Genomic DNA, 72,089 nt, shown 5'->3' with positions numbered 1-72,089 from the left:
TAACCTGTGATTAGCCATGGAGCGTGTTTGCTTGGGGGTATTGCATACGTTCTGGGTGTTAAGTAAATTGGCAAACATCTGGGATGATATGAATAACCTGAATTTTCCACTGAACTTGGGAAATGAAATAACCCCTGCTGTGCGGCTGATGAACAGCGTGCTCAGGCATCCTAATAAATACTTGCTTGTAATTTCAATTCGGTCTCACGCTGAGGGAGGGCAACAGGGGCGGCTGTCAAGGTCTCGCTGCTTTGTATGGGAGGGCATGAGAATAAGAACCATGAACGCCGTGTGTGAGAGTTGGGTTAATTTGGTATCTATTTTCTGGATTCTTCTCTGCAGTTAATAAACTAATGTATATTAATGTTTCATTATCCTATAGAACTGCTGTTAGTTGAGCATTTAGGAGAAAACTCACCAGCTGAAATGGGATCTGACCCCAACAGTAATGTGTGTCAAGAGTGAAATTACACCACAGTGAGAATGAAGCAGAGAGTTATACACTGTGTGTCCTTTGAACAGCGCCCACAAAGGGAGCCCATCGATCTTGGAAACGCTGTCACCAAGGCCACGGGGAAATACGAGCCGATGCACACTCCACAGGGCTAACAATAGATAACAGAGAGAGGATCAGACGGAAGGGATGAAAGATGGCAATAAAAGAGGGCAAGATGCCATCCTATGGTATCAAAAGAGAAAAGAAAAGAAGAAGAAATTCTAAAATTGTACAGGAGAATATGTGGACAAGCACACTATCCCACAACAGTCCTCGTCACAAGGTCAGATGTACCTTGGTCTCTTCACTGTGTTGTTACTCAAAATCTGCCTGATCATCGTTTATATTTTTCTGGGAGGACATCCAAACTCCAGAATGTACAAGTGTCAAAGTTCAGAGCCCTAGTGAATAAAATTCTTCTTCTGTGGTATTTTCTACATTTGGCGCCTCCCTTCTCCCCTTTTTTATGATCGCCCTGTGGAAAGGTGAATATATAATGTATTGTAATATAATCTTCTTATTTGTTATCCTGTCTATTTTTTCCCCTTTTCCATAATCCTTTTTCTGTTCTTACCTTTTTATATATTGATTTTAATGATCTTGACTGAAAAATAGCCATTTTCGAGCGATTGCTGCTAGCTTAAAGTGACCACAGATTTAACCCATATTGTACATGTATATCTTTGTTGTAGGAGATTTATTTAAACTTCTATTTTCTGCATTTTACTATTTCTGTTCAGTCATGTTCATTATTGATTTCATTTAACTTAGTTATAATAAAATAGTTATTTTCAGGGTGATTGCTGCTAGCCTAAAGTTAGCACAAAGTTAGCTAATATTTTGCCTGTTTATCTTTTTTTGTAGTGGAGCTTTATTTAAATTTCTGTGTTTCCTAATTGTACAATTGCTGCCCATTATTGTTTGTGTATTGAGTTCATTTAACTAACACTGAAACAAAGTTAAGATTGACAGAAATGTAGGTTTAATATCGAAACCTAATGGTGACATGAACAAGCAGCAGCGTTCTACCCAGGACGACGGTGGGTGAGATCACAGAGACTCAGGTAAGAGTATGGTCAAGGACGAGGCCCTCCTCACAGCTGGAGGCAGAAATCTAACAGCATGTCTAACCGAAGCTTCAAACTCCATGACTTCACCCATCTGCATGCTGGTAAAAAAAAAAAAGACCTTCCATTTGGAATATTAAAACCTTCACCGGGCCCAGCTTCAAAAGCCTCAACTACATGCTCATGTCTTACGGGGATTCCTCACAAGCCGTCTTTAGAGGGACGGAGAGGCTGGAGACGAGGCAGAATATTGTTCTTACAAAACATAACAACAACACTCTCAGATATCAGCTGTTTAGATGTCTTCTAAATCAAAAATGTTGCCCTCTGTAAATTAGGAAAAACAATCTCTTTTTAATCTCCCCTAAAAGAATAACAAAGCTAAAAGATGGATAAAATATCCTCTGTAGAATTACTCTGATGACTAACACGGATTGTAAAAAGAGGGCTTATTCATTAAAGGGCTTACAGGTACAGTAATACCTTTCATTCAAGGCTCCTTTAAACACCTGCGCCTTTAACTGGATAATTGTGGGGTGATTTCAGAAACGTGTGATGGAATTAACATATGATTAAACGATGCATAATCACGCTGACATTGAAACTTTTCTTTGGCATTCATGCCACTTTCATGCCATTTTTTGGGGGGGGCGGGGTTACTGAATTCACCATAGCTGAATCGATCAATGAATACGTCTCCAGCTGGTTTGGAGCTAACTGGCAAAAAGGACTTCTCTTCTATTGTGACGCCACAAGCCCAGTCCATCACATAGCTGGTGTTAATGGAAGACTGATTTTAGAGCAATTCAATTACCGTACTCCATACTGTGCAATCATTATTTAATTGTATGCATAATTCATTTGTGACAGAGGAAACTGTAGAGTCAATGTGTAGAGAGGAGGCCAAAAAATAAAACACATAGGAATGCTTGTTGGCTGCTGCAGGGACTCATGCTAGGGCTTCATGGTCATGGCCTTGTTGATCATTCAGTTGGTTGCTCAGTAAATAATTACAATTACTGGGCAGCATGAAATTGAGTTCAGATATGAGAGGACGACGCTGCCTTTTGTGATCCTTCGGGCCCCTGTAGTGTCTACATTTTTGGTCATCTTCATAGCCATTAACTCTAAAGACTTAATGATTCTCCGACTTGTCAGCACCAGCAGCAGGTATTAAATATAAAAGTGCATCCAAAGCTTCCTTTTCCTTTTACAGGGAGCCTTCTTGATAAGAGATGACACATCATCATAAATCTAAACCAAGTTCAACTGCCCTTGACTCAGCCCATTAAGATGAGAGACTTATCCAGGGAATAATCAGTGAATTGGATGCATTAATTTGGAGCAAACATTCATTGTTTCCTGCTAATGAATCATAGAGACTTTGGTGAGCCCATGACTTTTCTTGTATCTCCACTATAAGGGTTATTCTGTCTGGTTATAATGTCTAAAAAAGTATTAATAGGAGGCTTTTTCATTTCAGAACAGATATTTGGAATCAATTATTTCTTAGTTTGGTAATTTGGCAACATATTGGCAAGCTCTGTCAGTTAAAGAATTTAAATTTGGTCTAACTCTGGTTCAAAACTTGAAAACCACCAGCCTTAGCTGTGCTATGTTAAGTTCTAAAAAGCCAATGTTTAGCAATGGGATTAAGGTGTGGCTGTTCGTCACTGGTGGTGATTAGAAAACATGTTCTTTGGAAATATTTGCAAAAATGAAGTGGTGGATTTATTAACCTAAAATGCACAAAAAACAAAGTCCCAACAGGTAAAGTAATAAAAAGCAACTAGACTGAAAGAAAACGCTGCAAGCTGCCAAGAACGACAATCTTCTCACCAAGACTGTTGCTGCGTTCCAGTTGATCTCGAAAGTCGGAAATTCCGAGTTCCCAGTCGGAAGTGTCAACTGGAACGCCCCTGGAAGTCGTAATTACGACTTGGAAACCCGAGTTCAGATCCAATATGGCTGCTACGTGCATCGAAAGGGATGTTTAAGCTGTAACTGTTGAGTTTATTAGCAGCTTAGTCGTCTTCTTGTGTAATTAAATCAGTCAAACCGATGGTATCGTGCAAGTCCTGATTGGACTAGTGATGGGAAAAGCAGTTATTTTCAGTGTACTGAATCAGTAGAATCAGTTCAGTAAAGTGATTCGTTCACCGAATCTTTCAGTACTTCTCCGCAGCTGTCTGTGAATCAGAATTTAATAAGCTGAAACACGGCCGAACGTTTAGTTCTGCTCGTGATCGTACTGAGAACAGCCGGTGGTGAATAATAAACCAATGAATGAGAATTTAGTTCGATAAAGTTACAGTTTGCAAACTGAAAGCTGCTAAAACAATCACATTTATTTTCCCCGACCGTTCTGTTCAGTACGTTCAGTACAAGAAGAGGAAGCGAGTGACTCGGAGGCGGAGCTCTTCCTCTCAGTCAGTCAGTGATTCACGTCGGAGCTCTCGTTCAGTTTGTTCAGTGAACGAACTGAACGAGAGCTCCGCTTCCGAGTCACAGTGAACGAACCACTGACTGAACGTGAACGAGCGAGACTGCGAGTCACCAGCCTCAGTCACACACACACACACACACACACTGTACTGACTGAAACACGATCGTTAGTGGATGTTAAAACAGTCAGCTGAGTGAAATTGAGTTGGATATAAAAGCTGTTTGCAAACTGACAGCAGCTATAAAAAGCACATACATTTTCGCGACACCTAAATGTTAAATAATATATTTGCTACTTCCTCAATTTTGGAGACATGAGAGGGAGAAGTAGGGGCGGGCTTGAGCGACACAGAGCTCCCGACCGACTCCGTCCTGCTGGTTCAGTCAGTACGTATCACTGACATGAAAGGGAGAGGGAGGGCTGGGCTTTGAGCGACTCTTACGGTCTGGAGAGAGAGGGACACGAGACGGGAGAGAGGAGAGCGCAACTGAAGTTGAGAAATGAACGACTCTTTTCAGTAAGTGATTCAGTTCAGTTCGTTCACCCAGATGATTCGAATCGTTCACGGACTACACATCACTAGATTGGACCAAACCATTGCAGGAGTAAAGGGAAGCCAAAGAACACAATTCCTACTGAGACAACAGTAAATCATTAAACAGCAACATGACAATATTTCAAGTGGGAAGCTAAAGCAGAATACAAACTAACAATAGTAAACATGAAACTTGTTTTATTCAACCTTTTCAGGTAAAACAAGAAAAACTACACAAACTGAAGGCTCCACTCTGTGTCCAATTAGGCACCGGTGGCCTCACTCAGCCAAATTACTGTGCTGGCTGCAGTAAGTGTAGGGACTGTGGGGGCAGGTGAAAAGGTAGAGAGGAACCTTTTCACACAATCTGAATGTGCTAACAGCTTAACTGTGATGCCGAACATTGTACACTTTAGAAATGCTGCATGTTAGCATACTGATGTTAGCTTTAGCTTGCAGCATTGAGTTGGATTTTATTGGAAGGACAGCTCAAGAATGATTGGAAATGTAGGATGAGCCATGCATTAAAGGGGATACATGGATTTGAACCATCACTTGAGTTGAACTGGCGCCCCACTCGGTGGGTTACATCACCCTGGCTTTTATCCAACCTGATCAGCAAAGTGCAGGGGGTCAAACTGACACCAAACAGGCCTTTCAACACTTCTGTTTTACTACTCATAGTTATAAAAGCAATAGTCTTCACACCATCTCTGCCAATTACAACATGCACTCAAGCCCTTGGCCATTAGGGTGAAGATATTAACCTCTGTAGCTAATTGCATATCACTTTTCTCTTGTGCTTGGTCATCAGCTTTGTGGAGGAAAGCGAGGCAGAAAAAGAGGAGATGGACGTTTAGAAGACAGCTCACTCTTTTGTCAAGACACAAGAGAACTGCTTTTGAGCGGCAGCAGCTGCCGAGACGATTCTGTTGTCACACAATGACACCATAATTACAGATCTGAGACCGCAGGAAGACAGCCACTGCCCACTTAGTCGCCACAGTGGTGAGAATCATCAAGAAGGGGCAATTATACAACTCCCGAATATAACCGTCTTTGTCTTTGCATCCCATCTCCTCTGGATCTTCAAGATAACAGACATTTTTCTCTCTCGCCCTAAAGATAGCAGATATTTCCTCACATATGTGCAGCCAAGAAGGATTGAGAATCCCTTTTCTTGCTGGAGGCAGGCGAATATGTTATGGCATTAAGATTTAATCACCAGTGTATAGACATGCCAAAGCCGTCTGAGCATCAGGAGGAATAATATTTCTGTCTTTGTTGTTGCCTTGCTCAGAGGTACAAGCCCTCAACATATAATGCTTTTTTTCCCCTCCTGTTGACAAATGATAACATCTCCAGATCTTTTATTGGTGCACCCACTGTGATTATTGTTTGGCACTGTGCATGAATAGTTGATGTACGGCAGCCCCAGGCGGTTATTATCCCAAACACATTCATCTCACCAAGAGCATTGATTTGCAATTAGTCCAGGGGTGATGCAACACTCTCAGGTTGCTCCTTAACAACCAGGTACAGTATCTTTTGTGCGCCGCACTCAGCTATTGTTGTCGAGTCCCACTGTGCTGCCCCGGGCTCTAAGTCAGTGTGGATAAAGTATTCAGCGAGTGTGGTGTTGTCGGCTGATCCTCTGAATTGCCGTGTATAAGTATGCAGGCGGAGTGTCGATGTGTCTCCTTGGACTCCTGCTCCTCCCCTTTCTGCAAGGAACGCAGGCGGTTTTATCAAACCCTGACTCGGAAGACAGATGGCTTTGAATAGGGAAGCCTAATGTAAAAGTGTGTGGAGTATGGCGGAGCGGGAGATAAGAAGCAGCCGGCCATTTCTCTCTGGCTGTGTCGGGGTACAGGGGCCTTAAATCACCTGTTATCTCCTGCAGCCTCAGCCAGACGCTAATGGTCATCACAGCGAGCTGAACCCAGCAGGCAGCAGCAGGAGGGGGTTGGAGGGAGGGCGGTGGGGGGGGGGGGTTGAAGCGCCAATCCACCGCTGCAGCAGCATGCTTCATGTAGAGGGAGAGTGGATGTTTCAGCAGCAACATTAGTCTTGGTGCTGTACAGTATGGCAGACATCCCGTCTACTTGAAGCCCATTAGCTTCCTGAAAGTGTGACATCACCATGCAGGCTGAATTATAGTAAAGACTGTATTTCATAGCAATAATCTGGTTTCTCACATCTTAGGCCTTAGGGTCTGAGTTTAGGCTGACTTTTTTTTTTATAACTTTGAGTGTTCAGTGAATACATCTTCAGTTCTTAAGGATAGTTTAACTACATTTATATTTGCATGGTAATTCAATAAGTCAAAGAGCTTTTTCATTGTAGTAAAGAAATAAAACTATGGACCATTTTTGGTCTGTATAGGAAAGAATGTGCCTGTGAGATATATTTTTTTTTACAACAGAAGTCTAACAATCATTGCAGTTGTTTCCCCATGCAAGATCAAAATTAAACTTTTTTTGAAGTACAGGTTTAGCAGGTGTGTTTAAGTAAGCTGAATGTACAGCTCAGACATTTTTTGGCACATTTCAAATTGTGAAACTAAACTTAAATATATTAGAAATCAATTTCTATTTTGCTTTTTATTTACAAATGCTAAAAATAAGTTGTTGCCGTTTTGGAAGATACCTGGCTAACTTGATGAAATACTCAGACCTTGTCTTCAGTGTTGGAGGAAGGTTGCCTGACAATTAAAGCTGACATTCCTTGCACTGACTGCCATTTTTGTTTTGGCTGGGATGTTATTAATTTCTTTTTTTTCTCTCCAAGATTTTGAACAACATGTTCACATTGTATTCCATTTTGAATTGTTACTCCTTTTGGTTGCAGCTTTATTTCACTAAACTAGTTTTCTCCCTCTAGTTGCTTTGCTTGAGTTCTACTTTTCCATTGTGATGAAAAGCTGTGATTCAAACTAGCTCCCTCCACCCCGCTATGACCACATTTCACTTACTGGTAGTCATAATGGTAATCTGGTAGTCATAATGGTAATCAAGACATTCAGTCTTGATTGATGTCAGGCGCATTACTCAACTAAAATAATGAAACTTACCAGAAACAAAGTCGATCATAAGTATCAGGTATCAGTCATGTTTGAAATGTGTGAGTGAGTGAACATGTGGTGTGAAGTTTTGTGAGGTGGGCAGCAAAACCAAACAAAAGGAAAGGATGAGGTGACAGCAGCAGGTCCAGCTGAGAGACAATGAGGATCTCAAACAGGCCGGCCTAAATGCCTTTGGGGCGAGAAGGCGAGGGCCCTGCTCAGCTGAGTAGGGATCAGCTGACGACCCTACAGCTCCATTTATTCATTTTAAAGTCATTATTTACATGTGAGCTACCTATCAAATACACTCTGGTATAATAATGTTAACTTGTGAGATTTTTAATACGACCTGTACAGTGACTTCAGTCCACACCATCCAAACCGACCCCCCCAGCAACCTCAGTAATGGGGAGCGCTTTTAAGAGATGCTAACCAGAACAGACAGGAAGAGACACTTCAAGTACAAAACACACAAATCAACTCAGCAGTCACAGCTCGAGCCGTGGCATCGGCCACTGTTTCCATGCCCTTTACATGATGAATATCTAAATGGAAACACTGTGGGAAGAGACTACGACGCATAAGCCTTTGGTTTGGGTTTTGGAGTGAGTGCAGAAAGGTCAGTGGATTATGATCTGTGTACACCACTGACGGACTAACTTCACCCCCGACATACAGTACACCTCAAAGTGCTTCAAAGCCGGGATGAGAGCTAGAGCTTCCTTTTGGGTTTATGTGAGTTTTGGAGAGGACACACAATGGACAGCCAACCCTTTTTGATTGCTCTGCATGAGAACAGCACTAGCTCCCACCGTACCTGCATCCACACAGTGCTTGAAAGGCTGGTCCATCTGTGGGGTGGCAAGAACAGGGGCAGAACCAGACAAAGTCTTCACAGTTTGAATTCACTTTTGACAAGTTTCAGTCCACTCAGACTTCACCTTTGGGCTCAAAAGGGAAGTGAGTGGAGCAGTGTAATAACCTACCATACCTAAGGTGTGGGAGTGCTCTTTTTTTAGTGGTTGGCACAGGAAACTGAACCACTGCCAGAACCTTAGCTCTCACTAGCATCTCGTGCCTGGGACCAACAACTGTGCCCAGGTAGGTTACTGTTGCTTATTCAAATTCACACTTTACCAGATTAATAGTGAAATGGGCCCAGGCCAGACGATCAAAAAAGGCCTTGAGTTTGCCTAAGGTGATCTTCCCAAGAGTCACTAAAGATTAAAATATCTTCCACATATACAGCATAACCCTCCAGACCTGATACTACCTGGTTCATAAGAAAGTAGCTCTTTTCTATTTCCCTCAGGTACATTTTTTAACATGACATCAATATTGGAAAGGGACTCTGAGTTTTTAAGACATCCTCTTAAAACACCATTGTCTGCCTCTGCAGTCTAATCATAACTGAGAGTGACTATTCTGCTGGAGGCGCTGCAGCAGCTGAGGAAACTGAGACTCCAGGATCTGACACAGAAGAACGAGCAAAGTACGGTTCTTACAGGTTAATGGGACACAGTTGGACTGAGGTGTTGAGATAAGAAAATTAAAATCTGACATCTTACCAGTCACACTATAATGTCAGGAGAACCTAGCTGGAAAGTAGGTCCGACTAACGGCAGGGGTTCCAGAACCTGATAACCCTGGACTAAACTCATTGTTCTGTACGCTGGTCATAAAGAGTTTTCATTTTATACTGAGCTGCCTGCAGACTTTCTAGATCCTTGCTTGTGTTGAACCTCTTTGATGTACGTCGCCTAAATGAGTTGTACAATCGTTGATTTTCTTTAGCTATTTGGTTAACTCTGTATATCCTTTGTTTGAAAGTATTGACATAATCTATTAAGCTTTGGGGGTCACGGGAGGTTGGGGAAATCTTTCTTATGCTCCCTGGCTTTGATACAAATTTGGCTGTTTGTCTACATTGTAAATCTGTTTTAGTACTTCACTGAACAGTTTTGAGTAGAAATTGGACCCCTGATCAGATTGTACAACTTTAGGGATACCAAAAACCAACATGGACTGGATACAAGCTAGTAAAATGGACTTAGCATTTATATTTCTCAAAGGGTAGGCAGCAGGAAAGCAGGTGGCCTGAAACAATACAGTTAAGAAGAAGGTATTACCAGCTTTGTAGCGTGGCAGAGGACCATCTCAGTCGATTATCAGATGTTTAAATGGGTTTGTTAGCAACTGGAATTGGAGCTGGAACTGACTTTATCACCTGATTGGGCTTACCAGTCAACTGGTGTTTTAATAATGGCAGAAGTGTCGCTTTTTAAACGAGGCCAGTGCATCAACTTGTGTAAATCAGTGTACTTCTTGTGATGAAAGATACAACAGAAAACTCAAAGTACTTTTTCGATTCTCTGATTTTTTTGACACAGCACATTATCATTTTTTTTACCCCTACATGACCCTGGGTCGTCACAGTTGTTCGTAGGGTTATACACTTAAATTTAGTTTCCTACTCACACATTTTTCTTTATATCAGGTTAGCAGAAAATATGAAACAGCGAGAAAATATAAGAGAGGGTTGTAATAAAAATAAAGCAAAAGAAAAACTGTAACCCTTATTCTATCTTTATATATTGTGGTTAATTCCTGAAATCAAAGCAATGAGAAAAATAAGATAGACCTCTCCGCACCACTCGATTGTTGTCCTCAAATACATTCCCTCCGCTGAATGTTGAAAGGTGGTAAAACACTGGTTACAATCTTTACTGATGACCTTCTGTGGTTAGAAATCTGTCCATTGTTGTTTGAAGCGTAATGATGATGAGGAAACATGCTGCACAAATATACCGCCCCAAGTTCAAGTTAATTACCACATAAATAATTGCTCTTTACAGCACATGAAGCTATATAATTAGTATTATCTCTCTATGCCCAATCACATTGTCTCCTAGAGGCGATGAAGTACATGATCCATGGTCTGGTACTTGGCCCATGGAGATTAATAACCTCGTATGTCAACCACTTTATTTAACGTTTAAATTACACATTAACATTAATAATCCCCCCTGGCACAGGACAGTGGCAAGTACAGCATGTGTTTAGTACATGTGGTCGATTCATTGACTACCCACAGTTTAAGGAATTGTTTGGCAATGTGCTGATGGGGTTTGAACTGTTTTATTATCGTTACCATTGGAGGCCCTGAAAGCTCACAATATTCTCTCATGAGGCTTCTTATTGCGAGTAAAACGCTGTTTACTGCCAACAGTGTTTTTCGCACAAAATAGATCCCCCCCCCCTGAAAAATTAATTTTTGGGCTTTTTTGGATTTATTGTACAGCTATAGTGGATAGAGTCAGAATTCAGGGAAAGAGAGTGGGAAATGACGTGCGGGAAAGGAGCCACAGGTTGGAATATAGCCTCCATACATTGGGCGATCACACTGACCACTGCACCACCAGCGCCCCACAAAATAGATATTTTTAATTCTCCTTTTCCTCAAATGTTCTTGCCGGTTTATAGTGCGCGTGGCTTTCAGGAAAAAAACATGATGTCATGCAACTACCTCCCATTTAAAGACAATTCTGGCACCCTTGCAATCTGACAGGCCAACCCAAAATCTTCAAATATGATTCAATGGATATATAAAGATCAAAAATGTGTGCTCTGTTTTAACAAGCTGCCAGAAGCTTTTAAAATGGATTGTTGAACTAGCATCGTCTTTAAATCTTAGTTTTGGACACAGAAAGAGTAAATACATATCTGTAACATCTATTTGTGTGCACACAGCTTTGTGCCACCCTTGCAGAAGTCAGTGCCCTAGTTGGGCCACCCAAGTCAAAAAGTCTGGACACGCCCCTGTTGACTATGGATATTTTTTAGTTTCGTTGAGTCATGAATATTAAATATTTAACAGATATATTTCTGACTTGAAGCAAAGTTTTAAAGGGTTTAAAACCTAGATAATTTATCTCAACAATAACTAATAGGAATGCGCACCATAACTATGTAAACAAGACCTACACTTTTATAATAAAGGGATAAATGTGGCTCATTCATTCTTTCCTACAGTATCATACACCATCACAATATTACATTCACTGCCATCAGTACCAGGTCTGAATGTGCACTATTGTGACATTGTCACAGTGCTAATAATACACTTGGTCTTCATCAGACTGGTAATACAAAGCGCTTTGTCTGATTTACAACAAAGGAAGCTACACAAAGCTGAGAGACTGCAGCTCCATTATCAGTGTGACATCACAGCGCTCATCACACCAGCTGTGTTCTTCACAAAACTGTCAACAGCCCGCCAAGGGCTACAAGGTTCTTATGAAAATGATGTTGAGCATGTTTGGCTGATATTTCCGACAAAGATCAATATGTTGACGGGGAGAATTCACTTGTTTGAACCTTTCTTTGGGTACTTTGTTTGCAGATTGTATGTTAAACTACAACAAATGAATATGAACATGAAATACAGGAATAGATAAATTACATCTGTATCTGTTCTGTCTTTAATAAAAAGAACAGTATGCAAAGCTTCAAATGAAAGCCTTCTCCCTACAATCTAGGCAGTCTTATGCATAATGTACTAAATTCAAAAGACACTTAATGTCCAAATTCACAGCAAGGGTCAAACAGTGAAAAATTATCTAATTGTTTTTTAATTTGCGCAGACCTACAACTCCAGTAGGAAAGTGGAGTGGTTGAAGGATTTCAGAAACTAGAAAGCAAGTAATAAAAAGCAAAATCTTCATTAAATTGAAAAGAGTAGCAGAAGTATAGAAGCCCTGAGCGGGCATCCATTACATTTGATCTTCTCCATTTTCCCATTTCCTTGAGGTCTAGACTTTTTTTTTCTCATTATCTCAGCATTAATGGTAAATGGGCCTGGAGATGTATGCCGTTTGTTTCTTGTGTTTGTCTAATCAAAGAGCCTTTACACTATATGTCACCTTCACATATTCACACCTTGATGGCTACGTATAGAGCCCAACCATACAACAGTACGACTCCATTCACACACCAGCGGGAGCATTTCTTGGTTCAGTGTCTTGCCCAAGGACACTTCCACATGTGACAGCAGTTTGGGATCAAACCCCCGACCTCATGATTGAGAAATGACTCTATCACTGAGCTGCACAGCTGGTTCCCATTTATCCCGAGATAACAAAGCTTGTTTCATGATAACCAATGAAAGGCTGGCCAATGTCACGTAGACCAGATCGTGTCATGCCATGCTGTCATTGCTCACACTAATCTATGCCTGTTTTCTTTGTTACCCTAGGAAACAAGAAATAGATGTTGAGATCTTGAGAAGAATGGAACCTGTTATCACTGAAAACAGAGTCAATAAAATGCATGAAAGAATGTTTGCTTAAAGATTTTACTTTTTTTTCCTCCAGTGTGTCAGCAGCACTCTATTAGAAACCCTGATTTACTGGAGGCACAGCAGGGATCACAGTAAAGTACAGTACGTGTGCCAAACAAATCGCCTTTGTTCCTCAGAGTGATGGTGTACTCAGCGGCTCCGCTCTGTGCCAAGAATCAGGTTTGTAGAATCAGGTTTCCTGTGAGTCAAGATAACAGGTAGGATTAAAAATACGGAGCTAATAAAAGCCAAACAGGGGGCCGGTCGCTTTAAGTTGATTTAAGGTGAAGAGGAGAAAGACTGACGCCCAAGAATCTTCTGTGCGGAGACAAAAAAAAGCTGACAGCTTCTCGTTTGAGTCCCTCCCCTCTGCTTTGATGTGGGCCAGGTACCGTAGGGCAGACATCACTTGTTACTGCTGCGCCAACAGAGTGCTGATTGGAAGTGGCCAGGACTACAATAATCATTTCCATTTCCTCTCCCTTTTTCATGAGTCGGTCAGAATTAATTCAGCTGCCCTTTACAAGATTAGAAATCCACGAGGCGATGGCGTACCCACTTATCTCTATATAATATATGAATTCCATCAGAGTGAAATCTTGGTCCGTGTTCTTGGAGCATTAAAGGACAAGTTCAGAAATGTTCAGGTTTGTCATGCAAGAAATCAGACCATTTTCTTCCTCTCATTTTGTTTTCGAGGTTGGGTCACGCTGGCAGCAGGCAAAGCAAAAGTCCAGACGTCTTCTTCAAGGCAATGTTTTCACATTGGTAAATCCTGAGATGCTCCAAAGCCCCATGAGATATGTAATCCTTTAAGTGTGTCTTAGTCTACCCTGGGGACTCCATTAACTTCAACCGGCTGCCTGGGAAGCGAAGAATCCGTGGCTTTACTCAGAGCCCTGCTTGTAATGGTATCTTTTCATAATTCCTTTAGTCAATACAAAAAAGTTGTGACCATCAAATGGTTAATGATGAGCTTTGTCTAATGGTTCAGTATCGTCTTCATCAAAACCTGCATCATTTTTCATCCATTTCAATGTAAGGATCCATGTTGACCTCAGTTGAAAACCAGAACATAGAGTTACTTAAACTACTGCGTCCAAGATTTTTCTTCCCATGCAAAATCCATGACTTTGTCAACCAGGCAAGTATTTTGGGCTTTGTGCTGAAAAGCAAATGTCAGCATGCTAACATGTCACATGTCAAAATGTTTGACATGTCTTGCTGTGTTTGCATTTCAGCAAAGGATATATCTGAAAGGAAAAGGACTGGTTGAATTACGCAGAGTGTTTCTACACCAGGGACCATGGTCCAAATAAATCTATCAAATTTTCTATACCAATTATTCTATTGGGGTTGCAGGGGCTTAAGCCAATTCCTTCTGTCATTGGGCCAGAGACAGAGTACAACTTAGACAGGAGACCAGCCAATCACAGGGCTGGTGCAATAAAAAGTCCCAGGGAATTGTATTTGGGATAAGAACTTTTAAACAGTACAGGGACTTAAGGGTGGAAGTTGCAGTGCTTAACATTTCTAATTGGTGGGTCTTTTTTCCCCACATCATCAGAGCAATTTCAAATCTTCACTGGTCTTTAAACCTGGTGGGAAAGACAAAATTGGGCTCTAATAATCATTTAGGAAAAATAAGCCCCGGGCACCAAAAGTTCTTGGTGGAAACGCTGCTTTTGCTGTATGTTACTGTTCACCCTGAAAACCATTGTGCCCAAGTACAGCTTCATAGATCTGCTAGTATCATCCTGGCCTCAGTGGATCATTATAACGGTGACTCAAAAAGGAAAGAATGTCTGGAAAATTAACAAGAATTCCTTCTGCACAGAACGAGGACTGTAGGTTTAGTTTTCTGTCGTGTGTTTTCAGATTAAGAGGGGATCTCCAGTATGCAGAGAGTGAAGGAATCAATAATTCTGTTTCCTTTTACCTCAGGAAAAATGTGAACCTATACTCGAAAGCAGAGCTGTACAAATAGTGCTCCTGATGTACGAGTGGTTTTGAAATGGATAAGGAGACACTTTTCCTTTCAAGGCAAAACTTTATGCAGGAGGCCCTACAACAGCCTCACTGTACCACAAATGAGCTCAGCGACAATTACAGCACAAGTGCAGAGAAAGACACACGCTCGCTTCAAACCCGAATGCTCTCTATCAAGAGCAGAGTCCAATTAACAGAATAATTAACTGAACTTACGTCTCTCTTAAACGACTGTTACAGGCCACTGTGACAGCAACGACTAGTATTTTAATTAAAGTGCCCTCCAGTTAGCATGTGCGTTTTCTAAAGCCCACGAGGGACTCCTTCCCACAGAAAAGAGATGTTCAATGAGCTGCTGTACGCTGCATGTGCATCCTGAACGCTTTGTCAACGTGGGCTAAATTGGTTGCGGATTGTTGTCAGGCAGGGAGGGGAAAAAAAAGCAATAAAACTATTACTCTCCCTCACACACACACACACACACACTCTCATCTCTGCAACCACTGCCGCAGTTTTCCTTATGGGTGTCCAATGAAGCATGCAGATCATCGCTGAAATTAAAGAGGGATCTGTAATGAAACTCCCAGAGCCCCCTCAGTAAGGAAGTAACTAGACAGCCCATAAATAAGACACAGACAATGAGATCATAAACGATTGAGACGTGCAGGAATAGGAAACCAGAGCAGGAAGTCGACTGGCGCTCTAATGGCGTACCTGCGTTGGGGCCCTCGCGGGAGCACTGTTTGGTATTTAGGGCAGAAATGTCATGTAGCTGTCATGAGGAATATTTAAATGAAGTACAGTGACGTCTCTGTTAAAGGTACTGATTTTGCGCTTCAGTTTGAAATGTAGATCAAAGGCGGATTCAGGAGTTTTTTGATGTGAAACGGCTTGAAAACGATTCACACTCTCACTGAATGATTTATAAAACAAACTACTGGTTGCTCTAATCCTGGGATGCCAAAATGATACCAATTTAAGAAGCAGGGTACTCCTTTTTATGAAGATATCAAAAGATAGACTCCAGGCAATGGCTTTTTCCCCTCTTCAAAAATAGATGGATACCCTTCTGGAAATGAGCTCTTCAAATATGAAAAAAAAAAAAGAAAAAAAAAAAGACGAAGCCTTGATTCTCAGTTTGCTGTGTTTGTGTTATGGAGTTGAAGCATGCGCAGCCTGATTGAACGAGCAGGTGTCGCCCCGCTCAGAGAAGAAGGAGCAGATGGTGCACAGAATCAGACCAGAAAAATGGAGGGGGGGAAAACATGTACTGTGTTGGTTTCTCAAGTTTATTCGATCTGTGGTTATCAAAGACAATGCCCGAGAACATAAGTTATGAAAAAAAAAAAACCTTCATGATGGGGGGGGGGGGAGTTTTGTTGATATGATATAGCATTATCATTTTTAAACATAGGCATTATTGTAAAAAAACAAAGGAACGGATGGACAGAAGAGACAGCAGAGATGCTGGATAAAAAGGACATTTTCTCAGTGGAGTGCTTCTTTTTTTTCAGTGGACGGCTCCTGTGACTGCGTGTGTTTGCGTGCACCATGAGTTCACCGTACTCCACATAATCTTACCATTGTTCACTAGAGGTCACCAGCGGAGTGACTGGAGTTCACCATTGTTCCAAGTGCTGGGGAGGGGGCGGAGTCAGCCCCCTCTGTCACTGCCAGTCTCCCGCTGGACACACAAACACTATTAAGTTGGGAGGAAAGCGGGAAAAATAAGACAAACAAACACACTGATCATCAACTAACCAGGCACCAGGTCGTGACATGGCCCCTTAGACTTTAACACAGGCATACTTTATCTCACACACACACACACACACACACACACACCCATCCACACACGCACACACACACACACACACATACACACACTGTACAGTATACAATGCACAAGCCCCATACACACAAAATTAAGACCGTTTAAAAACACTCCATAAAAGCACAATATGGTTTAAAAAAAAAAATTAATTGCACATGTAGAGACGAGATAAAGGAAGCACAGTGAGTGGAGGAGGAGCAGCAGGAGGAGGTGTCTGTGTGTTTGGGGGGGGGGGGGGGGGGGGGGGCAGCTGTGAGCATGGCAAGAAGAGGATACAGTACATTCAGTCAACAAAAATAAAACAGGAGAAGAAGAAACAAAAAAAAGAGGCAAGATCAAAATCCAAAACCACTGAAAAGAATTAAATAAAAATCAAACACTTTTTCCAGTTTGTCATTTTTTTTTCTTAAAGTCATCGATTTCAAAGCTAACTCCGGGGTGTGCCAGTCTTACAGTAGTCCCAGGCGTCGTGTCCCGGGAGAGAGAGAGAGAGAGAGAGAGAGAGAGAGAGCGAGCAAGCTCGGTCAGTTGTGTGGATTTGAATTGTTTTCTTGCTTTTTACTTAAAATCAATGTTCACGTCTACATCTCTACAGACCTGACGTCACAGCGCCAGGCGGGGGAGTAGTGGTAGGGTGCAAGTCTGCCATGACCCGACATATGCACAGGCATTTACACAAGTGCACAGACACACACACACGCGCATTCGCACACACACACTCTCTCACAAAAACACAGAGAGTGCATTCTCTTTCGATCACCCCTGGGTACAGGCTTTTTCTTTTCTTTTCTTCTCAGGTAAGAGCACTAACAACGCCTCTCTCTTCTGTACAAAAGCAGCCTCCTTCCCTGGAATCGGAGTCTGCGTGCTCTTCTTCTTCCTCCTTTATTTTTTTTTCATGTCGTCTTTTTTTTTTTTTACTTCCTTTGAGAGTTGAGCAGTTTGTCCGCCTCCGGGTACGTCGGATACTTCACCGTCTCGATTTTCTCCCTGACCTTGTAGGAAGGATAGAGGCCAGTGCGGCCCAGTTTGCGGTTGATGCCTTTGGAGTATCCGTCCCAGTGGTTTCCGGCCACGCCGATGACGTCGCCGGGCTCCAGGGGGATGTCCTCGCTGTTGCGCGGCTGGTGGGGGTAGATGGCGATCTGGTTGTGGGCGTTTTGACCTCCGAAGTAGTAGATATCGTCCAGGGAGTAGAAGAAGGAGGAGGCGTCCGGATGAAGCATCTGCATGATCTCATAAGCCACACGGCAGACCTGAGGAAACAAGTGAAGGCAAGGGTTACTTTCACCCTTACATCTATAAACGTACATTTATTTATTTTTTTAAATATTTATTTTTGGGCTTTTTGTGCCTTTAATGGAGAGATAGGACAGTGGATAGAGTCAGAAATCAGGGAGAGAGAGTGGGGAACGACATGCGGGAAAGAAGCCACAAGTGGGAGGTGAACCCTGGCCGCCCGCTTGAGACAACAGCCTCCATACATGGGGCGCGCGCACTAACCACTGCGCCACCATAAACGTACATTTAAATAAGTAATTCAAAAAACAAGTTTAAAAAGTGCCTTTATGAACAAAGCAAGGATACTCAGAAGACAACAAAACAACAGAAACAAAATCATTTAACAGTCACAATGAAGTCAAACCAGGAGGACAGCAGATGTAAAAATAGAGCAGAGAGGAGACAGAAGGATGATTACAGACGAGGACCTTAACAGGGAAATAACAATAAAAAACATAATAAAAAGATAGATATAAACAAATGACGCTTAAAGGAGTAAAAACAAGAACAAGACATATGTATGTCTCCTGATAACAAAGCTGTAAAGACACTAGAGCCCAGTCAGAGGGACAAAAGGAATCTTCATTGTAAAAAAATATACCTTACACACCCCTCCTTCTTAAAGACGGATAAAAGTGCTAATAGGCTCCTCCTACTCAGGCCCTTGAAGTGGATTAATACAACTGGAGTGTGAATAGGAATAATGGAGCTCGTGCATTATTTTTCTCGTTGGCAGGAGGCCTCGACCACTCTCTGTTAAAGATGATCAGAATAATGGATGATGATGAATGCCATTGTAATGCGGAAGCTGCAGAGAATGAGCTAATCGTTTCACCACTTTGAGTCATGGGAGACATAATGGGACAATGAGGTTCTTGAAAATCAAACGGTTGTGATTGTTAGTGTGTCCTTGTGTTATTCTCGTGGCAAGCTGAAAACATCGAGTGATAATTGTCTTTTTTTTTTTTTTTTTTTACAGCCGTTTAAACAAAAACAAACAAAAGAAGCTTTTCTGAGAGTAACCTGATTTTGTCTTTTAAACCGTGTTTGTGAATCACAAGGTGATCAAGGTTTCTGTTGTTTTTCTGATCAAAGCTTGTCTGAGAATGATTATTCTGCTTTAAAGGGTTTGATATTAAAACAAGGATCTTCACTGTTCGCTTCTCATTAGTGTGATTAAAATAAAACAGGCTTTTATTCTGAAACATTCTGCCACGTCTGGTGGTTCAATAGTAATCAAGTGACCCACGTGTAAGAGTCCAGTCATTTAACAACACTTTGTCTAATACTGTCCCATGATATGAAATAAACAATATCCTTAACAACGCATCCCTCTCCATGAAGGCCACGTTTGTGTTATTCAAAGACTCTTCAGCTGTTTTCACACATGCACTCCTCGATCCTACGTTTTCTGGGAAACTTTAGGATAGCCCCTGAATTCTTCCAGAGTTACTTATTCATACATGATCCTCACATTCTTGCCTCTGTACCAATGCAAGATGTAAATGGATGTATTCACAGTTTCAACCAATGAGTGGAAAAAAAAACCACTGCTACACAAAACAGTATGAAGCAGCTTCGTTATGTGCCCGTCACTGGTCACGTGACATGAATCTCATCACGCCTGCTCAGTTGCACCAAATTTTTCAAAATACTTCCTACTGTGTTTACACGTCAGCAGAAATTTTTGTAGTATGGTTAAAAATGTGGCCCTTCTGTTCACACATGCAGCTCACCCTGAAAATTTATGGAACATTTCTAGAATTTTTCAGGAGCTGTGTGCGAGTGTGAAAGTTGCTGAAAAATGCTAAAACCTTTATACACTGATTTTTTTTTTAAGTAGTATGCCAAATAAGAACTAAGTGAATTATTGCACACCAACAATAATCTGTATTAAGACATATGACTAACATTTTTTTAAGAGAAATCAAGAAATCATTTTTATTCCGCTTCCATTGTTCCCCTGTCTTCTAGTTAAGAAACATTTTCATTCAGTCAGTGCTCTGTGTAATTTGGGCTACTTTCATCCAAACACTAAAACCATCCCATACCCCAGTTTCATGCAAAACACTTCAAAATAGCATTTCATGCGGCCTCTACATGTGGAGGAGGAGAAATGAACTGACCTGTGAGGAGAAGGTGCACACAAGGAAGTCAGTCTGAGACAAAAAGTGGATATCCAGGATGACTCCTCTCAGGGAGTTCTCAGTGTAGCGGTTGTGAAGGCCTGCCGACCATGAGATGGAGTTATCACTGATGAACTCATAGTCTGGATACCTAGAGGAGAGATGGGGGAGGAGGGAGTCAGGATGAGATACAATCACAAGCCAATGAAAGATAGGATTTCACATGTTGAAACACTTGGGGAGAAACTGACTTGATTTTGGCTTCCTGTAGCAGGGAGGGATCATCTGTGGCGAGGTAAACTCGTTTCTTGTCGACGTGGACGCGCCTGGCTAGATGTTGGAACTGCTCCTCCACATGCAGCATGTACTCCTCTATGGGGTGGAAGGCTGCCTCTGTCCCCACTTTGTCTGTCCTCCTCACATGGACTCTGCAGAAACACAAACAGGGACATAGACAGGGTTAGGAATCAGTCTGAAATCTCCCTGTGAATCAGTAGCTTTCATTCAATTTGTTTTCTGGTAGTTTCTGTTGATGTTGGTGCAGACCTTTGGACCTTTGTATTCTGAGCTAGTAGATAGTATGAACACATTTATACTAGTGGCCTTAGTGTGCTCACAACACAGTATCTAAAGGCTTTATTAAACTGTAGGGCATTCTGCATTGGCGTAGTAGCAGCTGCCAAACATCCTCCTTGTCTTGTGTTTCTACGGGAATAACTGGAAACTGTTGGAGTTCTCTTAACCGCAGTTCAGACTGACCTCTTCAGGTCACGGCTTTTCCCCAACAAAAGAGGAAGCCACATGATGCTCATTGAAAGGTCTGGATATACCTTACCTTGACCCTGATTGGTCAAAGGAATGGGCCAGTGTATAACAAGAAACTGTCATCTTTTAAAATCCATTTCAAGGCTCCAAACGGTAGCCTAACAAAGTCACACATATTCCTTCCTACACGCTGATTATCATGAAACATGCACAACAGCAGGGACAATAGTGGATCCAAACGAAACCTTCTCCTTCTTGTTGTGTTGTTGGCATTGCTACAGTATACGGACAGCCAGCTGACGTTCAAAGACAAGAAAGGCCTTGAAGGTATGCAGATGAGGCAGTTCCTCTCAAAAGTCAACTGAACAGTTTGGTGTGAAAAGGCCGTGTGTCTAATGCACTTCAATTCTGTTTCTTTGTTTGGGAGGAGAACAATGAGTCTCACTAGCAGTGTTATATGGTAAACACTCAAGTGAAAGATTAACATTCAGAGGTCTGTGACAGTGTGCAATACGAGCTGCATAACCCATCAAACTAACTCATCCTTCTTGTATTAATAACTTGATAAAAGTAAGTGAGTGAGTGAGGTATTTGATGAAATCTGTTTTGTATATAAGGTATGTCTTACTTTGTTTTTTTCTCTTGTTGGTGTGTGTTGTTTGATCAGGTTTTGTGACCTCTGCATTGTGTCACGTGACTGTGACTTCTGTCACTTGACATCTTAATTTGATTTAAACACCAGTTCTGTCTCCGTCTACTCTGTCCTGAGTTGAAATGCGTAGACACATCCCTGTTTAATAAAGGATTTTTATGTCACATCAGAGTAGGGCTGGGAATCTTTGGGGGTCACGATTCGATTGAGAATCTATCTTCGATTCAAAACAAATCTGGATTCATGATTAAAGTCTATTTTTGAATTAGTACATACTTCACGATCTACTCCAGTCATTTGTGAGATTTGTCATTCTACTGAGTTAAAGAGCTAGCCTTAGGACTTAGCAGGGACTGCTTACCTCTACATCAGAGTGCCTCTGACTTTCAGTTTAGTCTGCCTTTTCTTCACTATGAACTTTGTTTGTTATCAGGACAGTCATTTATTAGCTGTTTGACCTCTGACCCCTGTCCTTGAACAGCACCGGATTCCTCCACATGTTGAGACCCAGTGCAGCACATGCTTCAACCTTTGTTCTTCACAAAAGTAAACTGGACTACCCCTAACCAGGCTTACTGCTTTTCATATGCTTCACTTAATAAAGGTTAACATATGTGATGAACAGAGACCATTTCATGAATTTATCCACAAACACACCCATCATAAACTTGACTTAAAGAGTGAGATATCAAATACAGATATTAGAGGATATTATTTTTTGCCTCCTTGAAACTTCTTCTGTTAAAAAAAGTCAGGAACAGCGGATTGTTCTGTTAACCTGCAGTAACAAGTTATAGCATAACAAAATCATAAATGGTAAATGGACTTGAGCTTGTTATTGGTGTTTTTTCTAGTCTTCTGACTACTCAAAGCACTTTTACACTGCAGGTCACACCCACACATTCACACCCATTCCTACACTAAAGGCAGTGGTTGCTTAGTGACCATCAGAAGTAACCAACGAAGCAGCAAGAGAAGCTTGCGGTTTGGTGTCTTGCGCAAGGAAAAATCAGACATGTTGCTGCAGGAGCAGGGAATTGAACCCCCAACCTTCTGTTTGAGAGACGACCGACTCTACCAACTGAGCCACAAGGGCAATCTGTAAATCTAATTTAGAACATTTCTTCTATCAGCAGTGAAAGTCTTCTTAAGGTAAAAACCAACAAATGGAATGGCACTTAAACTTGAATGGAATACGTTGGAAGTCTTTTTTTCCTTGATATAAAAAGCAAACAGAAAAAATTGACGGTGCAAAGGCGAAAAAGAAAAAGAAAAGAAAAACTTATGCTGAGAGAAGAAGAAGTGGAGTGAGCTTGAAGAAACCCCCCCCCAAAAAAAAACAGTGTATTTTTTTTCTGTCCTTGTCACGGCTCTCAGTAAGCGAGGACAAAGAGACGGCACTTTCACCGGATTCAAGTATGAGAGAGAAAGAGGAGCTTTTAAGCTGAAGAAAGAGGGTCGAGGGCAGATATGGTTCCTCTGCTGACACTGAGACATCCCTCAAACTGACGGATGCTGAAACACGATTTTATTTCAAACAGAACTATTCAATTATATTTAAAAAAAAGCACCCATGCACGACTGCATTTTGGCTTCTGGCCTTGAGGAGCAAATTACATTTGAAAATCTGAGAGAAAACATGAACACTCAACATTTATAAAATTACATCTGGAAGCTGGTCGCTACATCCGGCTGTCTTCTACGGACCTGAACATCCTGAGTCTTTCAAGGACACTCTGATTAGGAATGTAACTTTCAGCTTCGGCTTCCAAATAGATTCTCTTACCTTGAGGCTGCATTTAACTCTTTAGTGAGAATGTGAAAGAGAGGAAAAAGAAAAGAAAAAAAAAACAAGAGAGAGAGAGAGAGAGAGAGAGAGAGAGAGAGAGAGAGAGAGAGAGAGAGCTATCAATCAGTGATCAGCTGGAGGAATAGCCTTATGCAGTAAATCCAATCCAAAGAATGGAGTGAGGGATAGTGGCTGAGTGGGCAGCCTGAGTCTTTCATTTGCTTTCGGTCTCTGCTATCACACAGAGGTCCTGACTCCGTCCTTTGTCAGGGTCCTTCTCTCCTGCTTCCTCGACTCTTTCATGTCGACTCCTTTTTGTTCCTCGTTTTGTCTCACCCTTTCCTCTCTCCATCCCAGAGGCATTGCTTAGCTCTTCTCAATCTCCTCCCTCCCTCATCCTCCCTCTCTCTCCCTCCCTCTCTCTCTCTCTGTCTCTCTCTCATATCCCCCTTACACACTCTCCCACACTACTGCCTCCATAATTCAATTCATTTCTTTCTATTCATACAGTTCTGCTGGAGAGGCAGGACAATCTCCTCTGTGGGCGTGAAAGTACACATCAAATACACCCACACTGGAAACAGCAAGAGCTGATTCAGGCAGATTGTGACAATAACTAACATTAGTGCTCTGGATTATCACATGATTATAAAGATGAGGACAGCAGCTCAGGCTGCTTGGCTTTTTTTTCTTTTTCTTTGAAGTAGATGTCATTTGTTTCTAAATCTTTCGAAACAGCTCATCAAAGATCCATCAATAGTTGCTGTAAAATAGCTGCTCATGCAAACACTCTGACACCCAAACATGATAATGAAACAGGAATATTTTGAACGTTTTACTTTAGAAGTTGCAGATGGATGTTTAATTAAAGGAGAAGCTGACAGTACGTTTCCAAACAAGTCGAACAAAGTCATCAAATCGTTTTCAAAGAACAATGATTACAGCTCACGTCTCTGCACATGATGCCAGCTTGAGTTTATCTAAAGGTAGAATACTTTTATAGCTGAATAACACTCACAATGAATGACTCTCTGATGTTCGTCGATACAAGTGTCTGCTTAGTGAATTGTAGATGTGTACAGAAATCAGGATGAGACTTTGAACACTAACACATAAAAGAGAAGATCAGCAGAGAGATAAACTGTCCGTCTTTGTCCACAAGGAACCACACAGGATGTTTACGTTTCAGAAGAAAAAAAAAAGTAAAAAAATTGCCTGGATTGCAGTTTTAATGAAGCCAACTATATTTAAGAAATCGTATCAGGTACATTGTTTTTTACTGATTCTTTATAAGGTTTATGACCTGGGTTTTACCATGATAAATATATATATATATACACAATAAGGCAGTACATGTCAGTCTGCTACCTCATACTACACATAGCACTTTATAACACTAGCGAACCCCCCATCAGTTTTAACCATTAAGAACCGGGTCCTTTCATGTAGCTCTATTGTAGCTGGTTTTATATGCACATGTTGTGTTTTAAGCATGCTTACAGGTTTGTTGAATCTGACATCTTTAGTTTTTTCTTTTGTGTTTAAATGGAAAATATGTTCAGCAAGTCACATTTCTGCGTTCTGCATCCAAAAAGAGTTTTCTCTTCTCTCCCATTCCACGGCGTAAGCCTTATTCATACAGAACAGACCTGACACAAAATATTATAAAAGATATATTTAGTAGATCTAGCTCTTGGCAACCACATCGCCATGGAAATGACAGAAGCAGTAACTCTACTTTCGCTCTCTCTCTCTCAGGCATTAAATGGTGGAAGGATGGAGCTGTGCTGATAGCAGCTTTTAGTCGGTGGCTTCCAGCCTTCCTGCAGCTCGTGTCCTTAGGGAGCAGCGGAGGAGAGAGAGAGAGAGAGAGAGAGAGAGAGAGAGAGAGAGAGAGAGAGAGAGAGAGAGAGCGAGCGCGAGAGTGGTGGTTGTAGTGGCGGTGACGACTGAAGGCGGGTGGGGGTCGCCTGGCGGTTGTTGGGTGCTCTGGGGACAAGCTGCTTTTCTATCGCTCTTGGTTCTCCTTCCATCAACCCCTTGCTTCTCCCACTGCTCTCACCTTTTTTTTTTTTTACTTCGCTGACACTATGGATCCTTTTCAAACCTCACTTTTATATCTCAGCCCTCCCAACACTTTTCCATACACACTTATATCACCTTCCCCCTTGGTGCTGATAGAAGCACACAGGCACTTTGTTCCTACATCAGTGCAGAAAGGAATGGAGGTATCAAGTGCTGAGGAGGGAGGGGAAAAAAGGGAAGAGAACTTTGTTCTACCCAGCACTTCATTTCAATAACCCTTTCCCCTGTGATATGAGGGGAGAAACTGGTGTGTGCAGGAGTGGGGGTTAGACTAGAAAACACAAGAAACAGTGGTAGAGATATGTGTAAAACTAAGAGAGAGAGAAAGAGAGAGAGAGAGGGGGGGGGGGGGGGGGGGGGGGGGGTAGGAATGTGTTAGCCTGGGAACGTGAGGTAGAGGTGAGTGTGAAAATCAAAAAATTTTAACAATCTTGAAGCAGGATGAAAATGGAGATGGAGATTTGAAAACAGTTGGGATGAGTCACAGAAAAAAAAAGGGGGGGGGGGGGGGGAGTTCAAGAAGGACGAGAGAAAGGAACGGCAGCTGCCAGGGTGATGAAAGGCAGGGAGGTAACAACCAAAGAGAGGAGCATCTGAGAAAAGGGAATAAAACATAGAGTCTGTATTATCAGGGAGAGAGAGAACCGAGCAGAGCAGGACAGGTAGAAGTGAGGAGGAAGAAGAGTGCTGATTGCCCGCAGCAAAATGTTAAGAGGAAGGTGAGAAGGAGAGCAGTTTTGAAGGGCAGGAAGCCGGCGCTGGAACTGTGAACACATGGATGTGATACGAAGAGGTTGACAGAAGGAAAATAACTTTCAGCATTAACGTTAGCATTAAGAACCAGATTAAGAACCAAACATGGACACGCAGTGTTAAAATGTCATGCTCCTTTTATCTGGGACATAGCAGAGTTCATAATTCCTGCTCAGAGATTCATTATCTGTGACAACTGATTTGCAAATCGTGAGCATGGATTTGAAAACTGTTGGGAAGGTTTTGATAACTGGGGCACAGTTTGGTAAACTTTGGGAACGGTTTGGTACCGGCGCCCCCGAAAGAAGACCATTTCCATGGTGATTGCAACTGCCAAGTAGGTCCAATTTATCTGGATTCAAGGGTCGATTTAAAGCTACAGTTTTGTTTACAATGGACTTTTCACACCTTTACTGTGCAGCGCTGTATTTATAGTTCTTTTTCACTAACTTGGACTTGCTTGGCAGATGCAGTTGCTATGGAAACGGTCTATTCTACATGTTTTTGATGTAATGTGTGACCAACTTTGAACTGCTGTGTTTTTGGAATGTGCTATAGAAGTAAACTTGTCTTACCTATGCTCTGATCTTCTCTATATGTAAAGTGTCATGAGAACACTTTTTATTTAGCATTCTAAAAAGATTGGTTGATTGCTTAATAAAAACCTGAGGGAAGTTTTCTACAAAGTCCTGTATGATCCAGGGGTGTGCCGTTTTTAAGATAAGTTTCAATATTAATGTTTCAAATGAGGCTGTCAGACAGCATACGTATGAATGTTCGTTGACGCGGTCACACAGGAAAAAATAAAGAAGCAAATAAACCGCCAAATGTGTCTGACCCATTTCTAAGAGGCTGCTTATGAAATTGGCTAACAACAGCATTGTGATTTCATAGAGTCCCACAAGGGAGGGGATGGCTCTCTCACCGGAACCAAAGACCTCACACTGATGAATTCTTTCCAATTATGCTGAACCGGAAACAACAAGTCCCAAGTCACTTACAAGCTGTGAGAGCAGAATCTCTGGAGGCCAAACAACGCTGAGACTATATGAAGGGCTGAAATCAGAGCCACTAATGGCAGATTTGGAACGGCTGGTGTCATCTCATCTGCACCTTTGATGCCAAGTCTCATGAAAAGCAATATCTAGGTGGTGTATTACGATTTTAGGACACTGAGGTACATTGTGAGGGATTTGGAGATTGTCCTATCTGCAAACAATCTGAGCTCAAAAAGAACTGGTGAGAGATAAAGTGGCCATTATTCTGTTTTTTTTTTTTCCAGATAGTCATGGAAAATGACAATGTAGGTCAGTCAGTCTGCTCTCCCTTTTTGGTACAAACTTGAATATCTCACAACTGTTGGATATATTTTTGCACTCATTTTCCAAGTGGATGAAGCTCACAAAATGTGATCAACATAATACCTACTTAACATCAATGCCCAGTTGCATGAACTACCTTAAGATTCAAACTTTAGTTCAACTCTTATGAAGAATATTTCCCAAAAGGCCCCTGGCTTCACTTAGGAGGATTGCACAAAGCCTCTTACAGTGCCTCGTTTCTCGAGTGTTCAGACCAAGACGTTCACTGTATTTACTGTCATAATACAACACGTCTGCTCTTTTACTTCACAGTAGGGGTGTCACATAATATCAATATATTAAAATCATAGAATGGCTGGTGCCAAAGGCTCTGACACGATTGAGTGCACAAGAGTTAATTGGCCAAAGACGAGGTGAACAGCGGGATAAAAAAGAAGAAGAAGAAACAGAAGACAGTGGAATAATGTGGGACAGTGGTAAAAGTAGGGACAGGATGAAGTGTGATAAGAGGTGAAGCTAACATCACAGTGCAGTGAACTTTTTAAGCACATTTTGTATTCTTTAGTTATCAGATTTCCTGATGTGTCATTATACGAAAGTCTTGCTCTATATATCAATTATCGCAGACTCATTGTCTCGTTATATTATTGATATTGTAGGAAGACAGACTGATGGTAAACATCCTAACATGTAGATCCTGTCTGTTTTCCTGTACCCTAAATGTTTCTTCTTTCTCCCTTTCTCTCTTCGAGCGCTCTTAATTAAGCCGTAGTCTTCTTTTACACTAATTATTTCACTTTAGATAGGCTGTTATGGCTGAGGAAAATGATTACTAAGGACCCTCAAGCAACCAATAATGGAATACTTAGGTAGAAAGAATTCCCTCCGGTGATCACAGGGTTTTCCCTCCCAACAATGTGAGGAAATTCTTCTGGGGATTTTACGCTCCTCGTTTCTTTCTAATACAACTTTAGAAGAACATTTAAGGACAAACTTAGCCTTAGTGGTTTGATGTAACTGGGTGCAACAGTTACATAGCAGCATAAAAAATAATAATTATTTCTTAATATGGCCTCACACACAGTGGCTTTTCTGGGCGTAGTCTTGTGTTTTTTCTTCCTATTAAATATGAATCATATTTACCAAACAGATACAAAATCTCATCTCAAAATAAACTACAACGCCCATAATCCTTATGAAAAAGGAACATGTCATGTAGTGCAACAGTGTGGCTAATTTTTTAACAGTTGGATGTGACATGGTATGTTTGAAAGCTCGCCTCCATTCGTTGTGTATTGTAAGCTGTTCTTGGAAACATGGCTAGCATTAATCATGATCTTGCATTTAAAGAAAACAGTGGTTTACTGTTCAATAAATAAAGCTTGTGAAGTGATGCTTTGATTGAAAAGACGCCTCAATTAAAGTCGTCCAGTGACCAGCACAGTTGGGCAGCGTGACTAGCGGGCTGTCGGCTCGGTCTTCACAACTTTCACCGTAAGCTGAGAGCACTTCCAACGATAAAGGTCGAAGATGAACCGAACAAAACAAGACCATCAAATTAAGGTTCATCCAGTGCTATTTCATTAACCCCATATTAACCTCAACACAAACTACTGTTTGTATTAATCCACATCCCCTTAAAGCTTTGTCTTTGTTTACTTTAATGTGAAGTACTTTTTAAACTCAGTTGTAGAGATGTATCACAGGAACAAAGTCATCATAGCTGGACAGGTAATAACCAGAGAAAAAGGACAACAAGCAATGTGAACGCTTCTTACCCGATGATGGGGTGTTTGAAGCCCAGCTTGGCGGTGGTCTGCTGGATCTCCTTCTCTAGCCATGCCTGTGGGCGCACCAGGTACTTGACAAATTGTGACACCCACCAGACAGAGGGGTCGCCATGTAAACGATGCAGGCGTGGCGCCAGGTCCTCTGGGATCGCCAGTGGCAGGTAAGGAGGCCGAGGGTGGAGACTGTCCACGATAGGTAACTCCACAACCTGGACGTCCTTATCATGGGCCTCTCCTGAAGGGTCCAAAGAGAAGCATGTTGAGTATAAAACACATGAATAGAGACTTACTTTTGACCGCAAAGCTCATGCTAAGTAATGTACGTTTATTATCGTCGAGGCATTTTTGTCTGTTCATCAATTGTATAGTTTATACTGAAAAGAAATGATCTTTAGAGTAAGAGCCTGAAATATGGACTTTCAAATACTTGTTTTGTGTAACCAACAGTCTGTTACGCAAAGATATTCCATTTACAATTCATTTCCTGCATTATCTCCGCCCGCCCAGGTACCAGTGATGTAAGAAATATGATCCAGGAAGGACGGATTTAGTGATAGGCTTTATTCTGAAAGCTTGAGATACCAAAACACTCCACAGTTGTTTATAATCCTCTGAGACGGAACTTTACAATTCTGGAAAGTTATTAAATGGCAAATATTTTCTCTCTCTTTTTTTTTTTTTTTTTGCCACGGTTAACAGACTGTCCCAGTCTTTTTGCCAGCAGCCTCTGCACCCGTCTCTTCTTTCTGCTCACTGTTATGGTCTTAATACGCTCTGAATATGAGAGCTGCATTGATCCATTCAAGGCAGTAAGAAGATTCAAATGATAACTGGTGATTTTTTTTTATTCAAACTAAGTTTCTGAGAATAGAAGGTGTGATATGCTGTACTGGTTTGAAAGCCGAGTCAAGCGAAATCTAAGGCTTTGTAAATAGAGTTGATCAACTTTGAATCATGTTGAAAACTTGTGTCAAACTAACTTGTGTTTGTAGCATGAACAAGCCACAGTCTCAATATTGAAATTATGTTTTGAGCTTGACAGTGGACAGAGTCAGAAACAAGGATAAGAAAGTGGGGGGGGGGGGGGGGGGGGGGGGGGGGGGGGGGGGGTAACATGTGGATGAAGTGACAAAGGATGGGAGTGCTAGGGCGGCTGCTACTGTATGAGGACTATAGCCTCTGTATATGGGGCATGCCATTCAACCAAGCTAAAACAGTTCCCCAAACCTCTTATTAATCATTTTTAGCAGAGACTATATATTACATAGATGTAGTCCCAGTGACATCACCCAATCGTTTCTTAAGTGGAATTTCCAAGCCTAGTGATGACGGTGGCCATATTGGAATGCTGTGTCCAACTAACTTTTGTTTTTGTAATTTTAGCCTCCTGGCAAATAATTCAATGTGTCCGCCTGTAAGTCAGATCAGCCATGCCCCTAAATACACACAACTTCCACCTCTGCATTTGGCTTCATGTTTCAACACCAGAAGTTGTGTCGTATTTTTTTTTAGCTTGTAAGGGAATCAGATGTACCTGATATTTCTGTTCAGGAAAAAACAACTTGCACAATTTATTTTTGATCTGTTCATAAGACGCTGGAGTTTTGAGACATCAGCTGGTTGTCAGCAAAGCTGTCTGTCAGATCTGTTGGATCTGTAACAACTGACAAAACTGCATAACTACTAGTCTGCAGAGTTACTGAGCCTTTCACTTTCTCTGCTGAAGCTGCTCTGTCAAAGAGAAATGTTGTGATGCAGGGAGATATTTCAGCCTTTTCCTTTGGTCTGATTACATTCCCTCCTGTTTGGTTTCTGAGAGGAATCTAAATCACCCAACCCCTGTGAGTCCAGCGTTTGTGACTGATAGCTGCTCTTTGCTGTCCTTGCTTTAAGGCCAAGCTAAAGTAAGCTCCTTTCTATCAAGGCTGTGAAAGGCCAGGGGCTGATTCAAGGAGCTGGATTGGAGGTGTTACTGGGGGCTGGTGGTCTGGCATTGGCCTCTTCAGGCTTAGTCCTGCTTGGCAGAAGAAGCCCTGGGCAGAAGGTTGGGCGCAGCTGATTACGAAGGTCACCTTTCTGGGCAGCAGCAACCCCCCCAGCGTACTACCAGACCTTGATACACATCAAGGCCAACTGTCCATACTCAGTGCATGTTTGAACAAAGGTGGAATACATATGCCTGCAAACATGCATTATAAGCACACACAAAAAATAAAATATATATATACCCATAAACAGGCTCAAGTACAGGGCCTTGTGAACAGCAGGAAAATGTGATCTAGCAGTGATGACTAGAAAGGATTCAAATACAACAAAAATAAAAGGGATGTGTATTCACACACACAAACACACGCACAGACCTACAAAAGCCTCCGCTAATCTCATCTCACCAGAAGGGATATGCCTGGCAGACAAAACCTTCACTCCCTTTCAGTCTTAAAACCCGAGGAGAGGTTTTTTTTTTGGTTTGTGTATGCGTGTGTGTATGCGTGTGTGTGTAAATGTGAAAACCGATTTACGTGAAAACAAGTTTGAGGCCCATGTTCTGTCAGACTAAAGTAGCTCCTCTAACTGCAACAAACAGGCCCTAATACAACCACGAACACATCACGGACACTTTTCCAAATAAATGGCATAACGATTCATTAAAAATGGCCTCCTTCAGAAAAGGAGACGTTTAAGAACATGTTAAAAAACAAAAACAGAAACACAGGCCTCCATTTGTGTGTGTTTGCCCGAGCATGCCATGCACTGAATATAAATTGGTGGAAGCATTAAATATTGAGCAGAAAAAATATTCCCAGGCCTGACTTATATAACAGCATTGGCATGATTCACATAAGGGGGAATGGGCGTATTTTCAGGCCTGCACTTCTTGGCAAAAAATGTACAGATATGCCGTATGTCTTCCTCCCACAGCTACTTAATTAGATCACAAAGCTTCTAAATTTGATCTCGACTCCAAAGCCTTTGCATATGTTTCCCTGCATGCATCATGACTCAGAGCACATAAGTCTTCACTCGCACAGAGTTCCTACATAATGTTTCAAACCTATGATATATAGCGTGCCTAATGAATATTTCATAAGATCAACACAGCTAAGCAACGGGAGAAGACGAGAGTGACACCATCCAGGAAGAAAATATAAAACCTCTCCATTCATTATACATTGGAGATTTAGTTTATGAACTTGGAGAACTCTCGTTCCACTCTTTATATGGCAGAGAACATTATGTTTCTCCTGCTGCTCACACTCATAAGGCAGTAATATCTCCACAGAGAACCTCAAAGGAATACACTCTCTTTGGCAAATTAGCTCTTTGATCAACGAACCATTGTTCCACAAGAAGACTGGTTTCTGCTTTATGCGTTCAGAATGAAAGTCTGCTATACCGCGGCTGTGAGATGGTGCTAAGCCGTCTCATGCTGTCCACTGAACATTAAAGTTGTAGTTAAACAGCAGCATGCTCCACTGGGCTAAATAGACAATTGGGCTGGATATTGGAAAACTCACTACTCTTTCTAGGTACTGACATGCGAGTATCTGGAGCGCCTGGAATGTAAAATTATCAAGAACTAAGAACTTTTCGTGAATGTCTATTGAGATTTATAGTGTTGTTCCAAACTACAACCAATTTAACACAGCGTTTTATTCTGATAGTTTAAGCACAGCTTGTTGTGTCTGAACAATGTACAACATTTAAAGGAAGAATACAATAAGGTAAGAAAGAAGTACGCTTTCTGTGTCTGAACCATGACTTTGATGATGTATCAACTTTAGTATAAGACACAACATGCAGCATTTCAGCAGGGAAAGGTCATTTCTATCAACGATCTCATTATATGCTGATGATTTAATGCTTTACCTTCCTGTTTCATCAGCTTACAACTTTTTTCCCCTCTCTCAAATCTTCTATTTCCCTGCCACAGCGCAAATCATAGCAGGGTATCCTGTATGTTCTGAATGGGGATTTTCTTGTCATGTTTTGTTTTTCTCATTTCCCATAAGCGGGGAAGAAAATCAGCAGGTCCCATAATGACTTTATCGCTATCTTTGATTTCCTCCCCCAGGCTATATGTTTTCCTGACAGAAATACCCTGTCACAGATGCATACACTCTGCATCCTCTCTCCGTCTTTAAATGTCTCACATCCTGAGGGAAACACTTAACAGAAAGTGGGCTAACCATCTGAAGATAAATGAGGAAGGGTGGAATCTGGTAGGGATGCTACATAAAACACAAGACAAAGTCAATTTCCCACAAACACAAGGGTAAGTAAACAGAACAAAGAATTGCTCGGTATGTAGAACACCCATAGCAGAAAGTGCCATTTTAATGTGAAGGTGACCACAAGGATTGGTGGTATTTACCAGAAAATCATACAGCAGAGACAGATAATACGTTTTCAAGAGGAACAAAATTAGTGTCCTTGAGGTGCAAATTTCTCTGCCATCCAGGCTCCAAACAAAACCTGTAATCAGCTCAAGTTATTTAAGGTAACAACCAAATACATAGAAGCTTATATTGGCACCATTACAAGTGTTCAAGCGATCTGTATTCTCTATATTAATATTCTTTAATTGCACTAGCCAAACACTCCATTAATTAACAAGATACTCAATGTACATCTACTTATTAATCCAAGGCTTTAGCATCCCTCTGTGGTCCATTGCCCCAAGGAGTGTTCTGCCTGTTCTGTTAACAAAACAGGCATGACCACAGGCGTAGCTAAGAAGCCAAAAGGCTTACATTAGATATGCATTGCTAGTTAGCGGGTTTGGTCAACAGAAAATACTGTCTCTGCAAGATGCAAAACTTTACAAGGCCACAAATTCTTAATGCTAGAAGGCAGACTGGTGTTTAAAGTGAGATGGCTATATGTGGATCTATAGGAGGCTGTTTGTGCGACCAGACACCAGAGACAGCGATAGATAGCGGGAAAGGACACATGAAAGGCAGGAGAATAAGAAAAGAAAGGCGCTGGGAGTGCAGGAGATAAGAAGGGAGAGCCCAGGAGAGCAGAAGTCAAATGGAGCGATTGGAGAAGAAATGAGAAGCCGAATAGGATGCAGAGACGAGAACATGGGGGCAATGACAAAGAACAGAAATGATGGATAGGCAGACACAGACTGATTATAAAACCTCCAAATTATCTCTGATCTGTATATAAAAGACACGTTTGTTTTGTAAGTTAAGCTGGTGCAACATGTTACACTGTAGGACTATCCATTTATCATAACAAAATCACAATTTTGACTCAAGCCTCGGCGCAACTCAGGTAAAAAATGAATCTGCTGCCAGCATTAGCATGGAGATCCATTCCCCTCAAACAAGCTCATCAATCTTTGGTCTACGATGTGCTGAAACCTGACGATGCACTACCTCATGCTTCAACATATTTTCTCCATGGACAGACCATGACAGGTACAGCATTCTAATAACACATATATTTCAAACCATGGTAGTGGCTTTGTGAGGCTACACAGTGGGCACAGCTGGGCGTAGAGCTAAACGCTATCGTCAGCATGCTAAGATGCTCAAAATGACATTTTGAAATGCTGAAGTCTGCTCATTAGTGAGCGTTATCATGAAAGCTTTCACTAATTAGCAATTGACATGAAGTACATGGTGGCTCCAGAGATTCTACTATTTCTAATTATTAACTCTCTCCCTCATACACTACAGTAAATATGGCCTCTTCACCACTGTTGAGGTGAAAATTCACATCTCAAGAGCCTACTCTCCCTCGGGTCAATCCTTCCCCCTCTCAATAGTGGGCACATATTGCAACAGCCCCAGATAACTTCTTCAATTTGGGCCTGATAAGACCCCATGTCCACCTGCAAAATGTCCCCAAGCCTGGCTTATCGACAGGTTCTCTATTTCAAGCTCCATCTCGACAAATCATTAAGGCTGCGATTAGATGCAAGAAAGCCCTCCAGCTAGCATCACAGGGTTGTGTTATGTGTAATTGTTTTCCTACAGGTACCAGTGAGAAAGTGAAATATGAACCACCGAGTTCAGATTGAAGGCTAATTACACGCAGGGACCCTGCAAAACCCTCGACTGGCAGGTACGTGCATTTGATCGATCCCTGCACACGGTGGAGAAGAGGACCTCTGCTCAGAGGGTTGTCAGTTCAAGTAGATTTTCAATCGCAATGTGTTAAGAAGAGCCAAATATTCACCCTGAAAACCACATTAAATATTGATGTCGGAGTGTGTTTTTTTTGTCAGGATAATGTTTTAAATTTATGAGATTAGCATTCACTGTTAAAATGTACGACCCTGAGTCAGATTATGCAATAACCAGAGGCTGCAACTCAGAAACATGTGCAGGTTTCCTCAGTGAAGACTATGAATCCTTTTCCGTTGTTGTTCATGATGAGCCTCAGTTAATAAATAATGGACAGCACTTCTGAAAAGATGATTCTCATCTCTCTCTCTCTCTGCAAGTAGAGGATTACTGTAAATCAGAGGAGCAGGTTGTTTACTGAGATTGAGTCATGTGATTTCTTGGCAATGAAACCTTTGAACAATAACCTGCTGCTGCTTCGTTGGCTGCCAAAGAGCTTTAACTGGAATTGCATAGTCCTGCTTAGCCAGTGAATTCACACTTTGTTTTCGCTGTAGCAGCACAAACGAGGGCTCTGGCAGACTGAATCTTTTTTAGCTGTGATAGTCAAAGTAAGGACCATAGGTTTTTTTTTTTATTATTGTTAAGGAAGCATTTTTTTTATTGTTAAGGAAGCAATCATGATAATTGAAGCCATCGTTGAGCACTGCTGATATGTGTGTGTTGTAGTGTGTGTTGGAGTGTGTACCTACCTGACCAGTGTCCTGTGGTGGCCCCGGAGCGGTCAGTGCACGTGTTACTGACGGGCAGGAAGACGGTCTCCCAGCCTCCGGGGGCGTAGCGCCAGTTGTGCGACTCGAGGATGAGCGTGCGCTGGGTGCCGTAAGCGATCATGAAGCAGTAGACGACATGGTGGAGCTGGCAGCCGTAACCGCAGCCCTTATTGATGTTACACACCAGCTTCCTCGCCTTACTGCAGTCTGGGGGGTTCTAGGTGGGAAGACAGGAAGGAATGTTTCAACATTTTTTATTGCTTGACCTTGCTCCTGTATCTCTCAAAGCCCTTGCTCTCCGACGTGTAATAACACATGGCTGATATTGTTTCCTTTGTTCCCCATACCTGTCGGTCTCGAGCTCCACTTCGCTCTAATTTTACACCTCTTCACTCGATTTCTCCTTTTCCATTCTCCATTCACCTGCTTTCTCTGCTTCTCTCCCGTGATAACCTTGCAAGTTGCTTTTTTTTTTTAAAAACCCATCTCCATTTTTTCCCCCCACTTACCTTCTTATTGTTGAAGGATAAAACTGGTGATGTTCTATATTTCTATTTCATGGTATCATCTATGCAGTCAAATCCACATATATCTTTATTACACTATGGAAAACCCCATATATGAGAAGAACCTAAAAGCTACAGTCCAAAGCTTTGTCATGTTATCCCGAAGCTGCTTTTCAAAAATAAAACATTTATATGTGACCAGTTTGTCGGATCAGTCGGCTTGAGACGGAGGGCAAATGAATTTTAAAATGGACTAATTGTTGCAATCTTTTCCTTGGACTTGTTGACAATCTAGAACATCGCCAGCCTTATCCCATAACTTTCCTTCTGTTTTAATCTGTCTTGTTCCCTTTTTTCCATCTTTTTATTTTCATGATGCCTCTCTAATTTCTTCCCACTCTCTCTCTCTCCCCCCCTCTGATCGTCTCCCTCCTTCTCCTTTCCTGCCCCCTCCTCTCCTCCCGCTCGTTCCCTATAAATTAGCTCCACTATCAAACAAAGTCTGAGGGGAAGAATACCAAATGAGAAGCACTGGAGGAATAAACACGGTCTTCTCTTTTCTGCATAGAAAATTGTTGGGGTGGGGGGGGCTGAAAAAAAGTGAAAAACAACAGAGCGACACACGCTGTGTTGTCGATGAGTCGCCGGGCGGATTGGGTTTCGCTCCGCAGCCGGTGTGAGCGACTCCGCAACTGTTCGTGCCAACCGGCTTCCTAAACAGCAATTACTGGCTGATGGGAGTGTTTTCCTCATTAGGCTGCTGCAGCTGTGGATGGTTCACAGTAATCAGGGCGCACGGCACCCACCGGCTAATGCTGCCTATCACGCGCCAGCAGGAGAGGAAGAGGAAGAGGAAGAGGGGTAGGTTGAGGGCAAAGGAGGGCAGCAAAGAGGGGAAACGAGATACAGAGAAGAAGAAACAAAATGAGAAAAAGATGAAATGAGAAAGGGAAAGGAAGCGGTATAAAAAAGGAGCAAGGAGATGAAGTATGAAAAAATGAGACGAGGGGCTTCTTTATGTCTTATACCACCACAGCTCCTTCATAATATTAACAGAGTACAGCAGCCATACACCCAACAGAACTCACAGGTCTTCCCTTTGAGTAACAGGCTGCTGCTTCACTACTACCCCCACAGGTCTAAGCTGACTTACTGTACTAATCATCTACAGCAGCGTCCTGACAAAAGAACTCTCATAAAGCTTTTCTTTTGACAGAGCTCCACATTGGAGCCACAACCTCCGCATGAGATCAATGTGTAACATGAGCGGCGCAGTGTGTAGGCCATCGTTGGATCCCCGAGGGGTCGATAACCATGAGGCTGGCTTGATTTTGATAAAGCTGAGAGAGGAAGATTTGTTTGAGGAAGATCTGTGCACAAAAGGGCCGCGTTAAATGCCTTTATAAAGGATGTGCTTTCTGAGTGTGAAACAAAAGACACAGCTAAGTGATGCAGTTCAGAGAGTCTGAAGGGATGTTGTTTATGTGCGGGGGGAAAAAATGGCGGAGAACGACTGGATACGAGAAATAGAATGTCAAGCTCAGGTAATTATCTGCTGTGATGCCCGCACTGGAAACAGCGATGGTAAATGAAAGGAAGCAGCATACGCTTGAAGAAGTCCAGCGTTAAGGCTCCTCTTCAATTTGTATAGGTTTGTTTTCACGGAGTATTGAAATATATATCCGACTAGAATAAATGTATGATATGCCTGACGGATGCCTTTGAAGGGAAAAACACCTGTTGTGCGCAGGTTGTGACAATTTTACACCTGAAGAAGAAACGGAGAGTCCTTTAGAGGAGGGGTTGTCAACTGGTCTAGCTTCAGGACCCACTAACAATTCCTTCACAGAAGAATTGCAACCCAAATTTATGCAATTTTTCAACCGATGTTATGAAAATTTGTGCAGTTTGGATCTCAGATGGTAGAAAATATGTGACAAAACAAAGAAATGGAATTAAACAAACAAGTTTAAAAAGCACTTCATAGACATTTTGACACAGGATTTCTTTTCCTGGCACACAATCGCGACCCATCGAAAACAGCTCCAGGACCCACTTTTGGGTCCCGACCCACCAGTTGAGAACCACTGCTTTAGAGGGATTCCATTGTTACTGAAAGCACTAACTTTGACAATAACTGATCCTTTAAAAAGCTAGATAAAAAAAAGTCAAATATGAAAATCAGGCTAAAAGATTTTAAGCTGATCAAACACACATATTCTTTCTTTTCACTATTAAAAATCAGACTTTAACCATTTCATGTTTTGCATCTTGCAGACGCCTCTTTGATCATGCATCCATCTCATTGTGTCTCGCTTGTTTTTGTCTTTTTTTCCTCTTCTGCTGGATTGAAATCTTGCACACATGCACATGGTATCCACAGAAGTATGCACACACTACAGAAGATAAAGCAAACAAAAGACAGCCACATTTCCACACCAGATATAATCACAGGCTCTGTGTTCGAACACGATGTCACCTGCTTCATAAGTCTTCAACATTAAAAATATATTTGATTGGAGGATTGCTCTCATTCTACATTTCTTTTGCTCAGTTATAAAATGATACACCAGTTGCTTTCATTTTGTGGCAGACAGTTGTCTTCATACATATGAAGCAGATATGAAGCCACATTGGTTGACACTTGTGTTGACTTGTGTCAACCACATTGGCACATTGACACTGTGCATGACATGAATTCATCTTTTTGGTATGTTTTAGGTCTCCACCTTCAGAGAACTATCCGTCACCATCAATGAGAGATATTCTCATAGAATCTGGTGTAAAAGAAGAACTTTAAATACCATTTTTTTATCTACAAAATCGGCTCCGTATTTATACCGGAGCCACCAATATACCAATATGAAACGCTGAAACCCACTGCGGGTTCAGTCGCCCCCATCACATACAGCACACAACCTGACGAGATTGAAAATGAGTCCCCCTTCATTGTGTTATGCGAGCTGTGCTGGGATAGGGTTTAACCCCTGAAGAGGACCAGGCAGGCAGCGCCACTTTAATCGTTTCTGTTTCATCACTTTCTCATCATGAGGTCACAATCCTGCAGTTAAAGAAAGAAGAAAGCAGTGGCATACTGTTAAGTCAATACAGCGTGTGGAGTGCTGGATGATTGAAAGACTCCTCAATTAAAGTCAGTGAGGGACCGGTGGAGTCAGGTGACTCGCGGGCTGTGGGTCGGTACTTTACAACTATCATTGTAGGCTGAGAGCTCAACTACCGTACTTTAGCTAGTAGGTGTGCATACGAAGTGAAAAAATGATGGTTTGAAAAGAACTACACAGCTGTAAAGAAAGTACACGTTGAGGACTTTGCTGAAGAAATCATAATGAAGGAAGTCAGTTTAAATCTTGTTCTCGCTGGGAGACCCCCAAAGAGTCACAAGAGTGTCTTACATACCGTAATTTACAGTCACTTAATTTTTTATTCTGATGTATGCTGATGAAAGTTTAGCTTCCTTATTTTAAATGATGCTGATGATAGCAGTGTAAATGGTTATGAACTCGTGGATGAACAACCGAAAAATGTGCTGAAAGAAGCTAAAAAAAAACTCTTCAGAGGCTCGGGGAATCGCTGAGTCGTGTTAGACTTCCCTTTATGTTCACGACTATGTACAGACTCACACATTGACACTGAGTCATGTGCTAAGCTGTTAAAATGAAAGTACTCCCCATCGCCGCTTTAGGATAAGCTCATTGAGCGACACATGACCCATGGGAAACGTAGTGCCAAAAATCGCATGGATCAAAGAACTTGCTTACGTTCAATCAGGTCCTCTACATGCAGGCTTATCACAGGAAAAAAGAAAAAGATGAAAAGCGTGTCGGACAGAAGTCCATCTGAAGAAGCCAGACATGCTCAGGGAATGTTGAGCGGACAGATGGAGCAGAAGCAGAGATGGAGTTAGTTAAACCTGGAATGAAGGGAGAGACTGGTGCGGGTGGCAGAGACAGCAGGAGGGGAGGGAGGAGTCTGTCTGTGTGTGTACATTTAGATTTGTGAGTGTGTGAGAGAGATAGCAATAGACACACACACACACACACACACACACACACACACACACACACACACACACACACACACACACACACACACACACAGGGCATCTCTTTGTGCATGAGTATGTACATCAATCTTGAGGCAAAGGGTATATCTGTGCGCCAATTTCTTGCTTAGGTGTGGGTGAATCCATCTGTGCACAACTCTGTGTGTGTTAGTGTGTGTGTGTGTGTGTGTGATGAATTAGTGATGGCAGCTGGTGGAGCGGTGTGATCCCTCAGCGGTGGTGACAGCAGCTGTTAGTGGTGCTGTCTCCGCCCAGCCAGACTGACTGGGTCCTCTTCATCAAACACACCGGCTCATTAATGCTGCAGGGGCCCGGTGCCGCACCGCATCACCCCAGCCGGGCAGCACTAGAGCTGGGGAAGGGGAGTGAGGAGGCTGGGGGTGAGTGGATCTGTCACACGGGTCTCAGGTTGTGTGTGTGTGTGTGTGGGGCGCTGTAAGCATATGTGCATCTATCTCATCCTGTGTCATGTCTTTGTACGGCGGAGACGTTTTGTTGCATGTCTGCATATCTGTCTGCCGATCTGTCATTACGCAAGTCAGAATGTGTGTGTCTATGTGCTTTGGCGCATGTGTGCGTGTTTGTGTGTGTCACTAAACCGCTGACAAGCGACAAGAATCCCGCTTGTCAGATCCAACTGCTGGAACAGTCTGCTATCACACACCTCACCTGCTCCTCGTGGGAACTGATGCTGACAGTTATGGATGGTGCAAATGAGACGAGCAAGTGTGAAAGATGTCCTGAAGAACGCATATGCCCGCTTGTACGTGTGAGGGGAAACATTCACAGTGTGTATATGACTCTATAAATGTGTGTGTATGAGTGAGGGAAGGAGAGAGAGAGAGAGAGAGAGAGAGAGAGAGAGAGAGGGTACAGGGCCAGTTGGCGACTCAGCAGGTGCGTCTGTAGATACCTGTAGGTAGGTGATTCTGTTCTGGACCAGATCCGACAGGTCTTTAGCCTCCTTCACTCTCCACTCGCCCACTCCGTCCGCCTGGCTGAGGTAGTACAAGTCTGTCATGATGGACCTGCAGACACACACACACACACACATTTCAACACATTAACTAATGCTTGCAACAAAATCTGAGTTGTTTTTCTTCCGATTTTCGATGTATTAAGGATGGGCATATACAGCAAACTGAAAGAGTAATTGATTACTCGCATATTATATCACCATATAAAAATAGGTAAGACAGGGGCCTCTTGGACCCCCTCCCTGGCAGCTGCTTTAATGTGGTATCCTATGTTTTCTGTGGTGTGTTGCTCATTACTGCGTGTCTGCAGGACAGCAGTCTTTAAATCCCAGTTCAGACTAAAAAGGATAAGTGATGGTAACATACGACTCCGTAGTGAGAGCTGCCCATGACTCTGTCGTAACAGCCTCATTGTTGACATCATTTAGCTACGCTTTCCTCATACATCTTTTCTACTTTCATAGCTGTTGTGTGTAGACTCTACAGTCTATTATTTTACACTCTCATTTTTTTTTTTTTGTGTGTGTTTCTGTGTTCATGCCGATCAATTCTCCCGTCCTCGTCTGAGAGCAGTCGAGTCAAACGGCACTTTCGGCTCGCAAAAATCTTTGAACCGCAATGCATGATGGTATGTATTGCTTTGATAGTGACCATGGGTTGTGCACTGGTGGTGCATGCATTGTGGGATACAATGGTGGACTATATATTACGGTATGATTATGCTCACTGAGAATTCAGTGAATAGTGAGTGATGATGTCGGACACAGCCACTAAGAATGTGAGGGAGGGGTTCAGTACCGAGTTCATGGATCTCAATATGACTAAAAGAGGTAACTTGTAAAATAAGAGCGAAAGAAATGTCTGTATGACAAAAATATACACGACAAAAATACTCACAAGATTTACATGAATTTGACAAATACACTTAAATATAGAGAGAGAAATGTTGTGTTTGGATCCATTAAAGTCAAGCTAGAAAACATTGTTCCCTTGTATATATGGTATGGAAAGATTATGTACATACTGATTATACTGTGATAAGTTTGTCTTCCAGGTTCCTGGCACCCAAAGCCCGACCAGGGACCTTGTTTGGGCTCAGTCCAAATTATATTCACTCTAATTGGGAGAGGTAGGCTGCTGCAGTACCACAGCGTGGGGCTGTGTATCAATATGTCGAGAGGATCGGAGCGGACTCAGCTCTGTTTGTGGAGTGCAGGTGCATCATAATCCAAACAGGAGGAAAATGAGAGCTATAGTGTGTGCATGTAAAAAAAATAAAAATAAAACAAACAGAGGAGAACGAGGCATGTGGAGCTGCACCTGGAAGACAAACTCATCTCAGGAGGAGGAGGTTATTCTGCAAGGCCGTAATAACAGAGTCAATAAAGAAATGTCTGATTGATTTCTAAATCACTGCAATGTTTCATGGAGCTTCAAAAGATCAGTGTTAAAAGAAGGAGACCACACACTATTGTATGCATGTTGGGCTGCACAGCAAATAGCTTACATGCTCGGTGATGACAGATGTGGGCTTTTCCCTCTAAACCGTACAGAGAGAAGACAAGACAACCAAAGAAAAACAACTATCAATAATTCAACAGGACAACATAAGCAGTAATACATTTAGGGAAACAGTAGCAACTTCTTTTTCAATCCAGAACGGCTTGTTATTATTTAAAGCGTGTGACTGCTGCGAGGTCTATTCAGATCACACAATGTCCTCTGCTCTATTTTATCGGTTTCTTTTTTGACCTGAATAAATAAACTTTGATTTATGTTTTTTACTTTGGAAAACGTGTTTTGTCTAACTGGGATCCATGTCGGATTTCCTCTTTCCTGTCTTCATGTCTCCCATTGAGCTGGACAATTGAGAACATCAATGGGCAGTGAACAATATTGACTGAGCAGCAACTCAACACTACAAGTGGAGTGTTACTGCTCATACTACACAGACCTTCACCATTATTACTGACAGTGTAGCTATGAATCTTATTCATTGCTTGTTACCGACCTCCTTAGCCCGTACACTTTATCTAGGCCACTTAGATCGTCCGACACGGGCCTCCTGGCTGCACGGCTCAGGCTCAAAGGTGATCAAGCTTTTGCATTCAAAGCCCCTAAACTGTGGAAGAGCCTCCCTCATTCCCCCTCTGCCCCCCGCACGCAAGATGATGAATTTTTATTTGTCATTTGTCAAAGATATTTGTCATCTCGGTCTTGTCTCAGTCTCGACCCCTAAATGTCTTGGTATTTTCTTGTTCTCTGAGCAATCTGGTCTCGGGTATGTCGTGGTCTCGGTTACTATGGTCTTGACTACAACACTGTTCAACATTATCAATATGGCAACCGCCATTGTTGGGCTTCAAAATGCCTCTTCAGAAACCAATGGGTGACATCACTGAGGATAGGTCCGTGTTTATACAGTCTATGAAATTTACACAACAAATGTCAGCCAGCTCAGCTCCAAAAGTTCCTACAGCACATGTCACTTTTAATAAAAACTTCCATCACCAGACAGCAAATATTTACAGTATACTGCGTGTGGAACATTACCGGGGCTCAACATGCTTTCAGGATAATTTTAGAATAAGTGTCATTACTGTCAAGCTGACTGACGACGTCAGCGTCTTTCTGGTTGCTTGGCTCTTTTTTGGATTAAGTCTGCCATCTGCAAGCTTCTGACAGTGAATTTGTATACACGTCAAAGACTGCCAAATATCGTGACCAACCACTCAAGGCATCCCCAAGGGCGCTGAAGTATGCAGCTGAGGGCAGAAGCAAACACATCACACATCACACACACAAACATAAACACTTATGCAAGCTTAATTTATTACTCACATCTCCGACCCAAATCAGTCACATCCTGTGTGGCTGAGGATCCTTATGTATGTATTCAGTAGAGCATGCGCAGATACACACACACACACACACACACACACACACACACACACACACACACACACACACACACACACACACACACACACACACACACACACACACACACACACACACACACACACACACACACACACACACACACACACACACACACACACACACACACACACACACAAAGCAGATAATTGAAGGGTGCAGCATTTCTACAGTGCAGCAGAGTGAATAGTGCCTTTCTCCACAACTAACACTGTATCATTACTCATTGTCCCAATTTAAAGCGGGAACCACAGTGTGTGATGAACAATGTCAAACTCCCCTTCAGGAGCGCACAGGGGAGCCATCAGCGCACCTCTGAGGGAAGGAAAAGCAAACCTGGCCGGCCGCAGATCTTAACAAGACGAAATCAACAGACAGGCCCCTGAGGGATTTAGCAGCGGGGCAGCGGGAACACCAAACAGCCATGAAGTGCTGCGCAGTCCACACATCACTGTGTATTGGAGGTGTGTAGAGTGTACCCAAGTGTAATGTGTGGTCGTGGACATATGTGAAGCTGGTGGGCTTCCACAGTGCTTCTGATTGGCTCAGACTGCAAACAGTGAGCCTGCAGTCTTGGCAGCAGAGCAGAGCTGCCCGGAGTTCTGACGATGCACCAAAAGGGATCGGGTTTTTGGAAACATGAAAATCAGCCAGCAGCCAGGTGAGGCAGAGGAAGTCTTTAACTGGCCCACATGTCTATATCATGTTCCTCTATGGACTATTGTGATCCACTTAGAGGTAATTACTCAACATAACAGCTTTGGCTAACAGCCCAGTTCTTCCAAAACTTGCATGTTCCAAAACTCTGCTGTCCTTAACATGACTTTGGGATTAAGCCCATTTTATTTCTCTTACACAATGTAACGCTTCTATTTAAAGCGCCTGTGAGTTTCTTTAACTTGTTATGAAACAGACTGAAATGTGTAGTGATGCCTCTTTATGATCAACAAAAGCAAAGAAGACCATCAACCAAAGATTTAATATCACTTTTCAGCACTATGTGGCGGGTGTCAGGTGTGATGATTGACAGCATGCTGGAAAACAGCCTTTGTTTGTTTGTTTTTGCACAGCAAAGATTCACCATGAGAGATATAATTAACAGTTAAAAAAAAGCAGACTCTAGCTATGCTAGTGCTGGACGAGATCTGCATAGAGATAAGGTACCACTTTATCTACAGGGGGGGGGAAAGATTCAACACAAACCAAATAAATGTCACTTCAAGGTTACATTTGAAACTCTTCTAGAGCTTTCAGTCTTATCAAAGAACACAATGTTGTTCATAGTTATTAGCAGATGGAGTTTGATGATGGAGTAGCAGATGTTTTAACTTTCCGGTTGATTGAAGTTTCTTTTTTTTTAATAAAGTTTATTTTGGGGCTTTTTATGCCTCTCTTTTCTAGAGACAGGACAGTGGATGGAGTCAAAAATGGAGGAGAGAGAAAGAGAGAGAGGGGGGGGGGGGGGCGACATGCAGGAAAGGAGCAACAGGCGGGACTCAAACCCGGGCCGTCCACCCTGGGGGGGACCTAAGTATCCACACATGGGGCATGCGCACACCAATCACCAGGCCACCAGAATTGAAGTTTGATTGAACATTGAACTCAGCTAGTTTATTTACACTCCTTTTACTTTTTCTTTTTTACCAAGAACTGGTGTCAAGAGACTCTTTGATATAAATGTTTAACTACAGAATAAGCTACACTGATCAGGTGTTTTATTACAAACTGTTCTACAGTATTTTGATACACTCTTTAGTACCAGCAGAGGGGTTCATTTACTTCATTTCCTGTCACACACCAAATCAACTTTGAACAGTTGCTCTGTTGTAGATTTCTCTGAACTTGCCTGCCGTTTCCTTTCAGCTATCAATGAAGCAATCTGAAACTCAAAGCGGCAGATCATTTTCACTGGAACAGCAGGTAACTCACTGCATACTTTATTAATGTTCTACTTTTTTATTTAACTTGTAAAATGTTTGGGAACCTAACTCGCTTTCATGAGCACGAGCGCCGCTTTTAATCGAGTTTTATTGCTCTCCCCGCCTCTGACCCTATCTCTGCTACCTCTCCAGCCTTTGCCTGCGGCACACACACACACACACACACACACACACACACACACACACACACACACACACACACACACACACACACACACACACACACACACACACACACACACACACACACACACACACACACACACACAGACAGACAGAGAGACAGAGAGTGAACCCGTGGAACTCTGTGACCGTGTGTACATGTATGTGTGTGTACGCACGTGTGTGTGTGTGTGTGTGTGAGAGACGGGTTGAGGAATCAGTCTTCGGAAAGCAGCTTAGGCAGCGACGACTGAGACAATAGACACAGTAAAGCACTTCAGCTGGATTACAATGAACCGCTTGGCTAAGTGACACCGGGCTGTTCTTCATTCAGGTGAATGGAAGGCCAGCCATCCAGATCACAGACGGGGTGTGCCCGTGACCTTTGCCCGCTTGTTTCCCTGAAAGTACTGCGAGTGCTGCTTTCAAGTACTCCAGTAAATAGTTTCCACTTTTGACATCATCAGCAGAAAAAAAAAGGCTAGAGGTGGTGAACAGCAGCCTGTGAGTCACTAAACAACTCTGAATGCCTCCAAAATAAAGAAAGGAGATTAAAGGTTCTGATACACCTGCCGTGAGGATCCTGAGCTATATATATATATCTCTCAGTGGTGCATCTCAGGTTCTAAGTTTACTTTCAAAAGAACATTTATTGGCAACATTTCGGGGGCTAACAGGGGGGGCTTGCAGGTCAGACTTTGTCAAAGTTTGTTTGCAATTTTTGATCGATATATTCGTACCCAACACACCTGTCTTATGAAATATATGTGCAAAGTATTTTTATAATCCAAACCTTTTCCCTTACAGGAAGGTTAAAATAGAAGCAACAAAACTTCATTCTTTCAAACTCTCTCCTTGGGTGTTGCTTTGGCCTCATTTAGGAGAACTTGAGCACTTTTTTTTTTTTCTTGTTTTCTAACATAATTCTTCTGACGACAGGAAGTTGATGCAAAATAAAATGCAGAATTTTCTGATTTGAATTGCAAAGTAAGTATGGAGACCCCAGGAAGAGTAACTACTGAGTGGCTGTGGCTCAGTGGTCGTCTCTCAACCAGAAGGTTGGGGGTTCGATCCCCAGCTCCTGCAGCCACATGTACGATGTGTCATTGGGTAAAACACTTAAACCCAAGTTGCTCCTGCTACCTGACTGGCCGCATATAAATGTGCATGAATGGAATTAGATAATAGATAACTGGTGGACACTTTACATAGCAGCCTCTGCCATCAGTGTGTGAATGTGTAGGTGTGACATGTGGTGTACAAGTGCTCTGAGTAATCAGAAGACTAGAAAAAAGCTATACAAGCTCAAGTCCATTCATCATTTAATCTTATATAACAAACAAGTAAAGGGATTACCAATCTAGAAAATGCACTCCAAGCTGATGCTTGTTCTATTACAGTCACCTGATCTGTGATACGAATACAATTAGGTTAACACCAATAAGAACCAAGGTTCAGTATGGAGGGCTTTACAAACCGGTTGTACCAACAACTGCTCAGTACAATCACTTAAGCCCATCAGGAGCTAGAAATGATTGACCTAGATAGTGATTCCTGAGACTGAGCATCACAACCAACACTCTGATAAAGAAATGCTTGTTAGAAGGCTCTCAGACCACTATTACAGAAAGGTATAAAAGGAATTATATTCTTGAGGACTCAGTTTCCATCAGCCAGGTCTGTCTTGACCTTCTCTCTGGAGGGCTGTTCACTGAGAAATTGCAATAATAACACCAGTCAATCTGTATTTTTCTACTCTGCTTTCAGTGTCTGCTTTGCCCTTGATTTAAGTCCCTTTGGAACATTTTGACATTTCCACTTGTGTCCGCCTGAGACTATATATTCTGCCCACCTCTCCTGGTGTCCCAGGTCCTGCAGCAGCGTGTCAGCGTACTTCTGCCTCTCGCTGGTCTCAACGTTGGCCAATTTCTTCACCTCGCTGCGCACAAAGTACCAGAACTCCTTAACGCCGTTCTCCACCCTCCTCCTCAGCTCCTCCTGAGTGGGCCCCGGGCCTGTGTCGGGGTGGGGGGGGGGGGGGGGGGGGGGTGGGGGGGTTAGGTGAGAAAGAAAAAACACAGCTCAGAACAAAACCAAACACCGATACTCAGCTGGCAGCCTCACATTTGAAGCACACGTATGATCTTAAACATTGAATCAATGAGTTTTTCTTTTCAAAGCAGCTCTGTTGTGAATACAGCTGGAAGGAACGAGGAGAGAGAGGACGCCAGGAGCTTTAGGAATGTTTGAGCAGTAGATTATGTGAGCTAAACAAGCTAACGGCTTTGAACAATGTTTCAGAAAATCACTGTAAAAAACTTCCTTCTTTCACACTCTGTCCTCAGGTGTTGCTTTGACCTCATTAAGGAGCACTTGAACACTTCCTCCCCCCCCCACCCCCGTTTTCTCACACAATTCTAACAACAAGAACAAACTCTATACCCCTCCCGAGCCGAACAATGTGGAGAGACCCCCATGGACACCACAGCTGCCTGCTCTGGTTTCTGAAGCGGAGGAACACAACACAAAAAAAAAAGCGAGGGAAGGGAAGGACAGCCTCAAGCAGAATGAGAGGGAGGTGTTGGTGTAGAGGGAAAAGCTTTTTTATTTTTTATCTCACACTCTTTCTCCTCTCTCTCTCTCTCCATCCTTCGATGGAAATAAAGCTGGAGGGTATTTTTAGATTTTTTCTTCCCCTGCGGCAAGATGGAAAGGCTGACCTCGAGCTGCCCTCCTCGCTCACATGTCCTTCTTTATTTTCTCTCTGTCGGCCTCTTTTTCTCTCCACTCCCTATGCTTCCCGGTCTGCCATTGGGGCATTCACACTCTTTGCACTTCATTCACACATTTCCCCTCTACCCTGACAGCTTCCCTGCCCCTCTGACCGCTGCTTAGAGTGGCAAGTGCGCACCTAACCCTGCCTATCCGACTGCGCGGCCCGGCCATCATTGCAGTTGAGCCGCCGCAGGTTTACCAACTGACTAGACGGAGAATACTCCGCCGGAGGGGAAAGCTCACGAAAGCCTTTGACTGCTTTAATACCATATATAGTCATCCTCCCTACCTTAAAAAATCAATCCTCTCACATTTCTGAGGGGGCCGTGCCAAATCCTAGCCTGCAACCTTTTCAGACGCCGGGTGCTCTGCTTACCGTCTCCAGTGAGTTTCTGGAAGCTGTGGATCTTCTGTTTGGCTCTGGTTAGCTGGTCCTCCAGGGAGCGTAGTCTCCCAGCAGCCAGGGAGCCGGCTTCCGCCTGACCCTCTGGTATCCTTGGAGAGAAAAGACACAGGAGAAGGTGGGGTGGGTGAGCATGTGTGCACATCGATAGATGGCAGAGAATGCAAAAATGTCTTACTGTGCAGAAAAAAAAGCCCTCCTGAAGTTCTAAACCTGTATCACAGTATTCCCCCAAAACAAATCTAATATGACAAATAATTCTGTGAAATTGCAGCCAGTGATAATTATTTTTATTACTAAATTATGTGAAAGAATTATGCACATCATAAGTCTTCAAAGACCAAACAGACATCTTTAAGTTGCTCTTTTACTCTGAGTACCAAAAACCAAACCATGAATTGAAATCAAGCAGAGTGAAACAGAAATCATAGAATTTTGCAACTTCTTTGCATTTTTTATTTCTATATTTCATCAAATGGTAAAACAATAAATTCAGTTGCTGTCAAAGAAACTGCTTTGGCTATAATTGTATGCAAAACACACCTTATCAGAGTTAACACATATTTCCAATGCAAAACAAACGAGATAAGAAGACGGGAATCAAATTAGCACAATGTTTCACTAGTCCTGTTCTTGTCACACTAATCAGCAGTAACGGTTTAAAGTAAGCTGTATAAAAGAAGTGTAAAGGTTTTCATCTTCTCTTCGTCATCATCATTAAGCATCCCTACCACTGACTGGATGATGTGCACACCACTAACTTTACTGTAATTAGAAACGCATGGAGGCTGCTCGGCAAATGTTGTGAAATTCCTCTAACACCATCAATAAAAATCACACTCTGGATACATCTGCAGAGAAATGCTGCGGGGGCCACACATTTGCACAACTCTGCTCTATTTTTTTTTTTTTTTTTTTTTAAATCTTCATCATCTTAGTTTTATTAGTCGTTAACGAAGTGCAGGAGTTTGGAGGATGAGTGAGAATGTTTATCAACCAGACAGCCACAGCTCAGACTCATATGTGCTGGTGATTCCATTCTCATTTGGGTGATTTCAGACTTTAAAGTTGTGGTGAAAGCTGACTTGTGACTGCTGGCATCTTGTAGAGTTGGCCTGTAAAAATACGTTTTTATTTGCTGAGGCACCTCCGTTTAGACTCATGGAGACCTGTACGTTTTTCTTTTTTTTTTTCCATGTTTGTTAGGTTCAACCATTAAACTTTAACAATACATTTTGAGGGAGGTTTTAACCTCTTGACAAACATTTACATCACGCCCGCCTGTCAATCAGATCAGCCACTAATGTGAAAAACATTTATCCTTCATCAAATGCAAACGGATGAGTTGTTATCAAATCCCCCCCCCCCCCCGGCCCCCCTGTACAGTGTGGGTTGATCGAGACATGAGCTAATCACACCGCTACTGTTTTTTTAAGGCTTGTAAACTTGTAAATTTCCACTCTAAAAAACAGTGTCTTTGAATGTGTGTGTATGTGACTTCTGGTGCTTCTGCAGCCAGCCTCAAGTGGACAATCAATGAACTGCAGGATTTTGCACTCCCGCATCACCTTCAATTTTTAACACAGGAGGTTGCCTCTTGGTTATGATATGACACGAAATACTATACTAAAGATACTAAACGATAGAACAACAACATGTGATACGATACGCCTTATTGTCCCCTTGGTATAATTTGTCTTGGACTCAATCTGTTACCTTTGCCTGCACCCTGCTGCTCTCAGTCTTTGTGTTACGGTGCGTCAGTTCTCTTGCATGTGTGTTGTGTTTTATTGTTTTGTCATGCTGCTGCTGCTGCTACCTTAAATTGTTTGCTGTCATTTACTGCTATGTCCCTCAAATCTCCCCTCAGGGATCAATTAAGGACTCTATCAATGTGTTAAGTTAAGCATTCAAAAATAAAGAGCTGCTACAAACTGCTATTCAAGAGCAGTAAACGGATTAAATATAATTGCTAACTGTACTTAACTATTTATCGGTAGCTGCACTGGAAATCCCCTTTCATTATCAGTGTGTGCTGCTGCAGTGGACAAGCTGCTCGTCAATGTGTTTAGTGAGACTGAAAGATGTGCTGTTAAGCAAACATATGCTAAGCTAACAAAACACTTAATTATATCTACGCTATGATTAAATCCATACCTTGATTGACCCGGTTTGTGTAGCTACACTTTGCTAAAAATGTAAACATGCATTATAAGAGGTGTAAGCTAAAGAAAATCAAACTTTAATGGTTTGGCAAATTAACAGATGATAATGTTGCACAGCTAATGGCTCATTATATTTGAAAAGATGTTTGGGTACAGATAAAGTCATGTTTTTATACTCCAAATGAATGCACTGTATCCATATATGAATGTTAAAACTGCTCTTTGTTAAGAGTGTTTACTTCCTGATTAACACAAAGATATAAATATGAATGTTGACACGTCTGTGTCTCACAGCTATGAATAACTACTGAATCCAGAAAACACAAACGAGGACTGTGACAAGCGAAGAACACAGAGTTCAAAACAGCCGTGGAGAGAAAGAAGAAAAAAACAGCCGCCACCGACATTACACCGAATCAATTCCTCTGCATAAAACGATTAAAAATGGAATATGTTGGAATGCACAGGGGCATTGGTGAAGTGCTGCAAAGGCCATGTTAATGAGTCATCAAGGCATGCAAACTCAATTTGCTCGCTGAGTGAGGAACATCAGCCCCCCCCCCCCCCCCCCCCCCCCCCACCCACCACCCCCTCTTCCCAGTCTTGGCCCCCTAAGATTCTCTGGCCTCCACCTTCACTGAGCATGAGCACAAACTGAGCACTGAGCCTCAAAGTCGGGGAAATAACTGAGGGAGGGAAAAAGGGGTGGATATTGTGATTCCTAGATTATGTAACCCTTCGACCGACAAGGATCAACCTCTCCATACCTTTGTGACATCACATTTTCTCTTGTCTGGATGTCATAGTGTAGTTTGATGCTTCCTTCCTCCATGGTGCACCAGTTTCAGCTACCAGACAAAGATCCTTTTGAAATGTGACCCAGGTGTGTTCCCTTTCCTAATGTGAATGAGAAACTGACTTCTTTTACTGCAAAGTCTGTTAAAACAATATTCAATGAGGACACACCCTAACCTGGTTTAACGCCATTGTACAGGAAGTAGGACTATTTCCACAGTGACATCATTTCCCAGGGGTTTTAAGTATAGCTAAAAGTGAAACATAAAGCAACAGGATATCTCGTTGAACTAGGAAGAAGAACTAGGCCAGACCAGATGACTATAGATGTGGTACAGAGGTTAGATAACCTGCTCTGGAGAAACAAACGCTGCTGAGACACAATGTTGGTGCAGGGAAAACACGAGCATCCCCCAACCAAAAGATGTAGATATAAAATATATCCAAACACTCAGCTGTATCTAAACCCACAGACACACACGCAGGAAGGAGGCAAACAGTGTGCACAAATACACAAATGATCCCTGACGGTATCTCCAGAGAACCTGAAGCGGAGACGAGACGAGGCAGCTGGATTCAACAGCATCTTAATCAAACGATACGGGAGAGAGAGCAGAGTGGGGGGGGGGAAAGAAAAAAAACTCTGACTTTTGGGAGGTGGTGCGGAAAGGATTGGGGTGGGAGGGGGGGGGAGGGAGGATACCGTGCAGTGAAAGACAAGCTATGAAAGCGAGGGGTGATGAGCCCCACCGGCACTGAGCACTGAGCCGGAAAGCAGGTGAGGTTCAGCATGTAACCCAGTTTCCTCTGAAAAGCTGCCCCAGGTGTCGAGGCCTACGCTCCCTCCCCTGCACATGGTAACCACGGAGTTCATGGAGCGATCAGAGACAGGCGAGAAGTCTGAACAGAGGGGGCATAGGTGGCACTGCTGCACTTTTATATCGACCTTGTCAGCAGATATAGTATACATGGACTACAAAGGAAATCCAATGTGGCAACCTGGAAACCCATACATATGTATTTAGATGCAAGGTGCAGATATAGTCAGGCTACAATATTGCCTTCCCATTCAGAAGGAGCTTTGATTTACTGTTTTGAACTATTGCACTGGAGTTGTTTGCACAAGAGGACCCCCCTTCAACACTAAAATACAGTTATTAACAAGAAAGGCAGTATACGCACTGATCCAATACCTTGGTTTTCTCCAATACACTTGACTTATTTCCCCCCCCAGAACTGTTGACTACCTGTCCAATAATATGCATTATAGGTGTCACTTTCTGCAACTGTTGTCAACCATATTTACATGGCGGCAATTTTCCTCTGACACCATGCTTAGTGTGGGAAGCTTAAAAGCTTTTTCATGTTTTACTGCTGTGTCCCAAATTGTAGTCCATCAAATGTGGGGAATCTGGCAAATTGTTATATTTTAAAAGGTCATCCCGATTTAACAATAACCAAAAAACAAACAAAAAAAAAGACCAGAGAAGATCCAGAGGGGCGTCGCACAGGTCATGTTTCAAGGTAGAGACAGAATATTTATTGGCAGATGAGCTACTGTCAGACAAAGTTCCTTGACTTCCTGGGCTCATGTTAGCATTAGCTAGGTAGTAGTGGTTGAATGCTAGCAATACCTTTTGAAACTATTACAGGACACCATAGAAAAGGTGTATGAACAGAGACACATTTGTAAAACCAAATAATTGATATATAATCTTAAATACAATCAAAACAGCTAAATGTTAGCAATTAACCGGTTTCAAACATTCCTGTAAGCTATCCATTTACATCTTTCCTATTGAGTCTCTCAACAAAATTAAAAATTGTATCGTTAGCAACTTCTTTGCTTAGAGTAGTATTTGTTCGTGATGGCTGAATGCTAGCATTAGCTGCTGTCTGTTGGTAGCAAATTCCATATTTCCTTAAGCAACATCATTTTGAGCTTCCCACGCCAAGTGTGATGTCACAGGAAAATAGCCCCAGTGTGAATGTAGGGAATAGGTTGAAAAAAAACTTTCTTTAAGGAAAATTATCATGTCAAAATAGTACAGAAAAATACAGCAGTGCTAGAGAAGAAAGTAGTCTGAGTCAAAGCTAACTCAGTTCTGACAGTTTGTAGGTTCTCATCTTGCAATACATAACGGTAACACAACACATCTGTATAACTTTTTTAAATTAGAGTTAATATTATTTAAAAATGTAAAAAAGACAAAATAACAAGTTTCATTATAGAACAAATGGGGTTTCATCAAATCAGGAACTGCAGTGAGCCAGAGTTGCTAGGGTTAGCTTAGCTTGTTTCTAGGTGCTAAACCTGTTTTCAGGTAAGAATTTCCTTCATGTACTCAGCCAGGAAATAATACAATGACCACAATCAAATCACGTCCTTACAGAGTTAGTAGCAAAGCTCTGTTTTATGTTTTTAATCAAGTCTAGGTGTCACTATCAGGACAAAAAAAACTATTTTAATAATAAACAGTGATGGGTCACCAAATGGACAGACAAGATCCAGCATTTCCTGAGATCCTGTGTCATACCAAACCGACTGACTCCAATAAGTCAAGCTTATAACCACATGAACGAGAATAGGCAACAACAAGGTGTAAAGATTCTGGTACTACCATGAAAACCTGCTGCCAACGCACAGAATCTGTTTGAGAGACCTGTTTGAATAGATAACGTTAGCAACCATGCTACAGCCATATAAATGGTTTGATTGTACTCTTCTTCATGTGATAAACTACAAGAGATCTGTGAGTATGTGTTGTGGGAATATTCTGCAGTTTGTCAAATCGGTGAATCTAATCTCTCTGTCTCCTTCCTCTGCTGTATCCACGTTGTGTCTGTCCACTGACTCAACAACACAATTTCAAGTAAACCGATTCTTAATGCTGCATTGTTGCTTTGCATGCTTCAACGCTCCAGTACATCCAAAGCGAGCCAGTTACACTCTGAGCCCAGGACTTGACAGAGATGTCCTGACCACAGACAGATTCCACAATGGGGCTAGTGTTTGTGGTTGTAGTTGTAGACCTTGATTCGCCGTGCCAGAACAACAGAGGGGTCGATGGGAGCTCTGGTCCGGCAGTGGCAGCAGCAGCAGCAGCAGCAGCAGCAGGGAAATTGAGTCAAAGTTTGAAGCTGGTGATGAGTTCATGGTCACCGTGATTTCTGCCATGGGGGAGGAATGTGCCGTCGCTACCAAGGTCCTGGCCAACAAATAGGGAGACAGACTTTGCTGCCCAGGCAAAAAGCACCACCCACAACCAGTCTCTTGCATTCTCATTGGTTCTGTCACCAAAGCGTCGGCCTTCACAGACAACCTCAATCATTCTGTTGTAATTTCTCTCATCAATGATCTTTTTTTTTTTTTCTTCTGGGTGGTGCCGTATTAAGTTAAAGCGATAACCCAAGAAATTAGCCCTATCACTGTCCCTTTATATCCTAGTGAACAGTGGTCTTGGCACAACAAATTGGCCCTCTTTTCCATAGCTTAGAGTTTAGATTTCTTGTTTCACCTGTGAGTAACTTTCAGTTTGCATCAATTTTGTGCGCCCCCTGTGGACAAAGTACCTCTTATCTCTTTGCTGATCTTGTCCTGTACGCGTAGGTAGTATTCATTGACAAAAAATCCTACCCTGCTTTCTGAAACATTTGTATCACTTATTGTAAATGCAAGCTGTGGAAAGGTTTTAAAGAAAAGGGGGGTTTCTTCAGCAGACAGTAAACCATCTCGTCTGACACCTACCCCATGAAAGTCAAATCTAGGTACCTAAATTTGTATTTGTATCGTGAACCCTTGGTATTGGAGCTCCACTACTTCAAATATAGTGCAGTCTTTTTCATGCCATCCATCTTGGTCCTTTCCTCTTCACCTCCTCTGCATCACCCCCTCCCTTCCTTTTCCTTTTTTTTTTTTTCCCCCCTCTGCTGGCATGCCTAGGGGATTGATCAGGTCCTCATCGCTCAGCCCAGCTGTCACTCTAACCCCTCGCTCCCTTCGATGTCACACCATCAGGCTGCCGCGTGTCATTGTCTCTGCAGGGGCGTGTGGCTCGCTGCCCGCGGTGACTGACAGCTGCAGAGAGGGCGGAGCCAGAAAGACTGAGCAACCCGACCTAGTGCTCACCTCTCATTAACGCTGCTGGCTTAGCGGTGGGCTGGCGTGCCGCCTGTCGCTCATATCAGTCAAGAAACGGCCTGGATAACGGGGCCACCGAACTGAGACTGAGGGCATGCCAGGTGATGCTTATTTGAATGTGAATGTTGATCAAAGAATGATTCATTTAATCTGACCTGCGATCTAAAATAACTGATAACTCCGAAAAATGGGTAACACATGAATTAAGTGTGTCAAGAATATTAGGCTGCATCCAAAACATTTTTAATCAGTTGAACACCTTTATTTGTGAATAATACTTCAACAGAACACCACATTCCTATATCATCCTTTAGGAGTTTACCTGGAAGACATCAAAACTCTGTGTCTTGCTCAAGGACACATCGGGCATGCGGCTGCAGCAGCTGGCGATCGAAACCCCAGACCTTCCAGTTGAGACACGACCGACTCTACCAACTGAGCCACTGCCGAGACAATGTCTTTAATCATGTGAATTGACAGGTTAAAGGATTTAAGTTAGCTTCCCTCTCGTAAAAAAAAAAAAGGGACAAGCTAAGCTAAAGTTAGAGACATCTCAGCTCAGCGTCCCGGAGGCACTGACATGGAAAACTAAAAGACGTTGACTCATAACTCTGAAAATGCTTTATTCAGTGCTTTTCACAGTTATATCTTTTTTTTTTTGTGAACAATGAATATCGTATAATTCCCGATCCTAACCTAAAAAGCAAGTTGAGTATGTACAAACAAGCCAGCAGCAGTTCATCCAACTGCAGCTCAACATCCATTATCATATCGTATCATGTACTCCCGAAGAACATTTATTAAACAGCTATTTTTACTGCTTTTTGTCAGCGTTTATACCACTTTTAATCACCAGGTCCATTTGTTTTAGAGAGGAGAGGACCTCTGTGGGTAATTCAACTCCCTGTAAAGAAACACAGCCCGATGAACACTGATGGATTTTGAGATATGGTTTGTAAAGTTTACAGCCTGCCATACAGCCTGTTGCAGCCTGCGTCTCCTGCTTTGCCCAGATCAGCTAAAAAAACAATGTGTGCAAAGATTTGACTGGCAAAAAGCAAGTAATCTCTGGGAGTTCTCCACTCCTAATTCAAATCAACAACTTTAAGGGGCATCTCTACAGAATCATCAGACAAGTATGTACATCTTCTCAGTGAAGCTACACAAACGTGTCATCAAGAAAATCTATATCCAATAAAAACTGCTTCAGTATGCCTCTCATTCTCATATGCGGAGGGAATGCACAACACTGCCCGACAATGCAATGCACATCAGTCTAGTGCTACTGTGGTATGAGGGCACTAACCAAGTTATATCCCACACTGAACTATAAATCCACACAATGCAGTGGGTATCTACTGCACAACAACTGAACACAAAGGTGAAATCATTTCAGTGTTATGGGTTTAAATCTCTCTGAGGCCCCTCATACAAAATGAATGCACTAATCTGAAGGCGAGGTACTTTGCATGAATCCTTCTTTATTATCCAATGTCCGTGGGATTCATTTCCTCAGTCCAAATCTGCAGGATGGGGAAGTGGAATGGGTTAGCCGTGCGGCGAGTTAGTCGATTAGCGGGTTAGTGAGTTGTTTCGCAGTACGTCAGTGTGTGTCTACCTGCCGGCTGGAGTCTGGCTCTGTGCCAGGCCTCTGTCAGCAGTTTGCTAGTTGAATGAGGTGGAGGACAAGCAGGAGGAAGAGGGAGGTGAAGGAGGAGTGAAATGTGGAACAGGAGGAGGCACAGGGAGGGGCTGTGGAAGTGGCAGGAGTGATGGGCAGCTCGCTAACAGCCTCTTTGCGTCTATTAGGGCTCTAATATAAGGAGAAGAGACACTACATGATGGAGCGCTGGTGAAGTTCTCTCCTAGGCCTGTATCTGACCGCTGCACACACACACACACACACACACACACACACACACACACACACACACACACACACACACACACACACACACACACACACACACACACACACACACACACACACACACACACACACACACACACACACACACACGAACATGTACAGAGAAAGGCACAAAATTGAACAGAGGACAAACAAACCACTGTCTATGTCGATGGCTCATAATGCCTAACTTGGGCAAATCTACTGCCTGCTGTGGCAGATACTTAGCTGTAGCTTGTAGGGACTTGAGAAGGCAGTGTAGCGCTGCTGCTCCAGTAAACAACTGCGGAGGCCTCGGTCCCAGATCAACAACCGAACTCAATAACATGCAACAAGCGTGCAGTGTGTCGGGGACCCATCTGGACACTGGTCGACTGAAAGCTGCACTTGTATTTTATGCCATGAATTCCACCTTTGTTTTTGAGCCAATTTTGAATAATTACAAAAGCAAGGGATTTAATCAGGGACCAGCTGTCTGACGCAACGTGTGTGCGCTTTTTTTTTTTTTTTTTAATTTTTTTTTTTTTATGTTTGTGTGTGCCCTGATGAGGGCCCAGCATCAAAGTGAATTGCAATATCACAGAGCGGCAGCAATGGCAACATCTGAAGCATCGGGTTCCCTGTTAATGTGAAGCACAGCAGGACATACTAATGCATCCCCAGCACACACACACACACACACACTCAGAGAGACACACAAACCCATGTACAGGCCCTGTGTTTATGTGTAAAGAGAAAGGCTGTCAGCATGTGGAGATAAGAGCAGAACCATCTGTCTCTCTATTACACATAGCTTGGAAGTGTGAGTGATGCTGTGTGGTTAATGGGCTCTACAATGTGCTATTGTCTGCAAAAAAAATAAATAACACAATGAAATCTGGTGAGGTGTGCGACAGTCCATCCATCTGTCTGTCACACACACCGTCTCCGACGCCAGTGATCAGCTTTTCATGAAACTCTGCAGCAATGTTTGTTCAACAGTAAGACGACGATTTAATCAGATGCTGATTAAATATTTGCAAAAGCTTATAAATAAAAATCCATATCATTGAAACATGGCATTTGAAAAATTACACTGATTGGATTGGACTTGCAGGGAGCTAGACGGTGGACTTAATTGTTGGTCTTTGCAGAAATGTAAGAGAACGATGCACTGTGCTATCGTAACATCAAAAGCAAGCAGACCGACCATGCATGCAAGAGGAGTGCATTACATCTGACTGCTCATCTGGGTGTTTTGTACAACATTTAAAAAGCAAGGATCCAGTAGAGACAAACTAATGGAACTGATGCATTTCACAAAAGCACTCAAACTGTTGATGTAGCACACCACTCCTGCAGATGTTCAGAAAAGCTCTTGATTTCTTGCCAAAGGTAAGGATAAGGACCACAGCTGTTACTGTTGATGAGGTTTGTTTCGAAAATATCCTGCTTCATTTGGGGAGCTTAGATTTGTGTCTTCCATTTGTTTGGATCATATCTGGAGATTATGTTTACACAGGAAAGAGATACCTGCTCACTCATTTTTGTGTAAATGTTTTAAGTAGTGTCATTACGACTGTGTTTAGGTCCTGTAAGTGTTTTCCCCTCACATCTAGATCACACTATTCTATTCCTGAACTGACTGAGTCACCTCAGTGATGGATGATGAACCCCACTCTAATGTCTGGCTTCCACTTTGTGGATTTGGCCTTCATGTTTATACCATGGACTGTAAATAAAGATGGAAGACTTGACAGCTCCCCATAAGTAGAGCTAGAACATTTGCAGCTCCCTCCTGCTCACTGGCTGTAGTACAGGTCAAAAGCTCCGCCTCCTCCATGTTAACAGAGGTGACATTAGACAAACAAACAAAAAAAATCAAAATGCACGACAAATAAATTATTGTCACACCTGGTTTCTATCATTTTAGTTAATTCCTAATATGCTGATTTATTTATGAGTGTTCTCTTCGAAAGGTTATTTTCTAATGTTATCTGCTGTTTTTAAGAGCCATGATTGACAGCTTTGTTGACAAATGTGGCTCCTGTGGTGAAGTGTTAGCAGAAAAGAGGGCAAGAGGAAACATTCCGAACACTTACACAAGAGTAACTGAACTTTCCATAACCACAAGTGTCTGCTACAAACTGACACAGTTTTTTTTTTCTACCGTGGACTGTATCGACTCTGCAGCGTTTTATCGGTAAGTACTGGGCAGACTCTGGCTCCAAATAACATCAATAGCACAATGGAGCTCAACAGTAACCGCTCTTTCCCCAAATATCATGAATTATCCATGTCTTTTCATAAAACAAGGTGGATATCATACAGACTTGTGTTTTCTAAAGCAGCATATTCCATCGTTTCACACTTAGGAAGTTCGTAGTAAGTCTACCTTGGATGGTTATGACATAGTAGACATAATGGCTAATAATCTAATCCACTTTGGAGAAAATTAATGGGATTTTGACTTCCTGAACCACACTGTCCAGCTCTATATGTCAGCACCCGTAATGGGGTATTTTGGCTTCATTTTTTAACAACTAAAGAAGGCGTGGACAAGTCGTCCATCTTTATTTACAGTCAATGGTTCATGCTAGTAAATGAAATGAGAGAAGTAGTACAGTTTATCTTCTGCATCACCGGTATTGTTTCAGTTTTATCATTTTATTTTTTGTCACTGACTCACTACTACATAGTTCAAGTAAAGGATATGCATGGCAGGATATCTAGATAAGGTTTTAAATGCCTGACACTGGCTTCAATCACCCTGGCTATATATTCAGGTTGCTTAATGCCATATAAAGGCGTATCCACATTTCTGAAACAAAAATCAAATCAGTTTTTAAAGACAAATATTCTTAGTGTGGCTACAATCGAGCAACTCCACCATTTCCACCTTATTGTTACCTTAGCGATTCGGCCATGCGCCGCAGGTCTTCATTCTGCTGCTTGAGCCGCTCTAGCTTGGCTAGGATCTTGGAGAGCTCCCTGCTGGACCGCTCCGGGTGCTCGCTGTCTCTCACCAAGTGACCACCAATGTAGAAGAGAAGGGTGCCCCAGGCCAACAGCACCAGGGTAATCCAACGCCATGAACCTGCCCAGGGCCGCATGGTTCAGCCTCGCCCGCTCTGAAAACACGTCTCGGTGTGCCTGTACACCAGCTGACCCACCGGCCTGTCTGCCGGATGTGCACACACACTCTGTGCCCCCGTCACCACAAGTGCCACAGCGCCAACCTTGGCATCTTTGCAGGGATGGTGTACAGTAAATGCCAGAAAAGAGCAGGTTATTGTTTGCTTTTGGCTCAGGAGTGTGAGGAATAGGCAGTGAGTGTTTCTCCTGCTATCAACCAGCGTATCCTGTACCTGCTAAAGCATGGCTAGCATGTTGGAAGTCTGTGTTTCAAAGGCTGGATAGGTGTTCTCTCTCCTCCAACCAGATCCCGGTTGACCAGCTTGTCCCACACTGTTTTGCAGTTTCCTTTGGTCCCAGGGGATTCTTGTATTACAGAAGTGTCCTGTGGAAACAAAGAAAGGCATGGTTTGAGGACAAGCTTGGAGTATAAGTCTTACAAATACTTGATGTGCTTGGTCAGATAAAAAACATAGGATGTATCAAAGGAGTGGACAAAGCCACCATGCCGTCTTTCACTAGTTTCTAAACCCTCTTTTTGGACCCCCTTTTTATATCACTGTACATTTCTAACAGGTTGTTGTGGAAGCAACTGGCCAATCACAGGTTTCCATGTCTTAAGGTGTACATTGCCTTTTCATCTGAATGGCAAGATCATTTACAAAATACACATCACATATGTGTTGGAGAACACCTGAGCTAGCGAACATTAAGTTATAGAGAATTGTTGACAAAGGCTGAATAAGTCTACAGATGCTCCCTGCAGGTTCTTGACAGAATGCAGGTTTGAGTTAAGGCAGATCCGCAATGGTTTCACTTTTAAAAACCTGAATTTATGTCATGTAGGTCAGGGATCCAGCAAGACAGACAAATAAACCTGAAGAGATGAGCACAGCATGAGGCATGCCTCATGAGAGAGCACAGAGCAGGGCAGACAGACGGACAGATACAGCCAAGAAGCAGACTGGTCCCGACATAACCCTGTCTCAGCAGCCTACAGGATTGATCAGGATGACACTGCAATTTGTATCAACATAGTGATGTGCAGTCCACGAGACGTGCTGCGTTGCTTTTCAGGCAGGACAGGGATGTTCCACTTGCCAAGTCCTGCCTGCTCGCAGACACACAAACACATACATACAGTCATGCATAACTTAGTATACTGCTCATTTCCCTTGACACCCATACCGCATCCTTAATCACAGCCTACCACAATACACTTCCAACACTTTCTCCCTTCACATTTAGTTAAAGCACGACTAAGCCAGACAGTTAATGGATTTGTTTGGAGGTGGTTAAATCCCACAAAAATCTCCCCGAGCATTTCCTGCTCCCCAAAGTGCCCGCTGCCATCCCTGAAGCCTCCTCCGTGACTGAATGCAACATTGTCAAGGTGATGCGGCGAGCCCAATGGAGCAGGCGGAATGAAAAAAATCCCTGGATCATCACTTCCCTTCATCGCAGAGCAGCGGGGGAGACGGAGATGGACGCGTGCCGGGTTTATGAAGCAACCTTTGCTGTCAACTCACCAACAAAGCCCTGCCACGCAGCAGAGACTGGTCGTGTGATGGGATGAAGACTGGCAGGTGTGTGAGTGCAAAAACATCTACGTGTGTGTGTGCGTGTGAGCATGAGTGCTATCATCTTTGAGTGTGTACCACAGCGTGCTGGAATAATACCAAACATCTTAGACTTTATGTGAGTGGTGGTGGCGGAGCGCTGGGGTTGATTGACAAGTCGCAGTGTCTCTGGTGCTTCCGCCCGTGAGCATCCGAAAGAGGAAGTGTTCCTGCTGGGGTTCGCCTTGCAGCAAAGAAGTAGGTTAACAGTAGCACATCATGTTTACCATGGCTGCATAGTTGATATGTAGGACATAAATGGTGCCGTGCTGCAATACCAGAGAGACTGTTTGTGCTTCACTTGTGAAAACAGCCTGGAAAAAAAGCAGCAAAAAATCGCTAAAGGAATGAGATACAATCGACGCTCCGTTATTTCTTATTGAATGATGCAGGATTATTGAAATCTGCACAGACGCTCATTCCTTGCCGGTGATCCTGTTGCGACTAACCTAGGCTGACACAAGGGTGGCTCCTCTTTATGCATGCAGCACAAAGATGTGCTGAGCTGTGTTTTATTATGGAAAATAAAAGCTGCAAGAGGGTAGCACTCCACCAGCTAATGCACAACTGGGACTTTACTAAAAGGCAGCCTGCGAAAGCCCTTGTCACCGTGTTTGAGGAGCCATAATGAGGTTTGTGTTCAGTAGACTAAAACTGATATATATAAAACTGTGGGATGAGGCAGGCAACTGCTGCCAAATAGGATATGGGAATTTTTTTTTTTGAGATAACACTCCTAGCTAGTGTTCTGCTTATACTTGAAAGTCAAGCTAAGCCAGTAATATATTACTGCTGTATTAATAGAACTCTGGGGAAATTAACATGAACTCCTTGCAGTTAATGGCCTACTCAGTGATATCAGTCGAGATAAAAAAAGGCGAAAGCTGAAGAAAATGATAAACTTTTCTGTACATCCAACTCTGACCAATGCAGGAGAAGAAAAGACAGTTTCATCTAAAGGTACACTCCCCATAATTTATCATTTCTATTCTGGCCCATTGACACTAGAGACCGACCAATGAATCGGCCCGCAGATAATATCGGCCGACATTAGCATATCAAGTGACTAACAATATAGGCTCATTTTATTACAGACGTGTGTCGATATTACTTCACTTATCTACCAGTCAAATATCACTTTATTTGAGTATCGTTAAAAAGGAGTTCTCCTTCTTCAGTCACCAGCAGAGTGTGCTATATGGATTACAACAAGCCTTATCACTCTCCAGAATGTCAAGCAGTGGCGCACATACAGAACATACGCAGTTACTTTCCAGCTGAGAGACTAACTGTGTTTGATAACTGCATTTGAGTGATTAATGCAATAAATGTGTATCTACAGTATATCTATCTATATATCTCAACAGCTCGCACATAGATCTAAGAATGATATCCGATATATCAGCCGATATGATATCATACCTGATGATATCATATCGGCTGATATATCGGTATCTGATTTTTCTCTCTCCCAAATATCATTATCCGCCCAAAAAATCACCTATCAGTTGGGCCCTACTTGACACAATAACTCGATGACTGATGATGTCATCAAGGTTGCCTTCAGTTAAGTTTGAGTAAAAGACATTGATAAGAAAACCCAGACATACTTGACCCATGGCATCTGAATAATTAGGGCTTTTAACAGACAAGGAAATTCTAAAAGAAAAATGTTTTGGATTTGCACTATGCGAATTGTAGGATCCAGATTCTCTGACTCTTCACTCAACCTCTGTTGCTTTCATTTTGCTAACTCCTTTTTAAATCTGCCTTTTGCAAGTCCCTTAACCACATAGAAGTGCAACACTGAATAGGTAGAACGCCCCGTTAATAGCCTCGTAACACAAGCTAACATCATTAACATCAAGGGCGATGCACAACGATCCGCATAATCAGGTATAAAATACCAGTCTCATTGGAAAAAAAAAACATCCTTCACACTAAAGGTCATGAATATGGGGTTTTCGATTGTTGGAAATGACAGTGAAGTCTGCTGGGCTCACACTTTACGGCGATTGCTACACAGTCTAATGCACTATTAATAGCAAATTCACCCTAATACTGGGTGGAACAATTTGAGCTTATCTGGTCACATTAGCGAGCGCACAGAGTGTGTAGAGGTTGGGTAGCAGAATCTTAGATCAACCGCTTGCAATTAATTACTGCAAGCACCGGATAATCATTACTAAAGAGAAGCACTCTATTGCAGAGTGAAAAAAATCACAAAGGATTATTGGTTAAATTATTATTATTTTTTTAATTACAGCAATCAGAAAATGAGCGAGGAAGATGTTACGGTTTCTTTTAGCTCAGCCTTCGCTGTGATGCATTCAGGGACTGTCTTTTCCTCGTTTCAGATTGCCGTGTTTCATGATTAAAGGAAGGAGGAGAAATCTATTCTGCTCTGTGTCAGCAGAATGGGCCACAATTAAAGAGAAAATTATACTTTACTGCAATTTATTCCTACTGATGATGATACTACCAGAGATTTAGCCAGTGCGAGTTTCTCACTGAAAGACGTTTCCATTTTCTCAAACCTTTCACATCTGCTCTGGAGTCACAACGAACAGAGGTTATCAATAATAAAGATTGTTCCGAAATAATCTAAAAAGTTCCCCCACTGTGGCACAATCATTTCTAAATTGGACTGTGTGACAGATTTGCTGACGATGGGGTTTTAGAGAATTTGGTCATATTGATGCCTCTTTTTTGTATTCCTCTTTCTTCCACATATACCCCCCCCCAACATTCCCACTGCTTTCCAAGTAAAGTGGGAACATAATCACAAGGTATTAGAAACTGTGGGCGAAAATAAATATGTCACCTGTTTGTTTGAATTTAGAGTTGCCTCACCTTAAAAGGAGTTAATATGAGGACATTGCTGTTCATAAACTGGACCCTCTGTCTCCTACAATTATCTCCCTCTCGACCTTGTGCTTCAAACACCACCATTGTCCCACAATGGCCCTCACCTTGCTGTGACAGCAAAGTGAAAGAAGGCTGATATAGTTTGGAACATGTAGGACTGGGAGTTGGACTATCAACCCCCTTTGAAATCCCTTGTGCTGCAGCAACATCCATGAGCCTGAGGGGTCAGCAAAGGGGACCTGCTTTCAGTCCAGCTAGTTAATCTTCAGCGTGACTCAGGCTGCAGCAGAGGTCATCTATCAGCACACATCGGTCTCCTGGCAATAAGCGCACGGTGATGAAATCCACCGCTGAATTATGCATGGGGCTCGGATACGCTTATGTTACACCTACACAACCACCTCATGTTGGGGACAACTGGTAGGGAGTTTGATACCATATATGTGTCACTAATCTACGTTGGTGCACAGGTGTATTAGCATGTTGCTAAAGGCAACTGTAAGGGGTATGCAAAGCAAGATGTTGTACGTTACTGCATGAAAACCAGCCGTTAGAAGGGCATCGGATGGAAATGAATAGCAGCATGGAGGCCAACGGGAGAAATGTCGTTATCTACAGCTGTCATTTTTCGGCCAATTCTATTTGAGAAGTCCGACTTTCGGTATCGAGGGGAAGCTTGCAGGTGTTTGGACCACAAAAAAATCAGCAGGAGAAACATCAACTCACACTCTGGCAGCAAATTTTAACCATTATTTATCCAGCGATGCTTTGCTGAGCAAGCTGTTCTTGAGAAACAGCCTTCTTTATAGCCATTAAGCTACACTCATTTCCATCTGATAGCAGCCTGGTGCTGCCACGGTTTCCTACAAATGGACACTGAGCTGCTTTTCCTGGCTTATTTTCTCAGCTGGTCTGGAGGTTCAAAGCAACGACCTCACAGCCCCCAACCCCGGTTCCCCGAGCGACAGATCACCACAATGGGGTCAGAAAAAAAACAGCGAGACGCGTTTCAAGTACATGTACTGAAACCAAAAACACTCCATAGTCATGGATCATACAAAGGCAATAAAAAAAGACAATCAGCCAATTATTATGTATTCAATCCAAAAAGCAGAGGCAACAGAGAATAGCACAGCAAATGTTTCAGGCTGAAGGATCGTAACCTGAATTGTTTGCTCCCCTGTTTCCTGCCATTTGCAACAACAAAAAAAACACACCAATTAAACGAGTGTTACGCTGTCTTTTTTTTTCTCCCCTCATCAATATGAATATCAAGTCTGACTCATCCAGCGGCAGAGTGCTCCCACTCTCACAGCTCCTTTTTCTGCGTCTCAGTTGGCTCGGAGCCGAGATGCAGAGACACCCGTAGACACCTTGGGGGGGGGGGGGGGCCCAGCATTTTTTTTTATACATGTACGCGTGCCCGTCAGTGTGTGGTGTGCAGGAGTCACCTGGCTCGGCTGGGCACGCCTGACTGCACACACATACACAGGCACAGGGCGACATACAGCCGAGTGGTAAATATTTCATGAGCTGCTGTTTACTTCACAACATTTCAAACCTGGAATGTGGAGGAGTCCATTAACCGAGGCTAAATGGGAAGAGAGAAAGCGCGGCGTGGGGGACGAGAAGAGAACGGATAGATAGTGAGCAGGGAGAGTAGAGGGCAGATACTGCACTGGACGTTAATATGGACACATGCACCGCTTATAGCCAAAACAGAGAGCACCAAGGTCATGTCCCCAGGATTGTGAATGGGAAATTGGAGGTTTTACCAGCTTGCAAAGGAGGTCAAGATGTAGCCTACACTTACACATAAATTACACATACGAGTGTGTGAGGGTAACTTCTGAATTTCTTTGGACATAGATATGTTGTTTTTTTATGCAAAACCTTGAATTTAGATGAAATAATAAGGAGGGATTATATCTTGCAGAAACAATTCATTTTACAATATTGACTCTAAGTAGCTACATTTGTTACTTTTTATATTCTAGTGACAATACTCCAAGACCTTTCTGTGTCTGTATTTGCAGTCCATGTGCGTCTATAATTATCAGGACGCTCGTGTCAAAAAATAGATAATAAATATATGTTCAGTTATTGTAGACTCACTGTATCGTTGTATTATCGTTATCGTGTGCCATGTGTCTCGTATTCCCCTGTGAGTAATAATAATAGTGATAATAAAGACTTCATCAAGACCCCTGGCCCTGAGAGCCCTGGGTTCATTGAGTGTCAGTGGGTCTTGTTAAATCAGTTGAGTGCCAATCTCCATGAGGAAACCTCTACAGGACAACATCAACTAGGCAGGTCCTGTGTTATGAGCCCAGTTTGATGTGAAGTCTTGTATAGGGACATTATGTCAATGTCTTACTTGGAGAATTTTGTTGTTTATGTTATGCTTTAGTCCCTCATATTTCTATATTTTTTATCGAAAATAAACATGAATTGTTTCAGCCATAATTGAGACCGTAAATGTCGACGAATCAGGGCTACCACAGAGTTAAAAAAAAAAAATCGAATACGTGTCAGCCCTTTTTTAAAGAGAGGTGTGTACTCACAGTGTGTCACACTTTTCATCATTGAGCAGCAACTATCTGAGCGGTGCCGCCACCTGAGCACCGGAGTCAGCCCACATCATCACAACTTTGGGATTAAGTCTTGCAGAAGTGGCTAAAGGTCTCACAGAAGTTCTAGCCGTGCAAAAGCTGAGCCGGCTGCAGCTTGGCATTCGGTATCAGAGCTAAGCACACAGCCTCTCCTTCAAGGTTATCTCTGTGGAGAATTCGCTGACAGCAGGATACACACGCACGCGCTTTTTTCACACAGCACTCACAGTGACACAAAGATAGGCAAAACCAACACACACACATACACACACACACACACACACACACACACACACACACACACACACACACACGGGCAAGTGTGTGTGTGAGGCAATTTGTGCTGGTGGTTTATGCAAACAAGTTTTTAATTGGGACGGAGGGACACATGATTAGCAGTAAAAAGGACCAATCATCCCGAGGTTTATTACTTTTTATGTCCATATAAAAACAGGGACCAGGGCGGTGGACCCCACCTGCCAACCCAATCTGTCTCCCGACGACTGAAGGTAGATCTCAGGGCTCAGACGTGGTCAAGGACAGCATTGTAAATTCACCATGTCAGTGAGGGTGATGAACTGGCCCTGCAATGGTGTGTGTGTGTGTGTGTGTGTGTGTGTGTGTGTGCGTGTGTGTGTGTGTTGTAGAGAGAAGGGACAAGAGCAGGAGTCAATGCCACTCAAGCAGCTGCATGCATCACGCCTCAAGCCAAGAGGACATTAAGTGTCAGTGTGTGTGTGTGAGGGCATAACTGAGTGTTTATTTGGGGACCGGAGCATCGCGGGGAAACGGTGGAACTAAGCATCATTACAAATTGATCATATATTTTATGCACAGCAGTGGTGAGAAAGACAGAGAGCGAGCTAAAGAGAAGCGTGACCGTCATTATTTGTGGGTAACAGAGAAGGGGAAGCTCAAGGTCTGAGTTATTTATCTACCTTGAGCTATATTACAGCTTGGATCCACACACACACACACACACTTCCTGTCTGTTCCAGTTTCAGTTCCTTGTAATGAGTCCCAATGACGGCTGACCTTTCACGGCCTGGGTTGCTTGGGACAAGCTAGAAGAGTTGGGGGGGGTGGTGGTGAGAGAGGGCAGAGGTCTTATGATGACCCCATACAGAGGGTGCCAACCTTTATCCAGTCTCTTAAAAGGGGGACCTAATGACTGACTGAACACACAAGAGAAAAGAGAGAGAGAGCGAAAGGAAGAGATAATAGAAGACAAAGAGCGGCCAAAGAGGGAGGGAGAGGAGGAGAGCAGAAGTAGAGAGGACAGGGAGAGGGAAGTGTTACACTGTGCTAAATTGTGAGATTTTATCATCCAAATATGCGCCGACGCATAATGTGATACGCCTGGATCCAATGAATATGGATTCTGCTCGGATTACAATCAGACCTTTGAAACAAGACTTGGAAGTGGTCAGGCTCACATCGTGATTACAATTTTATGTAATTTGGCTGCAATCCACAGTGAGAGCTACATGGAAAAAGATGGGAAAACTGTAAGCGGAGGCTTTTTCAGTTACTGCACCCAAAGAAGATATGATATGTATCCCTAGGTAAAGCATGGACACCCAGCGGCTTGAACCTATAAAAAACTATTCTTTGTACAGGTATCAAATCTAACACCAGAGTGGCATGAAGTCTAACCACAGTGCAAGTGATAGGCCTGGCAGAAAGTAAAGCTGAGAAATCAGAAATGGCAGCACAGTGAGAACAGACAGAGAAGAAATGTGTCTGAGGTCGAAGCCAGCAGTAAGGGGACACAAGCAACAGAGGTAGGCAGTGATAAAGAATGGTCCTGATGCCCCTCCGCAATTTACCAATAAAAGACAAGATTGACGAGAACAGTGGGGGCTTGGCGGTCTCTTGCGCAATAACTTACGTTTCCCAACACAATAAGCACCGCGCCCAAACTCGGGAACACTCCCTACTTCACTCATCTCCTGCCACAGGATTTACGGTCAGCGGTTAACTCCCATTAAACCGTGGCTCAAGGCAAAAGTAGCCCCCCCACTGCCACCAGTCAAAGTGTCCTCTCAGGGGCCCGAGCGTTGAACGATGGGGCAAAGAGCAGGGACAAGAACAGATGGGAGGGAGAGCGGTGGCAGAGGAGACCTGGGCAGCAGCATCAGCAGCAGCAGCAGCAGCATGCGAGGAGGAGGAGGAAGAACAATGAGTAGGGGAGAAGTAAACAGCAAAGGGAGCGCCCAGGCGGCAAGAACGCCACATAAAATAGAAGCAGTCACGGAGAAAGAGGAAATAAAAAAATAAAAAAAGTGGTAGGAAAAGTGCAAGCAGGGGAGGTGGTAATGGGAAGAAAGATGGCAGCTGTAGACATAGACAGAGGAGGAGATGAAGAGTGTACCCTGAGGGGCCCCCAGTCCTGACTAATACAGAGGAGTTCTATAAACAGCAGTAACACACAGCTCCCTCCAATTCATTGCTCTCTCTCTCTCTCTCTCTCTTTCTCTCTCTCTCTCTCTCTGCTACATTACCTCCATTCTCTTGTCTTCAAGCCTTTGCTCTGTGACCTTAAAATTCCAGCACTGGAAAAAAACAAAACACATCAGCGGTAACAAGTGACACACTCATCCTCTGTTCAGCCTTAAAATTGGACATCTGGAGACGGATGATAAGTAATTAAGTTCACGGACATTTGTTTTAAAAAAAAAAAAAAAAGCACTTTTGTCTTTAAATAATGGCGCATTCCGTTTGTTTGTAATGCTTCCTATTTTATAGAAAGTCTTGCGTAAGACACATTAAAGCGGTTTAAAAGGACTCTTTGTCCTTGCATTAATACGTTTGGAAAAACAACTCTCCCGGCACTGAAAATGGTCTGTCTGCTCAGTGATAGTCAGCCTCCCAGCAAGAAACCCCTGACTCTCAGC

The 72,089-nt window shown here is 42.7% G+C and overlaps 1 protein-coding gene across 2 annotated transcripts; it reads right to left on the bottom strand.

The window, feature by feature from the left end:
• Positions 1 to 16,203: 16,203 nt before the first annotated feature.
• Positions 16,204 to 62,478, bottom strand: fut8b (fucosyltransferase 8b (alpha (1,6) fucosyltransferase)). Of its 2 annotated transcripts, XM_061051823.1 has the most exons (10): positions 62,327 to 62,478; positions 61,869 to 62,205; positions 49,943 to 50,061; positions 48,644 to 48,806; positions 41,686 to 41,800; positions 36,162 to 36,399; positions 29,321 to 29,567; positions 20,428 to 20,604; positions 20,177 to 20,327; positions 16,204 to 18,025 (listed from the first exon to the last, which is right to left on the bottom strand). In XM_061051823.1, exons 2-10 carry the CDS (start codon positions 62,069 to 62,071, stop codon positions 17,687 to 17,689), a joined length of 1,752 nt encoding a protein of 583 aa, XP_060907806.1. In that variant the 5' UTR covers positions 62,072 to 62,205; positions 62,327 to 62,478; the 3' UTR covers positions 16,204 to 17,686. The 2 variants fall into 2 exon arrangements, with proteins under 2 accessions (XP_060907806.1, XP_060907805.1); XM_061051822.1 differs by having other exon boundaries at positions 61,869 to 62,478.
• Positions 62,479 to 72,089: the final 9,611 nt, after the last annotated feature.

Source organism: Labrus mixtus, chromosome 12, assembly GCF_963584025.1.
Source record: "Labrus mixtus chromosome 12, fLabMix1.1, whole genome shotgun sequence".
Taxonomy (NCBI): domain Eukaryota; kingdom Metazoa; phylum Chordata; class Actinopteri; order Labriformes; family Labridae; genus Labrus; species Labrus mixtus.
The sequence above is the reverse complement of the archived record's forward strand: the minus strand, read 5'-3'. Positions and strand labels throughout refer to the sequence as shown.

What these genes read in the sequence shown, in the direction of transcription:
- fut8b (XM_061051822.1), bottom strand. Translation starts at nt 62,071, where the DNA reads ATGCGGCCCTGGGCAGGTTCATGGCGTTGGATTACCCTGGTGCTGTTG. An exon ending in CGCATGGCCGAATCGCTAAG is followed by an intron (nt 50,062 to 61,868) that starts GTAACAATAAGG and finishes TTTCTCTCCAAG; the next exon opens with GATACCAGAGGGTCAGGCGG. An exon ending in TTCAAACACCCCATCATCGG is followed by an intron (nt 20,605 to 29,320) that starts GTAAGAAGCGTT and finishes GTGTTTCTGCAG; the next exon opens with AGTCCATGTGAGGAGGACAG.